This window comes from Lygodium microphyllum, chromosome 4, assembly GCF_053477565.2.
Source record: "Lygodium microphyllum isolate KBCC chromosome 4, Lygodium_microphyllum_v1.1.10, whole genome shotgun sequence".
NCBI lineage: Eukaryota > Viridiplantae > Streptophyta > Polypodiopsida > Schizaeales > Lygodiaceae > Lygodium > Lygodium microphyllum.
The window spans coordinates 136,306,122-136,378,210 of NC_141138.1; the positions used below are offsets into that span (position 1 = coordinate 136,306,122).

General features: G+C 41.1%; 1 protein-coding gene across 1 annotated transcript; it reads right to left on the reverse strand.

The window, feature by feature from the left end:
- Window positions 1-1,255: 1,255 nt before the first annotated feature.
- On the reverse strand, window positions 1,256-36,237 carry LOC148037666 (F-box only protein). Its single transcript, XM_087676615.1, has 2 exons — window positions 36,022-36,237; window positions 1,256-1,859 (listed from the first exon to the last, which is right to left on the reverse strand). The coding sequence occupies exons 1-2, from the start codon at window positions 36,153-36,155 to the stop codon at window positions 1,736-1,738; spliced, it is 258 nt and encodes an 85-aa protein (XP_087532741.1). The 5' UTR covers window positions 36,156-36,237; the 3' UTR covers window positions 1,256-1,735.
- Between the last annotated feature and the right edge of the window lie 35,852 nt (window positions 36,238-72,089).

Here is a 72,089-nt window from a genome sequence, read left to right on the forward strand (position 1 = left end):
TATTAAGGAAAAATTTATACCCTTAAGAGGCTCAAGCTCTGTTAGTTTAAACTTAGTCACTTTTAGCCCCTATTCTACTACAAACAATTTCCAAACAACTTACTATTTTAAAACAATTTAAATTCTAATTTGTTTACAAAGAATTAACATTTACATAGATTGAAAGTATATCAAATAAGCTTTCATTTGGCACTCGATTCGTTTGATTCAGATAAGTCCATCAAAGGTTATCTCAATTTTACTTTAGCAATGTCTATAGTAAACATGTTATCTATTATTTACAAGTGTCTTTTCATGGAGTTATGGCGGTCAAGTTTTCAAGTTTATCATCTTAAATGGATGTACATATGATATACTTAATTTTCCACTATCGACTCCGCCCATTACATGATGATACATCTTCAAGATTTCTCTATTCTTGTAGGTATTGTAACAAAGTAACACTTTGCCTTTTCTTACATTTCAACCATTATAATAAGTCCCAAATTATTTTTTAGGACAAAAACTTTTGTTAAGTAGGGATTGAATGTGAAGGATGAAAAATAGAATTAAAAATAGTGAAAAATAATAATAATACATGGATAAGTATAAAAGATGCCAAGACTAGTTATTTTCCACCAATTGAATAAAACTACAAGTCACTTTTTACACTCATCTCTCTCCGACTTTCATGGTTACCTTCTTCCTTTTTCTATGTTTCTCTCTTCTCCTACTATGTCTCTCACCTCTTCCCTCCCTCTCTCTATTTTTAGAGTCTGCTACAATCTTCTCTCCCATTTTTTTCTCGCCCAATTCACTTCATGATAATTTTTTATTTGCCGATAGTAATAAACTTATTTTTAAACACAAATCTATGTTGATAAATAGAAAGAAAATTCATTTTAAACAACTTATATATTAAAAATTTTCGCATGCTTATACTTATTTAACTGCATACAAGTCCTTGGACTCAAAACTTTAACCAAGAAGCTCTATCATTAAGAATAGTTTCAAGATATGGTCATCTCCCGTGTTCACTTAAAAATAAATCATAACTCAATACAATCATTAATTATTAGTTTTTCCTACTGAAAAATGTGCACATGCAAACTATAAGTTGCAAGAATATTACCCAAATATACATACAAAAATTGTGAATACATTTTGATTTAATATTTTATGTATGAATTTGTATCAATAAATTTACATATTATCTTCTTAAATATTAACAAACAAAATTCTTTGCAATTTATAGAATCCACTATTGAAACACATAAATAATGATAAAATTTAATATGGTATAATAATACAATAATTGTTGCACAGTATCACCAACTATATCAAAAAGTAACCCAAAAAACTATTGAAGAAAATATTAAAGCAACCCAAAAAAAACACTCCTCTCTGCCAATCTCTCAAAACCCAAGTACGGAACTGCACCCGTGCTGGTACCCTGGTTAGAGAGATTAAATATAGAGAGGGCGCGAGGGAGGGGCTGTATTCCTCATAGGATCCTTGCACCTCACAATACCTACTGAACTAGCAATCAGGCTAATAGCATCAATACAGGCTAGAGCCTCTCTCTCTCTCTGGTGATGCGAGGGGGAGGAGAGAGAGAGAGAGGGACCATTACTGACAATCATGAGGTTTTGAGATCACAAAGCATTGAGATTACACACAATAAGCTTATTAGAGCATATATCCCGTTCTTAGTTAAAGAACGATCCAACTCATCAGGATATGAATTCATTTGAGGCTATGGATCATCATATGACAAATGAAAGGAAGTAGAACAACCAGGTGCATGTAGGTCCTCTGCACCACAGCAATCGTAAAATTTTGCAGCATATGGAGGATCGTCTGGCTTCAACTCATAGTATCTGCAAATGAGATGACTAAACTTCAATGGCTGAAAACAAGAAACTGCAAAACCTTTCAAGAACCATGGCTAGTTTGAATTCTACCTAAAAACAACTCTTTCAAAATCGTTGAAAACATTTAGACCTATCAATGGTCATTGGCTGCTGAACAAGCCATATTTGATGCTCATCTACATCGCATGTTATCTCATTCACAACTTAAACAATAGCGTTTGCCTGGAGTACCAAAAGAGCAGTGATTAACAAAACGAGCAGACATCCTGGCGGTCACTTTACCTTATTGGCTCGATCTGCTACTGTTTTTATTCACAAAGTCATATGGGATTGAATATAAAAAACAAACATGCATGAAAAAGCTACAAAATTTTACGAGTACTGGCATCCTGATAACCTGAGAGCAATCAAGACAGTCAAATAATTTCCTGGTAACAGACCCACAACCCAGCCGGTCTAATAGTTCCACACTGCTTGACTTTTTTGCACCACTGGAGCCAACTATGAATCCATGACCAGAAGTTCTTTTCCTATATTTGAGCAGATCCCTTCAGCCATAGTGCAAAAACATGAACCCATTACATATGCCGCTCCACCCTGTACTACGAATGTAGCAAGAGGCACCATTATTTGTTCCTGCTTTGCTACATACTCTAGCTGGTGCCCGGCTACTTTCTATTGGATGCAGATGCAGGTGCATTGGGGAAGAGGATAAACTTGAAGACTTGACATTTGAGGCACACAAGTCTTCCACATTTGAGGCACACATTGCTGTTGATATGGCATTCTAGTAAGCAAAGAAGAACACCAGTTACCACTTGCAAGTTGCTGTAGCAGGTGGATTCAATTGCATCACTTTTGATACTTCTAAAGTGCAGAGGTTCTCGGATTGGTGTCACTTTCTCCAGCAGATGTCATTGCTGGACAGCTGGCACAAAGATTACTGAAACCCCTGGCTAAATGCTCTAAGATAACTTTACCATCAACTGCATGTATGTGATATTACAAAGTTATATATATAATGATGACAGTATGCCACTCTAGATGCATCAATGTGCGATAAGTAGGTGGAATGACAATGTGTCTGCACCAAAATATAGGCATGCCAAAATGGAGTTGGACACTGTTTCAACACCCCTTTTAGTGACATCCTCTTAGGGACAAAATGAAGGTGAGTGTTACATGTTAAATGTACAAGGGGTCAGAAAAGATGCCCCATCTCAATGTAAAAACTATGAAAATCTGCCACAAATATGCTTTAAAACATAGGAACGTGGAAGGAGAGAGCCTAAGCCCCCTTTTCAAGAAGATGTACATGTAGATGCTGACTCAGATGTGAAAAATCTTTGTATTGGACCTGGGACAGTGGGACCTATAATCTGAAACTCTGGCTTGTGGTCTTGAATTAGAGCTGCGATTGGAAATCTCCTCAGTCCTCCATATGTGGTCTCAAAAGAGGAAGCAGTGGTCCCCAGAATTTACCCACCCCAAAGAAAAAAGAAAGAATCCAATCTTGCATTTAAAGTAAGACTGGTTCTGCTTCTTTTGCTCCTCTCTCGCACTCCTTGAGCTCCAAATCATCTCCTCTCTCAATCTCTCTCAAAACCTCTCCTTTTGTCAATACCATGTCTTCTCATGGAGTATCTCCCTTTGATACCCCTGCTCCTATTGAACTTCAACACATGGAGGATGCCCGGCCTTCTCTCGAATCCAAACACATGCATAGGCAACATCCTGAAGCTGCTGCTTCTTTCAAGTTGAAAGGAGATTCATCCATTGTAGAGATTCTCCAAGATCAAGTAAAGGAAATGCAGTGGCAGTTAGCCGAGTTACGTACTCCCGACTTTCCATTTGTGCCCACAGCCATCAGGACGTGACCTCTTCAGTTCCAACCTGATCCCTTTAAAGGGGAGAAGAAGGAATGTGATGAGACAAACTTTGATTCATGGCTGGCCAAATAGACGGCGTATTCTGATTTGTTAATTGTTTCACATGCCATCAAACAGGTCATGTTAGCAATGTTTGCAAGTGTTCCTAGAACAAAAAGGCAAAGTCTACTTCCAAGACTTCAATAAATACTATGGAGGATCACCAGGCGTATAAATAGCCAAGACGTTTCAATTTTATTTGATAATGGCTCCTCTCATGATTCTGTTTCTTCTTGCTTGATGCAAAGATTGCAACTCCACATGGTACCCGTTGACCGAGTTTTATGTGTCCGATATACCAAGAGCTCTACAATGGATCACTAGGATCAAACGGTGCCACACTTCGATCTTTTCATCCAACAATACAATCAGATCATGGATTTCCAATATATGAGCCTTGACCATGTGGATATCATTCTTCACATGCCATGGTTTTTTGAAAAATATTCATCCTTATATATTAACTATAAAAATCATGTATTTTTTTAAAGCAGATGGTCATTTTCATGTGATCAAGGATTGTTTAACCTTCGAGATCACAAGAAATAACATGCATATGATTTCAATAATGAAGTTTACTCAATGTTTTTCCAATCCAGCTATTACTATTTATATTTGTTTCCTTGCAAAAAAATTGTCCAATTATCTATGTAATTCAATTTCTTTTAATAATAATCTTAATATGAGTTCGAATGTAAGTGAGTTTTTGGATCCGATATTACATGAATATGCTGATGTTTTTTTGCCGGAGTTACCTGACCAAAACTTTTGCCGTCTTATGCAACCTTAGACCATAGGATTGAAACTTTGCCTAGTAGCCATCTTATCTCTCAGCGACCTTATAGGTTTAGCCCAAAAGAGAAGGATGAGATAGCTAGGTAGCTTCATGACTATTTGGCTAAGGGTTATATTGCGCATATCCTTGTCAAAATGAAGGATAGCACGATGCACTTTTGTGGCAACTACAAAGGTCTCAATAAGGTGACCACCAAGACTAGATATCCATTGTCGGGGATGGATGACCTTGTAAATCGACTTTGTGATACGCGCTATTTCACTAAAATCAATCTAAGGCTCAAATACCATCAAATATGGATAGCTTCGGAGGATTTCCAAAAAACTATATTTCGAACATGGCATAGACACTATTGACCAATGCTCCCGCAACTTTCCAAAAGATAGATTGATTTCTTTCATCCATATCTTAGAAAATTGGATAGTTGTTTCCTCGGCACATTCTTTTATAGTAAGTCATTGGAGAAGCATACCAAATACTTGCGTATCGCCTTACATCTCTTAAGACGAGAGCAATTGTTTGCCAAACTATCCAAGTGCAAATTCTTTCACGCAGAGCTGTCATACCTTGGTCATATCATCTAAATTGATGGTATTCAAATTGATCCCAAAAAGATACGAGTAGTACTCAATTGGTCTATTCCGAGGACCATAAGGCAAGTAAAATCTTTTTCAGGTTTTACGGGTTTTTTTGATAAATTCATCAAGGACTATGCTCCTATTGCTGAACCCTTGATACATTTGCTTAAGGATATCCAAAGCAACAAGAAGCACATTAATCCACTCCTTGTTTGGACTAGTGAGCTCAATCAATGTTTTCAAATATTGAAAAGACTTGTTACCACTGCTTCAATGTTGCAGATTATCCATCCAAATAAACCTTTTGAGGTTCATATGGATGCAAGTGATTATGATTTAGTTACTATCCTTTATCAAGATGGTCGACTTATCTTATTTGAGAGCCATAAACTCACAAATGCCCAAACACATTACACTAAAGAGAAGGAATTATTGGCATTCGTCCATGCGCTTAAAGTGTAGCATCATTATTTGTATGGCGCCGAGTTCATTATTTGGATAGTAGACCACCACTCACTGAAATACCAATGTGATCAGTCTTATCTTCATGGCTATAAGGCAAGATGGGTAGCCTCTAGAGCTTCCGCAAGATTTTGACTTCGAAATTCTCTATAGGAAGGATGCAATAAATATGGTTGTCGATGCTCTTAGTCGAATTCCTAAAGTCAATGCCTTGTCCGTCTCTAAATCTTTGACTGATTCTTATCTTTCTCTCAAAGGGTGTTGCCAAAACGATCTTCACTTTGATAAGATCTAGCAACTAGTTCAATGTAAACGCCCCGAACAACGTAGTATGCTTAACAATTATGATATTCGCTTGTTTTCGAGATTTAATATAAAAGAGAATGAACACTTAAAGCTGAAAATGAAAATTACTCACAAATTACAGCCATGAAAATGTAAGAGTAATGGAGACAAGATTGAGGGTTGAAGATGCCCTTCAAAGTGATTGAGAAAATAAATGAAGTTTCTTATCGACTTGAGCTTCCTACTCATTGGAAAATACACAATACTTTTCATGTAAGTTTGCTAAAACCTTACATAGGACCAGAACCAAAGGAACCCATTACTGAAGATCCCCCAAAAGTTGAAGAAACAGAGCAACTCTTGGAACCTAAACAGATTTTGTTTCACAAGGATCGAACCACGAGAAGGGGCCTTGTGACATGAAAATTCTTACTAAAATTCAAGAATCTATCCACAACAGATGCACAGTGGGTAGATGAAAAATTCATGAAGGATTACCCAGACATTCTTCAACCATATCAAGAAGCTTTTCAACTGAGGACAGAAGAATAAAAGCCAGAGGGCTGTCACAACTCTATAGAAACAGAATTTATATCCTTTTTCATTAATTTATCTATATAATGATTTATTAAATTTGTTTCCTTTGCACTAATTAGATATAAAGAAAAGTGCATTGGAGCTGGCCATTGATGAGTGGTCACAGGTTATGGTGGACCCACGTGGTGGGTTAGAGAAAAGATAGTTCACACTTCCACCTATATGGCCCGATTGGACGCCTGTGACTAGAACTCACGCATATCAGGGTTAGACTCGCACACAGAAAGGATTGATGCCTTGAAGTGTGGGCTAGATCTGCCAGAACGGACAATTACAATCAACAAGATGGCATGATCATGACATGCTTGTACAATGTGCATATGTGGGCTGAAAGCTTGAAATGCACATTTCTTTGCATAGGAAAGTCACATGAAGATTCTAATACCGTTTTTGCGATGTACATGGAAAAAGCTTTCATATGACACCCATATTGGGGGGGGGGTCGGTCCCTAAATTTTAGGAGGTCCCCCTAAATTTTAGGAGCCTCGAATTAGCCTAAAAATGCTAGTCCTAAAAAATAGGGATGTCATTCTAAAAAATAGTAAATTCTGTACTCTGACTGTGCTTACTAAATTTGGTTGTTTCTATTCTTGACAGTATTCAGCCCAAAAAGGAAGGCCATAGAGAAGAGACAAGTGTCAAGACACTTGTCACACAAGTTTCCAAGTGTCCCACCACTTGTCACATCTCATGACATGTGGCTAGACACTTGTCTTGTGCTACTCCACTTTCCTCTTTTGTACTAGCTCTTCCCTCTTCTATAAATAAGAGCTTGTTTTTCTTCATTCAGCATCATTTTTCTTTGCTGTAAACTCATGTACAGCACCCACAGATAGCCAGAAACTGGCCCCATCCATCCCCATCATCATCCCCCACTTCTCCATTATCAAATTCCTCCATATTCCCTCTTCTATCACTGCTGTTTTACAGGACAGCAAGCCTGTAAATTCATTACAGCACCTCCTTCTCAAGCTCTTTCTTCCATTTTAGCAACAAGAAGCAAGCCCTATCCATGTACTGCTGATCAACGATGGAGAAAGGCTGATTTCCTCTCTTTCTTCTCTCATACTATAAAGAAATAAGTTCTTATCATTGCATAATAGATAATGCATGTGTGTTTGTACATCTTTGTATGATCTTGTGAGAGTGAGAATTACTTCTCCTCACTCTCAGGTTGATTGTAACTGAGCTCTTCCCTAAGGGACTTGGGTTGAGCAAAAATACATCCTTTGGGGGGGGAGGGGAGGGGGGGAGGGGGGTGTGGGGGTGGGTTTTGCCCATCTTCAACCCTCAATCTTGCCTCCATTACTCTTACATTTTCATGGCTGTAATTTTGTGAGTAATTTTCATTTTCAGCTTTAAGTGTTCATTCTCTTTATATTAAATCTCGAAAACAAGCGAATATCATAATTGTTAAGCATACTACGTTGTTCAGGGTGTTTACATTCAAGAGGGACCTAGTAGCCTAGGAAACTTAGGCAGTTTTGACACTCAAAGGTTGGCTACTAAAAGAAACATGGCGCATGAGTATTCCATTCGAAATGGATTACTTTTTAAACAAAGCAAACTATGTGTGCCCGATGATCAAGATATCCACAAGAAAATTTTGTACGAGTGTCACGATGCGCTGAGCACTACACACTTGTCACCTGTTATTTTTATTGGCCACATATTAAGACTATGGTTGAGTCTTATATGCATAAGTACTCACAGTGTCAGCTTAACAAAGTTGAACGTCACAAATAGGTGGGGGTGTTTCATTCTTTGCAAATTCCTAATAGAAAATGGAGTAGCATTTCTATAAAATTTAAGTGAGATTGCCCCGTACCAATCAAGGTCATGATACAATTTAGGTTGTAGTCGACTGATTGAAGAAAATAGCTTGATTCATTCCTAGAAAGACGACCATGAAAAGCCATGAATTGACTAGTCTCTTTGTTAAACAACTTTATAGACTTTATGGTTTGCCCAATGAAATAGTTAGTGATTAGGATTCTAAGTTCACTGACCATTTCTAGCAGACCGTCTTTCAAAAACTAGAAACTCAATTGTCCATGTCATCCTCGCGACATCGAAAGATTGATGGGCAAACTAAATGGACGAATCAAACCATGGAGGATATGCTTCCTACATATGTCTCTTGTAGATAATCTAATTAGGAGTATTATTTTCCTCAAATTGAGTTTGCTTATAACAATGCTAAGCATTCAGCTACTCGTTATAGTCTACTTATGCTTATGTACGGTTATGAGCCAAAACTACCGATTGTGACAAAGCTCTGGAGGGTAAAAAAGCATTTCATAGTTGACTTTCTGCACAATATGCAATAGATGTTGACGATTGTGAGGAAACGCATTAAAACAGCCCAAGATCGTGCCACATCTTATGCTAACCAACATCATACTCCTAGGAAGCTCTAAGAAGATGTGGATTTACCTTAAAAGTCCCAAAGGACTCTGATTCAATGACTACCTGTTGCAAGTGCTATAAATTGTCTTCAAGATATTGCAATCCTTTCCAAATTACCAAGCAAACAAGTAGCACATCCTATGGGTTAGACTTATCTTCAAAATTTTAATTCCACCCTGTTGAGCTAAAATATGCATTACTTGCTAATTAGCCTCTTAAACAGTACCAAAACACACTAAAAATGCTCTTTTAGAGTAAAACCCTAAAATGGGGAGCGGTTCAAAAGAGTTCAATAGAAACCCTAAAACGGGAAGTGACTCGAGAGAGTTTAGTAGAAACCCTAATTTTTGGAGCACCCTTCCACATCTATAAATAGACAGGCTGCCCCCATTCAGCCATCATTTTTGTTTGTATATTACACCAGCCCACACACCCTTTGTTGCTGTTGGTGCCCAATTTCCAGCCTGCAGCCTACCTCCATCTGTTGTCCAGCCATCATCGACTGCAGCCACATTATCTTCAGCCTGTCCATTGCTGTAGGCAACAGCTCGCACGCGACTGCTCCAAACTGTTCCAGACTACTGTTCAGCCTGTTGTCCATCTCCAGGGTCAATCACCCTACGTTTTCAACATTGCAGGTCCTGACACTCTCAGACAATGTTTCAGCCTACTGTTAACAGCAACTATGCACAGTTTCCAGCCTCCAATCGGTGGTACACTGCTGCGTTTACCAATTTTCAGCCTCCAGACTGCAGCATTTTGGTGACCAGCCTGCTGCCATTCACTATTCAGCACTCCGACTGGTGGTCACAAACTTGGGATCCGTCTTCGGTGGACGTCACACTCCGACATTGCTCTGTCCTTGCATACTATACACTCTTACATTCATTTATGGCATTCATTCACTTCAGAATTGTGTTTTCTCTCTCCCTTTTTCTATTTGTGTTTGAGTTTTGAGTCTTGCATTTAGGGTTTGAGTTTTGGCCGCTGTGTCTGCGTCTGTCTCTTTGTGTTTCTGTCGTAGTCACACACCCTACATTCCATGTGAGTCATTTGAAAGAAAGACTGAAACAAGGTAAGCAAATTGTTCCGATTGATGAAGTTCCTGCCAAAAGTGGATATAGTAATGGAAGCGTATATATATGCTAAACACAAGACAAAGATAAAAGAAGAACACTGCAAAAGAAGAGAATTCAAAACAATGCTCGGAAAATGGAATTCACATACCAAGACATGAGACAATACAAAACCAATGTGAGTTAATGGCTATGAAGGCACTAGTACCGGCTCCTCTCTCCTGCAAGGACCTATGGATGATAGATGAATGATAATGACTGTAAAGGAGCCTGAATAAATAGGCCAAAAATATGCCATAAATGGCAACAAGTATGCCAACATTTAATGTTGGTCGATTGCATAAAATGCTAAAATAGCCACCATAAATAGCCAAATAAAAATACCCATATACGTAGGATAGCATCCTGGTGCCCTAGCCCATTGGATCACATGTATAGACTCAACCATGAACTAACATATCTGCTAACACCCTCTCTCAAATCATGGGTCATCTGATACAATACAATATACAATAATAAGGTCCCATCATAGTACATATAACAATGTCCACCAGAGTGGAACCATAGATATCTGAGTAGCATAGTATCCCGAAACGCCGATTCGACAGCGCCAAAACAGACCAGCCATTTCGGACTGGAACAAAAAACGGCAAACCGCCGTTTCGCAATCCTACTGCCCATTTCGGAGCTAGTTATCCAACGCCGAATCGCAATTCCAATCGTTCTCCTTCCCGACTCGCACACACGACACACTCTAGTAGCTCTCACCTCCTCCTCCTCAGACCTCCAGCTTCCACCTCCTCTTCCTCTTCTCCTTTTCCTTTTCCTTCTCCTTTCTTCTTTCTTTTTTCTCCTTCTTCTTCTTCTTCTTCTTCTTCTTCTTCTTTTTTCTTCTTATTCTTCTTTTTCTTTCTTCTTTCTTCTTCTCCTTCTTCTTATTCTCCTCCTCCATCTTTAATCCATTACCTAGGTCCTAAAGGCTAATCATATAATGGTGTCGGACCCATATTGGAGGCATGTCACTCCAATCAAGGGATACAAGGGCTCCAACGGATCAAAGAAGTGGCGGTGCAACTATTGTGGATTAGAGAAATCGAGGAGTGTAATGCACGTGAAAGACCACTTGGCATGCTTTCCCAACAAAGTCATCAAGCCTTGCACAAATGTACCAATAGAAGTAACACTAAGTCTCCATCTTTGGCATCGAAAGCGTATGGGTATTGAGCTAGAAGAGGATGAATTCTCACATCCAACACCACATCGGGCTAATGAAGCACAAGTGGGGCACAGAGAGGCTAGTCGGCCTAGTGGCACTAGCCAAATTGGACGTGCCAGTGGCCCATCAAAAAGAAGTGCATCCATATCCGTATCAGGTCTAAGTGCAAAAAAGACCCTGTTGCCATCTTCCAGTGGTGGTGGGCAAAAGGATTCCTTGCATGGTACAAGTGTCCATACAAGACTTTAGAGGCAGACAATTGTGGAGGCAACTAGGAAACTCACATGCTTATTTATTCAGTGTGCTATCCCTTTCAATGTGGCCACTACACATCAATGGAAGAAGACAATCAGGGCAGTAAGACGAATAGGGTGTAAGTGGGAAGGCCCATCCGCAGATGCATTACGCACATGGAAGCTTCGAAAGCAAAAAGCATCCATAGAAGCTCAATTGGAGCCCTTGAAGGAGACATGGGTGAAATATGGATGCACAATATTATGCGATGGATGGTCAAATATGCACCGAAGGAATGTTTACAATGTTTTGATGTCTTCATGTAAAGGTACCATGTTCATTAAGGCCATTGATGCCTCTACCTCAGGTCTTACATCATAGGAACTTTCATTTGGGAGCACATGTGACAAGTCATCATGGATGTAGAAGTCCAAAATGTGATGCAAGTGGTGATAGATAATGAAAGCAATTATGTGTCTATGGGATGTATGCTTGAGGAGGAGTTTCCTAGCATACTATGAACTCCATGTGCATCCCATTGCCTTGACTTGCTTATTGAAGATATTGAACAAATATCTTGGATGGATGACATTTTCAAGAAGGCAACAAGCATGGTAAGATTTGTGAAGAAGAGACCATCCGTCACAAGCATATTTCCAGTCAATAGCACACTTGAGCTATTGAAGCCCTCCACTACTAGAGTTGCTTATATGTTTGTTGTATTGGAGTGGTCGTCCAAATTTGATACGGAACATTGCATGCCAAGAATGGCTCACATGCAGTGAGAGAGAGTCTCCAAAGGCTATTGCTTTTAGGCGCAATAATTTAAATGAAAGTTGGTGGGTTGAGGCAAAGGCATTGGTGAAAAATCTTGCTCCTATTTACACTGTATTGCGCATCATTGAATATAGAGGGGAGTACTTTGGAGCTTTTATATAAATATATGGATAAAATTGACGAGGCCTTGCTTCGCAACAACTTTTTCCACCAATACAAGTTTTTGTTTAACTTTTACACATGTAATTATTTGGTATTAACAACTCCTTGATCATTGATCATTATTCTGACTTTTAAGTTTTTAACTTATTTTATCTATAGGATTGATGAGATTCATGCAGTGTGGAATGCACAATGGGATTGGTTCCATAAACCAATCCATGATGTCACACATATCTTGCATCCCCTTTGGCGTAGCGAGAAGCAATACCCTAGCAAGGAGTGTAAACGCCCCGAACAACATAGTATGCTTAACAATTATGATATTCACTTGTTTTCGAGATTTAATATAAAAGAGAATGAACACTTAGAGCTGAAAATGAAAATTACTCACAAAATTACAACCACCATGAAAATGTAAAAGTAATGGAGATAAGATTGAGGATTGAAGATGGGCAAAACCCCCCCTCCCCCCCCAAAGGATGTATTTTTGCTCAACCCAAGTCCCTTAGGGAAGAGCTCAGTTACAATCAACCTGAGAGTGAGGAGAAGTAATTCTCACTCTCACAAGATCATACAAAGATGTACAAACACACATGCATTATCTATTATGCAATGATAAGAACTTATTTCTTTATAGTATGAGAGAAAAAAGAGGGGAAATCAGCCTTTCTCCATCGTTGAACAGTAGTACATGGATAGGGCTTGCTTCTTGTTGCTAAAATGGAAGAAAGAGCTTAAGAAGGAGGTGCTGTAATGAATTTACAGGCTTGCTGTCCTGTAAAACAACAGTGATAGAAGAGGAAATATGGAGGAATTTGATAATGGAGAAGTGGGGGATGATGATGGGGATGGATGGGGCCAGTTTCTGGCTATCTGTGGATGCTGTACATGAGTTTACAGCAAAGAAAAATGATGCTGAATGAAGAAAAACGAGCTCTTATTTATAGGAGAGGAGCTCCAATGCACTTTTCTTTATATCTAATTAGTGCAAAGGAAATAAATTTAATAAATCATTATATAGACAAATTAATGAAAAAGGATACATATTCTGTTTCTATAGAGTTGTGACAGCCCTATGGCTTTTATTCACCTGTCCTCAGCTGAAAAGCTTCTTGATATGGCTGAAGAATGTTTGGGTAATCCTTCATGAATTTTTCATCTACCCACTGTGCATCTATTGTGGGTAGATTCTTGAATTTTAGTAAGAATTTTCGTGTCACAAGGCCACTTCTTGTGGTTCGATCCTTGTGAAACAAAATCTGTTCAGGTTCCAAGAGTTACTCTGTTTCTTCAACTTCTGGGGGATCTTCAATAATGGGTTCCTTTGGTTCTGGTCCTATGTAAGGTTTTAGCAAACTTATATGAAAAGCATTGTGTATTTTCCAATGAGCAGGAAGCTCAAGTCGATAAGAAACTTCATTTATTTTCTCAATCACTTTGAAGGGTCCAAAGTATCTACTGGAGAGCTTTGGAAAAGATGAATTTTGTCGAACCTTGTTTGAGCCTACTTTTATCAAACTTTAGCAAGACATATTGACCTTTTTCAAAAGCCAAAGGTCTTATTCGTTTATCTGCTTGCTTCTTTTGTCGCTCTTGGGCAACTTTGATCGTGGCTCGAACTTGATCCATTGCTGTTTTTAAATCTGAAGTAAACTCATCAGCAGCAAAAATCTTATCTTTGGTGTGAATAATTGGAGAAGGAATCACTTTACCCTGTACTATTTCATTTGGAGCTTTCCCTGTGGATGAATGCACTGTATTGTTATAAGCAAACTCCAATAATGGAAGATATTTCTCCCATTGTGACTTATGTTCACTAACATAAGCTTTCAACATATCCAAAAGAGTGAGATTCATCACCTCTGTTTGGCCGTCAGTTTGAGGATGAAAAGCTGAGGAGAACTTTAAAGTGGTTCCCAAATTCTCAAATAAAGCATGCCAAAAGTTACTTGTGAATTTGGAGTCTCTATCTGAAATGATCTCAGAAGGCATACCATGTAATCTGAAGATATGTTGAATGAAAAGTCTTGCAGCTTGTGCGGATTTCAATGTTTTATGACATGGAATAAAATGTGATTGTTTGCTGAATCTATCAATTATGACCCAAATCATATCATGACCTTGAGGTGTTCTTGGAATACCTGAGATGAAATCCATTGTGATAGATTCCCATGGATCTTTGGGCACTGGAAGAGGTTGCAACAATCCTAGAATCTTTTGTCTATCATACTTGGATTTTTGGCATACTACTCAATGAAGTTATGTGTATCTCTTCGTAAGGTTGGCCAATAAAAGTAGCGCTCAATTGCACTTAGAGTGGCTGCCCTCCCTCTATGCCTTGCATAAGGGGGTTCATGACTTTCTTTAAGCACCTTTTGTTGAACACGAAGAGTGACACAAAGGCAATTGGTCATGAGAAGATAACCGTCTTTGATGGAATAATCTGGATGAGAACCTCCTTGCTGTAAATTTGACCAAATTGCTGCAAAATCAGTATCTTCATCATAAGTATTCTTCATCGTTTGAAAATCTTCATGATGAGCCACTCTAATAGTTGCAATGCGAGGCACTCTAGAAAGTGCATCAGCAACTACATTTTGTTTCCCTGGAGTGTACATAATTTGAAAATGAAACATAGACAAGAAATTTTCCCATCTTGCATGTTTCTCCTGCAAATGCTTTTGAGTCTTGAAATACTTCAAGCTTTGATGATCAGTTTTAATAAGGAATTCATTGCCTAAAAGATAATGTTTCCATATCTTCAAAGCATGAACTACTGCTAAGAGCTCCTTTTCATAAATGTCATACATTTTCTCCACATCATTTAGACGACGGCTTTCAAAGGCTACGGCATGGCCTTCTTGATTTAGCACTGCACCAATTCAATCGCCGCAAGCATCTGCTTCCACCACAAATGGTTTTACCATATCTAGAATGATAATAACACGTCCAGAAGTAAGAGCTGTTTTCAGCCTTGTGAAGGCTGCCTTCTCTTTTTCCTTCCATTGGAAGGAGATATTCTTCTTTGTAAGGTCATGAAGTGGAGAAGCCATATGTGCAAAATGCTTGATGAAGTGGCAGTAATAAGAGCATAAGCCAAGAAACGATCGCACCTCATGTACATCATGAAGATGAGGCCATTCTTGGATTATCCTGATCTTTTCAGGATCCATCTGAATCCCTTCAGAAGAGATGACATGCCCAAGGTAATTTATTTTATGCATGAAAATTTCACTCTTTTTACCATTTACCAAGAGTTGATTTTGTTGAAGTAATTGTAGAACAATTTCCAAGTGCTGATGATGCTCCTCTTCGTTCTTGCTAAAGACAAGACTATCATTAAAGAAAGTACCGACATATTGTCGATGCTCTCTAAAGATGCGCTCCATCATTCGATTAAAGGTGGCCGGTGCATTGGTTAATCCGAAAGGAACCACCAAGAATTCATAAAGACCGTATGAAGTGCGGAAAGCAGTTTTGTGTACATCTTGTGGTATTACCCTAATTTGATGATAACCACTCTTTAGATCAATGCGGCTGAAAACCTTAGAGCCTCCTAGACGATCCAAAATGTCGTCAATTCTGGGAATAGGAAACCGATTCTTCACAGTGATTTTGTTGAGGGCTCGATAATCAATGCACATCCTGAATGTGTCATCTTTCTTTTGAACAAGAAGAACCGGTGAACAAAATGGTGAGCTACTTGGCCTAATTAGCCCATGGTTGAGTAGGTCTTTGACTTGCTTTCTGATTTCTTCTTGTTGAGGACGGCTCACACGGTATGGTGCTATATTAGGAGGACAACTGCCCGGGATAATATCAATATGATAGTCTTCTGGCCTTTCTGGGGGAAGCTGATAAGAAAGATCTTCCGAAAAACAATCTTTATACTTTTCCAAGAGCTGAAGTCGCTCTTGGTTTTCAGCATTCATATTATCTTTTACATCAATGACATAAAGCAAACAACATAGAACACAATCCTTAATTGCTCTAGAGACTTGCATATGACTTACCATAGGTATGGTGTCTCCAAGAAACTCCAGCTTGGATCTCGTACTTCTTGCCTTTGTTGGTGAGTTCTACCTTCTTTTTCTGAGAGAAGATGGTTGAATCTACTCTATGATTCCAGGGCATGCCAAGAATCACATCGCAACCATCAAGGTCTCCGATACAGAAGGTATCTTCGTCACTATAGCCTTGAATTTGAAACTTGAGCTTGCCAATGTAGGGTGTCACAGTCTTCACTGTGTCACCTTCATCAGCATTTAAAGCTTGGCGAACTTCTGCCGGAGTGTCCATCTCTTCATTCTTTAATCCAAGCTCTTTAGCTAATTGCAAGGAAATGACATTTTCATTCGCCCCAAGATCTATCAAGAATAGTGCTTGCTTACCTTGCAACTGTCCCCAAGCTTTTAATAATTCGCGCGTCTCTGGAGTATGAGTTGTGTTTGCAACTACATCACTGATAGCATTGATTTTCACTGGCGACTTAAACTTATTGTCAGAAACCTTGCTTTGTCCCTTGTTTGGACATTGCTTCGCTATGTGGCCCGTTTGTCCACATTTAAAGCACTTCCCTTCTTTCATGAAGCGTTGCTTTTCTTCTTCAGAAAGTTGCATTGCTTGTGGATATAGATTGGAGCGAAATTGAGGAGCATTAGGAGGTGCATAGCGCTTCATCTTCTTTTGATTTGATGGCTAATTTTGCCGCTCTTTTTGTCCTTCATTTGGGGCTGAATACTCCTCATCATCAGCTACTCTCTTCTTATCATTCTTTTGGAATGATTTGTTGCCATTGTGCTCCATTTCCCATGTCTCAGCATGGTCAATGAGTTCCCTGAGACTAGAACAATGATAATGATTAAGAGCAGTACGAAGTTTAAAATGCAAACCTCCTTGAAACTTCCTAAGCTTTTCCGAACTGCTGATCTTCTTGAAATGTTGGACCTTCAAAAGTAGCTCCCAAAATCTCTTGGTATAGTCACCAAGTGACTCATTTTTCCTTTGCCAAAGCCGATCCTATTTCATTTTTACATCTCTTTTGAAATGAACAGGAAGAAATTGGCTTTGTATCATGCGAACAAAGGACCGCCATGATTTTGGGGCAGTATGATCATATTTCAACCCCGTCCACCAAGTATGGGCTAAGTCGGTTAAATATAAAGCTGCAAACTTAATCTTTTCTTTTTCTTTATACTTGTCACGACCATACAAAATTTGAAATTGACGAATAAACTTCAAAAGAAGATCAGGATTTCGAGAACCATCATACATACTGAACTTGATCTTCTTTTCAAGTTGAGATAGTGACTTAGTCTTCTTCTTCTTCTTCTTCTTATGCCTTCGTCCATGCCCGGATCTTGAGGTTGAAGATGATGAAGTGCTTGATGGGGATGAAGATGGAGATAAGGGTGAAGAATGTCGACGCCTTTGACGATGATGAGGTCTTCCACGAGAAGGGTGTGACTCTTCGTCACTAAAAGAGGGTCCATCAGAGTAGGCGCCAAATCACTTTGAAGAAGAGGATGAGCTTCGACGCGATCTCTGTCTTTGTCTTGAAGTAGAATGGGACTGCCTCTTAGAAGTAGTTGGACTTCTTGATCGGCTCCTTTCATTGGTATGGCTTTGTCTCCTTGAAGCAGATGGGCTTCTTTCCTTGAATTCTTTGGGATTCTCAACTTTTTCTAGTTTGAGAAGTTGGTCACGAATTTGCTGATTCTCCTCTCTAAGACTTTGAATGGCTTGAAGGATAGCACCCGACTGATCCCTTGAGACTCTAAGAAAAATATGCTCAAGCACTCAATGCAAGGGCTGAAAACAAACAAACTTATAATTGTAAGCACTACCAGTGTTGGGGTGAGAACCGAGCCAAAGCTCTGATACCACTGTAAACGCCCCGAACAACGTAGTATGCTTAACAATTATGATATTCGCTTGTTTTCGAGATTTAATATAAAAGAGAATGAACACTTAAAGCTGAAAATGAAAATTACTCAAAAAATTACAACCATGAAAATGTAAAAGTAATGGAGACAAGATTGAGGGTTGAAGATGGGCAACCCCCCTCCCAAAGGAATGTATTTCTGCTCAACCCAAGTCCCTTAGGAAAGAGCTCAGTTACAATCAACCTGAGAGTGAGGAGAAGTAATTCTCACTCTCACAAGATCATGCAAAGATGTACAAACACACATGCATTATCTATTATGCAATGATAAGAACTGATTTCTTTATAGTATGAGAGAAGAAAGAGGGGAAATCAGCCTTTCTCCATCGTTGAACAGTAGTACATGGATAGGGCTTGCTTCTTGTTGCTAAAATAGAAGAAAGAGCTTGAGAAGGAGGTGCTGTAATGAATTTACAGGTTTGCTGTCCTGTAAAACAGCAGTGATAGAAGAGGGAATATGGAGGAATTTGATAATGGAGAAGTGGGGGATGATGATGGGGATGGATGGGGCCAGTTTCTGGCTATCTGTGGGTGTTGTACATGAGTTTATAGCAAAGAAAAATAATGCTGAATGAAGAAAAACGAGCTCTTATTTATAGGAGAGGGAAGAGCTAGTACAAAAGGGGAAAGCGGAGTAGCACAAGACAAGTGTCCAGCCACATGTCATGAGATGTGACAAGTGGTGGGACACTTGGAAACTCGTGTGCTTGTCTCTTCTCTATGGCCTTCCTTTTTGGGCTGAATACTGTCAAGAATAGAAACAACCAAATTAAGTAAGCACAGTCAAAGTACAGAACTTACTATTTTTAGAATGACATCCCTATTTTTTTAGGGCTAGCCTTTTTAGGCTAATTCGAGGCTCCTAAAATTTAGGGACCTCCTAAAATTTAGGGACCCCCCCAATATGGGTGTCATATGAAAGCTTTTTCCGTATACATTGCAAAAACGGTATCAGAATCTTCATGTGACTTTCCTATGTAAAGAAATGTGCATTTCAAGCTTTCAGCCCACAAATGCATATTATACAAGCATTTCATGATCATGCCATCTTGTTGATTGTAACTGTATGTTCTGGTGGATCTAGCCCACACTTCAAGGCATCAATCCTTTCTATGTGCGAGTCTAACCCTGATATGCGTGAGTTCTGGTCACAGGCGCCCAATCGAGCCATATAGGTGGAAGTGTAAACTATCTTTTCTCTAACCCACCATGTGGGTCCACCATAACCTGTGACCACTCATCAGTGGCTAGCTCCAATGCACTTTTCTTTATATCTAATTAGTGCAAAGAAAATAAATTTAATAAATCATTATATAGACAAATTAATGAAAAAGGATACAAATTCTGTTTCTATAGAGTTGTGACAAGGAGTTAGAGGAGGGCTTCACGGAGTACATGAGGAGCCTCACAGGGGATGATATAGATATGATAAGAAGTGTAGAGAATGATTTGCTAGCATTCCGCAATCATTCTCTTTATTTTGGCCAACCCACGGCTATAGGCTTGGAGAGACACAGCTTCAACCTGTCTCTTGGTGGGAGAAATACAGCAATGGTGCTCCTACTTTGTTATGTGATTGGTGACTTTTATGTTTTGAATCTTGATTATCTAATGTATTATGCAACCTAGGTAACAAGTTCTATAATCTATTGCCCACTCAGATGTTGATTTTGCGACATGCATATTGGCAATTGCCAATTACTTAACCTCAATCTCTTAAATTTGAATAGAAACGCATTGTCATTCAGGTCCTTTTGCAAGATTGTAGTTCAGGGCCTGCTGAGAGGAACTGGAGCACATAGGTCCTCTTCCACACCAAAAAGAGAAACAAGCTCAAACTGCCCAGCTGGAGTGTTTAGTGTTTTGCCATTGTAATCTCTAGCTTCTTGAGAGTACCGCTCCGTCCCCTGAGCCTTCACAGGTAAATTGGTAATGATTAGTATTATGTATACTTAACTTTTTAATCTTGAGTCCTTGACACTTCACATTGCTAATTTGCTTGGAAGTTGGATTGTAAACTGTGATATGTATGAACATTAAACATATTAAACCTCCTCTCATATGATATATCTTTGTCTCGTTCACCTTTACATGTGAATGTTAACAAGATTGATATAGAAAAGGTGCGTGACATTCCATAGATACCACACGAGCAGGATATCTACTCCATGCTCTATGAGGAGCTATCGGCATCGGTACATGAGACTCGTGCACACAGGAGAGTTAGAGTGAGGACCACACGTGGTCGTACATCACAGATAGAGTCTGAGCAGAGTCTGAGAATGAGGTTGAGGCTGCTTCATCAACTTCTCGATCAGGGTCCTCGGAGTTGGACAAGGAGATGGTGCACAGATCCTCAAAGTCCGAATGAGTCATGAGTCATGACTCGTGATATGCAGGAGTCAGTTTAGCAATGCATAGTTTAGAGTAGAGTTGCTAGTTGTTCATTGATGTTGATACTTATAGCCTCACTGAACTTTGAAGTTTTAACAGATCATTCACATGACATAGTTACATGTATCATTGTATCTTGATCCCACTTATTATGCATCTTGATTCTTGTTCCATTGTTCTTGATATCAGTCTTCACTGCTCTTTAGATCATAGATTATTCATGAGTCATAAATTCTAATTCATTTTGTTGCCTTAAGTTTTGAAAATTGAGTCTTAATTATGTTAAGCTGTCTTAAGTTTCAACCATTGAATCCTCAGTCTTGACTCCTCAATCTTCACTCATGAGTTATAACTCGTGACTCATGAAATGTATAATGAATCATGATTTCAATCATATGACATAAAGACTCAAGTTTTGTATGAAATTTGGATACATGTTGTAGTAGGCATTGATATATTTACATACCCATATAATACTGTATTTTTTTTAGTATACAATCCAAATCGCCATTTCCCCGTTTCCAAAATTTAGCCGAAACTCCGAAACTCCGAAACTCCAATTTTTCCCGTTTCCGTTTCCCACGTTTCCGATACTCCCCCGTACTATGCCGGGTGGTGGGTGTGCAAGCCACAATCAAGGTGTGGAGAAAATACCCTAATACACAAACACAAATAACACCATATGATGAAGCACAAACTGATAGAAAAACACGGTTAGGGTTAGGGTAACTCAAAGACAATGAACACTGAGAATGAATGAAATGATATGACTGTTGAATATACAATGCTCATGCAGCAAACAGACTATGCAGTGAATGAATAATATTGTACCTCGAACTCCTATATCTCAAGGATCAAGGCAAGGGTAATGAGATGGAGAGTATGTCGTACTCCAAACAAATCCCGAATCACAGCAAGGCAACTTCCGAGTGTTGAATACCAACAAACGCAACCAAGGAATGCTGAATCTGATGCAGACAATAGTGCATGAGAAAGAAAGACTAAAAATGCAGGTGAGGAGAGAAAACAATGAACACAATTGCGAGAAGAGAGAAAACAACAACGACAGACTTAGGAGAGAAAAAATCTACAACGACACCTGAGAGGAGAGAAAATCTGCAGAACAGTAGCTAGGGCCTACAAACACATCAATACGCTAACGTGGCAGGCTATACGACGGCTGGATGACAGCAACAGTCGTCTGGTTAGAAACAGCAACATACTGATGATGGAGAGCTGGAAACAGATGCCAAATAAGAGAAAACTGCAATTTGACAGCTTGGACTGTGATGTCCTCCGCGAACGAGGTGTGGGCAACAAGCTAAAAATACCTCAAACCTACAAAAACGAAATTAAGATTGAATGAAGGATAGCATACCTATTTATAGAAAGTTTGGACCCTCCCAAATGGGTTCGTACTTATGGGATACAGACACTCTCTAGAAATGTATTTCTTTTTATATAAACAAGGTGTCTTCCTTAATTAAGCATGTTTCGAAGCTGTTTAAGTGAAGCTAATGCATTTTTAGCACAACACCTTGCAATGCAATGGTACCACTTGGAAAATGCCCTCGCGCAGAGAAATTGTTTACCTGCCCAAGCGCCCTTTTACAATCACGTCATCCTGAGAGTGTGGATGAAGTTACAAATGTCAATGGACAACTTGGACTGCGATGTCCTCCACGAACGGGGTGTGGGCAACAAGTTGAAAACACCTACAACCTGCAAAAACGAGATTAAGGCTGAATAAAGGGCAGCATATCTATTTCTAGAAAGTTTGGGCCCTCCCAAGTGGGTTTGTGCTTATGGGATACAAACACTCTCTAGAAACGCATTTCTTTTTAAATAAACAAGATTTCTTCCTTGTTTAAGCATGTTTTGGGACTGTTTAAGTGAAGGTAATGCATCTTTAGCTCAACATAAGGTATCTCGAAGAGAACTTGAGGTCGATGTCAATCATACCAAACCCTGAAAATAGAGAAGAAACAAAGCAATTCTCAATGTCTTTCAACAATGTCTTGCAGTAGCATACGAAACTAACCTGTCAAAAATATCGTTCAACATATGTGACCATAGATTCCCTGCCTTTCACCAAACTGTCAGTGTCCCCTCATGTAAACATTAGACTACGAGCCAATCCTACTCTCTGCCAGATACTAGCCCATCATGAGCCTAGATGTCAATCGCAGCTCTAGGATTTGAATCTGCCAAACTTTGATCAATGCGTAGGGATGTCCCTCGTTGAAACTTACGCACATATATATCTATATAGATGAGGTTCACCAACCCCATCTTACCACCCTCTCACACTCCATCTTTGGCACCAAAGAGTTGTGAGGGATGCCCACATCACATATACTTGATAAGGACAACCAAGAGGAAGTTGTGCTTACATGGGATACAGATGATGCGAGTGCCTATTTTGCTCTTCTTTGATGTATTTCTAGAGAAGTTCTATCAATGGTTACCTCTTGTTGGACATCTTGAGAAGTATAGTCAAAGCTTTGGATGTTGTAGGAGGCACCTTCCACCATGTGTGCAATGGCACTTGTGGACAACTCCAATAGATGAATTTCGAGCCTAAGGACACTATTCGGTCATTTTTGCTTTGTGTTTCATAGGTACGGGACCAACTTTGACATATGCAGTCTGCTCTTCCAGAGGTACATCTTGTGGTGATGGTACTCTACAAGCTCCATCGGAGTTTGATGGAGTGACCAATGCTTTGTGGATGCAAACATCCTCGACACCTGTGAGTTTTGTTAGCCTGTCCTCGGCCAATCGGTCAACTTCTAGGTATATAGGCAATTGGCCCATATTATGGGCAGGATGGACATTATAGTGCAGTCGGCCAGTTTTGGGCCAGGTCGGCTAGTTTGGAGGCTGAGTGGCTATATATAGCAGCCCCCCCCATCAGTCCCACATACTGTTTTTAGATTTCAGCACACTCTCCCTCCTCTCCCACTCCGGCATTGGTGCAGCCATTGTTTCCAGCCTGATCTGGTGCCCTCACTGATGCTTTGGGCTGCGTGCAGGGACTGATCAGTCCACACCTTTGTATTCAGCATTCATTTCAATCAATGCAGATTTTCTTCCTTCATTTTCTGCTTTCTCTCTCTTCCTCTACGTTCGTGTTTTTTCTTCCGTTGCGCACTCTCACATGGTATTAGAGCCTAACTGAGAGCACAGAGGAGCTTCCATCAACAGAGAGACACCATTCCCTTCCTTGCTGCTGCCATATCTTCTCCAACAGCCAAGGCGGCTCATTCTGGTGGTCCACACTCTTGCGTTTGCTGCAGGCAGCAGTTTCTCAGGCTGCCACGTCATCATCTCACTCCTCCTGGGTGCGTTTTTTGCAAGGCGGCCTTCCCCACAACTAGGTGACACTCTTGCTGGCGTTTTGCTATTTCGGAGGTTTTCTCACCCTCTTGCTGGCGACTTCATCCCAGGCTGTGTTTTTGGTGTTTGGCGGCTTCTGCTTCAGTGATCTACATCATCCATACTTGCGTTTTGCAGCTCCAGGTGTTGGGTGACCTGAAAACCCTGCGTTTTGGTGGTCCGCTTGGTGGTTGGTGACCCCTCTGGTGGTGATAATTCGGCATCGGCAAATTTTCTTTGGTGTGTTTGGTGTTTGCAGATTTGGAAGATGTCTTACCAGTTTTCAGGCTTTGATGACTCAGAGGATGAGCTCCTTTCTCATCATTCCTCTGAGCGGAGACGGGATTATCAAGAGTTTCGTGATCGACGACGGGAGGAGACTCCTCGCACCCGTCCTTCTTCAGTCCATGCATCTCAGAGGGTTCCATCTACAGTGAAGGTTCCATCGGTGAAGACTGCTTCAGATGTTCGGATGCCTTCCTTGATTCCCTTGATACAGGTGCCCATACTCCCTTCCTTTCCGAAGGAAGACAAGTTGGATGGTTCCAACTACTCCCTCTGGTCGTGCAAGGTGGAGTGCATCCTCGATACATTCGACCTATGGGAGTTTGTTTCTTCACCCATCGACCGTCCCCACGTGGATCCATCAAATGGAGCTTCTATGGACCGTGCAGCCTTGTGGGGTAGGCTCAACTCTCGAGCCCGTTCCTTTCTCTTTACGAGTCTTCACGACTCTATTCTTGTTCATGTTCACAAGTTAAAGACCGTGGCGGAAGTGTGGAAGAAGCTTGCGTCTTTGTACCAACATAAGATGTTCATCCACAAGATTTCTTTGAAGAAGAAGTTACGGATGCTCAATCTTGACGATTCTTCTTCTATGCAGGAGCACATCACGAAGATGGAGGACATGCGAGGCGAGCTAGCCTCTCTTGGTTGGGTGATTTCGCCCGAGGATATGGCGATGATTCTCTTGATTCAGTTGCCCTCACCTCGGTATGATGTCTTCTATACCAGCCTCATCACCTGGAGGACCCACGAGAAACTCCTATTGGAGGAACTTTCCCTACTTGTCTCGGAGCATGACGAGCATCTCAGAGAGGTGGGTGCCAATGGCTCCACCAAGGCTTTTACTGCAAATACCAGTGGCAGCAAGAAGAAGAAGCAACAGAAGGAGAAGGCTAAGGACAAGAAGGAGGAGGACAAGAAGTATGCGACGGAGAAGAAGCCCAAGTACCCACATTGTGGGAAGGATACTCATCCCGAGGAGAAGTTTTGGCAGAAGTACCCCCATCTGAAGCCCAAGGAGAAGGACTCGAAGGCGGCCCCAGCCACGACAGAGTCTGCTTTTGTGCATGTCTTTGTTGAGGAGGATACAGCCCTAGCTTCTACAACTCAGGAGAAGCCTTGCTCGTGGATAGCGGAGCATCTTCTCACATAACCTTTAGACAGGATTGGCTTCAGGATCTTCGTTCGAGAGGGGGCATTGTCACCATTGGTGACAACTCTACAATTCTTGTTCGAGGCGTGGGGACTTTACCTATGTTTTCTGACAGGCGGTCTTCTTCTGCCAAAGTTCTTTATGTACTTGAGTTGGGCTTTAACCTATTGTCTATGCATTGTCTTACTCAGCTAGGTACCGAGTCATTTTTACCTGGGATGCTGTCACAGTGGAGGATGCTTCTACAGGTGATCCTCTTTGGACAAGTACATAGGAGGATGGGTTGCACAAGCTCACAGCCTTGGCTGCGAGGGCTTCCCACAAGCTTGGGCTGCTTTGGCATGATCGTTATGGGCATCTGAACCTTGATTCGATTCAGCGGGCTTCTCGAAGGAAGATAGTGGAGGGACTTCCAGATTTTCCTCCTTCACACTTTATGCCCTAGCTGCTTAAGGGGCAAGCAGCATAGGCAGCCTCACCCACAGGTTGCTTCCAATAGGGCTTCTTCACTACTTGAGTTGGTTCACACCGACCTTTGCAGACCTATGGACACGGCCTCCCTTGGGAAGGCCAAGTATCTGATGCTGATTGTTGACGATTTCAGTCGTTATCTGTGGCCTTACTTCTTGGAGTACAAGAGGGAGGCGTACTCCCGTTTCTGCGAGTGGAAGGTGTTTGTGGAGACACAAACTACTTCCAAAGTTCGTGGTGTTCGAGCTGATCATGGTGGCGAGTTTACTTCTCACCTTTTCTCTCAGTTTTGTAGGGATCACGGCATTCAGGTGGAGTATTTCCATCCGAAACACACCATTCGAGAATGGTGTGGTGGAGCATGCGAATCGGACCATGGTGGAGATGGCCCGATCCATGCTGGAGCATAGGAGTCTTCCTCACTCCCTTTGGGGTGAGGTGGTGGCTACAGTAGTGCATATTCAACCTGCTCTCTGACTTCGGCATTGCCGGACATGACTCCTTTTGAGGCTTTCTTTGGGAGGAAGCCTTCCGTGTCCCACTTTCGCATCTTTGGATGTGCTGCTTTTGTCCATGTGGACAAGAAGAAGAGGAAGACGAAGCTCGAGACTCTAAGTCGAGACAGCTTATCTTCGTGGGCTATAGCATGACCATGAAGGGATATCGGCTCTACGACCTGACTACACGGAAGATTGAGGTGAGCAGGGATGTGATCTTCGATGAGGCTTTAGCCTCCGAGGATCTGATGGATGGTTCTATTACAAGTGCTTCTTCATCATCGATGGACCCTCTCCCACCTTCTTTCCCTACTCTTCCTTGCAGGATGCCTCTTAGCTCCTCTCTTCTTCTTCAATTCCTCCCCCTCCTATTCCTCCTGTTCCCTCTACTTCAGCTTCGCCTCCCCCTTTGGCGGATGTGACTCCCTCTTCTTCGAGTACTTCCACCCCTTCAGCCTCCCCTCCGGAGTCTTCTAGGGATCCATAGCCATCCCATGGGGAGCCTTCTTCAGATGAGGAGGATCTACTTTCTCTTGGTGAGGGGGCATCCCTTACAAAGACAGGTGCTTTGCAGGTTCCGGAGGCTACTCGGTCTCCCTCGCAACAGGAGTCTCTTAGGATTCCTTTGTGGTATCGCCAACTTATGCAAGATTCAGGTGTTACCCACTTTCCTGCTTCTTCTACAAGCCCATGCAGATCAGCCCGATTACAGGCTTAGCAGGATAGTTCACTCTGTGTGAACTATGCTCTTATGTCTCTGATTCTTCAGGATTCCGAACCTTTCGCAGTGGAGGAGGCTCTTGCACAGGATGTTTGGAGACAGGCTATGCAAGCCGAGCTCGATTCCATCGAGCGCAATCATACTTGGGAGCTTGTACCGCGTCCCAAGAAACGGAAGGTGATAGGTGTCAAATGGGTCTTTAAGACCAAGTATCTTGCCGATGGCTCCTTGGACAAGCACAAAGCTCGGCTTGTTGCCAAGGGTTTTGCACAGCGGGCGGGTTTGGATTACTTTCAGACTTTTGCTCCTACAGCTCGGATGTCCACCATTCGAGTTTTTTTGGCTCTTGCAACTCACCACTGTTGGCCTGCTTACCAGATGGACATCAAGTCAGCCTTTCTAAATGGCATCCTTGAGGAGGAGATCTATGTTTCTCAGCCTCCCAGTTTTCTTGTGCAAGGGAAGGAGGATCATGTCTACAAGCTACAGAAGACCCTTTGTGGCCTGAAGCAGGCTCCTCGTGCTTGGTACCAGCGGATTGACCGCTTCTTTCTACAATGTGGTTTTCAGCGCTCCGATCATGACCCCAACCTCTACTTTAGGGTTGCGGGTGATCTTTGAGTTTTGCTTATCTTGTATGTAGATGATCTTACTATTACAGGGAGCGACACTCAGCAGGTGGAGCACACTCGGTCTATTCTTCAGTAGGAGTTTGACATGACGGATCTAGGGATCCTTCACTTCTTTCTAGGACTAGATGGCATCTTTATCTCGCAGCACAGGTACATCTCCGAGCTTCTTTCGGAGTTTGGTATGGCCGAGTGTCGGCCTATTTCATGCCCCATGGACCCTGAGTCCAAGATTTTAGCAGATGGCGTTCCCCTTTCCGATGCCACCCGTTACAGGTGCCTTGTTGGCTCACTTATCTGGCTTATTCACACCCAGCCGGATATCTCTTTTGTGGTGGCTTTGTTGTCTTCTTTCATGAAGACTCCTACACAGGATCACTGGAGGGCAGTCTTGCGTGTTCTTCGGTATTTGCAAGGGACTCGATCCTATGGGATCCTGTATGGAGACGGGACCACTCTTTTTGAATGGAGTGATTCTGATTGGGCAGGTGATGTGGATTCGAGACGATCCACTACAGGTTATGCTTTCAACCTTGGATCCGGTGATGTCTCTTGGAGCAGCAAGAAGCAGCCTACTGTGACACTTTCTTCTATAGAGGCTGAGTATCGGGCCTTATGTTCGACCGCTATGGAAGCAGTTTGGCTCCGTCACTTGATGGCGGAGATTGGCTTTTCCCAGACATGCCCTACGGAGCTGCGCATGGACAACCAGAGTGCCCTTGCTCTGGCAAAGAACCCGGTGTTTCATGCTCGCACAAAGCACATTAAGGTTCAGTACCACTATGTTCGAGAGCGGATCGTGGATTCGGAGCTGGCGGTGGCCTACTATCCCACGACGGACAATGGGGCTGATCTCTTCACAAAGCCTTTGTCTCAAGCTTCTTTGCTTCATCACATGCGAATGTTAGGTCTTGAAACCCTCCAAAGATCTGAGAGGGGGTGTTAGCCTGTCCTGAGACAGTCGGTCAGCTCCTGGGTATAGGCAATCGGCCCATATTATGGGCATGATGGACATTATAGTGCAATCGGCCAGTTTTGGGCCAGGTCGGCCAGTTTGGAGGCTGGGGGGCTATATATAGCAGCCCCCCCCCCCCCATCAGTCCCACATACTATTTTTAGATTTCAGCACTCTCCCTCCTCTCCCACTCCGGCATAGGTGCTGCCATTGTTTCCAGCCTGATTTGGTGCCCTCACTGATGCTTCGGGCTGCGTGCAGGGACTGATCAGTCCACATCTTTGTATTCAGCATTCATTTCAGTCAGTGCAGATTTTCTTCCTTCATTTTCTGCTTACTCTCTCTTCCTCTGTGTTCGTGTTTCTTCTTCCGTTGCGCACTCTCACAAGTTTTACCTATATGTCCTCCATACTGCTTGAGCATGAGGCATCTTTGCATCTATAGGGCAGGCTTCTGTCTCATTATACAGGTTCTGGTGAGGCTCTTGCAGCATCAGAGAGAGGGGTGACAGGAAGAAGAAGCCAAAGGCCCTGTGTTATCATTGTGGTAAGAAGGGACACTTGCGAAAGGACTATAAAGAATTAGTGGCTTTGAGGAAGAAGAAGAAGGAGAAGAAGACCAGGAACCAAACTCTTTTGTTGAGTCATCCTCTTTTTTAGACTTTGATTCAAATCCTCCAACCCAAGCGAAGGCCAAGGCGCAAAAGGGATCTATTTCTTCATATTGAGGGAAGGGCTTGGTTGCCCCTTCACAGGCTGGAAGCAATCGGCATTGACCAGCAAAAAAAAACCAACAAGAACATATCCAATTTGATACCATGTCAGAACTGGATGCTTCAATAGAAGCGCATATGTATGCTAAAATAGACTGCCGAACACAAAACAAAGAGAAAAGGAGAATACTGCAAAAGAAGAGAACTCAAAAGAATGCTTGGGAGATGGAATCCATGTACCAAGACATGAGAGAATACAAAACCAATGTGAGTCATTGGTTGTGAAGGCACTGGCATCAACTCCTCTCTCCAACAAGGACCTATGGATGACAAATGAATGATAATGACTGTGGAGGAGGAGCCTAAATAAATAGGCCAAAAGAATGCCATAAATGGCAGCAAGTCAACTAGCATAAACAGCCAAATAAAAATGCCTAAATACACAATATTATATCCTCCTGCCCTAGCCCACTAGATCATGGATTCCAAACAAAAATATCCACTTCTTGACTGAGATAAGACACACCTTAGGACTAAATAATCTTGTCAAACCGTTTATCTCGAGTATTTGGTCAAGTGGAAAAACCGCTCATAGGCGGAGGCTACTTGGGAGTTGGTATGTTCATTGAAGAGTTGTTTCCCTCACTTCATTCCTGAGGATATTGCTGAGAATAGCAGTCATTCATAAGTCCAATACCTTTTATGTTGAGTTTGGCTTGCGTCATTGGCTTGCATCAAGTCTCGTGCGCAAGTTGGATCCTAGGGGAAATTTTCACTTCCCACCAAGGGGAATTATTGCAGCTAATTAGGGATTCACGCACAATAACATAAAATTAGTACAAACCTAATATTAGTGGCTCAACAGATATAGCATGGCTACCTCATTCTCTTATGGAGTCAACACGAGCACTTTCAACCAGTTGAGTTTTATTTACTTGTTTTTAACCTTCTTCTCAATCATAATGGATAGAGATGTGTTGAGCCACCTAAAATTCTCTTTAAAATTATCATATTTTTCTAGCATTTTTTTGGCTCTTAATATAACCTGAAAGAGACAAGTAAACACATCTATATGGGTATACAGGTGCACAAGTTTTAGAGAGGGACTTCCCTAATGAATCAACTAGAGTCCAGCAAGTTTTCAAATCTTGAAGCTAGGATTGACTTCTAGGCTTATGATGGGTTGTTTCTTCACAGAGAGCAAGCTTGGCTCCTAGTCTGAGCTCAAATGAGGGGACACTTCCAAGATCTGGCCAAAGGAGAGTAATCCATCTTCATGTATGCATTTTTGACAAGATGGTCATATATGCTACCATGAGGGATTGCTTAATAAACACAGAGAGTAGCTATGATTCTTCTCTATTTTCAAGTTCCAGTACGATTAACATTGATATCAAGTTCTCTTCAAGGCACCTATGTGGTGGCTTGATCACCCACTGTTTGGGTATCCATAGCCCTATTCTAATAGTCTTTGTTGTATGGACTATGATGAGTCATTATCATTGTATCATTGTATTCTATCAAATCACCCATGATTTGAGAGAGTGTTAGCAGTCTAGTCAGCTCAAGAGTGAGAGTCTGGGCATGTGCAATAGTGGGCTGGTTACTACTATTTATTTTAGGTATTTTTTATGTCATTATTATGGTGATTTATGGCATTTATGGGTGGCCAACCAATAGTTATTGCTAGCCAACCTAATGCATTATTTGTATTATTTTCTATCTATTTATACTACTCCCTCATCCTCACTCAAATCATTCATCATTTGCAAATTCCACTGCAAGTCTTGTTGAAGAGAGGGAGACAATGATGGTGCCCATGCAATGTGTGGGTCACTATTGTACGCAGTTGACTCGTGTTTGGTATATGGATTCCATTTCCCGAGCATATCTCTGAGTTCTCCCTTTGCAATGTTATTTTGTTTTCTTTTGTTTTCGCTTTTCTCTCGTGTTGTGCAATCTATTACAATAGTCTTCTACACTTCCATCATTGCACCTACTTTTGACAAAAGAATAGGTTTTGCACACACTGTCAAAGATCAAGCCATGTAGACAAGGAGTGTCGTACTAAGACCCAAGGTCTCCCAACTAAGAAATCACAACAGCCCATGATTGCATTCACTCCCCCTCAGCAATCAAGTGGGGCTATACCTCCCGGTGCCACACCATCTACTCCTTCTAAGTTCTAGCATAGCTGCCATTGGACATGTTGCACATGCCACATAGACAACCTCAACAATCCATGTCTTTTAGTACTCCTAAGGGATTAAGTGATTGGCTTGATTCTTCCTCTCCCATAGTACTCTTTACATCCATTCTCCAATATCCTCATGCACCCCCCACCTAGGACTATTTCTCTGCCTCAACATGAGTCTCATTGGCAACGACCTACTGATGGCTATGCACGATGGTGGCCACGCACTTAGGTTAGCATCCTTAGGGTATACTACACTAGTCTCATACTGCTTAGAACTCTTACTTCCTTAGGCTACTGAGTCAAGCCCATAGGTTACTTTGTCTTTAGGCTTTCCTTCTTTTGTCTTCCCTTAAATTCACTCATTCACTTTCTCTTAGCTTTGTCTTTTACTTTGTTTTGCTTTAAAACATCTTATTACTACCCCTACAACTTTGATATTCTACATGCTTCGACATTTGTCCTTGATATTAGCCTCCTTTCCCTGTTGTACCTCACTGTTGTATTGCATGATAATCATAGTCTTTGTAAAAGGGTGCCTAGGCAAGTGAAGAATTTCCCCACAAGAGATATTGCCCAAGTGACACTTGCTGCATGCACATTCTCATCATGTAGCATCCTCTTTGTGTCTAATTGTGCAAAGCACCCCTAAGCAAATGTTGAGTTGTTTCCATCGGTAATTCTTCTACCACCTTACCACCACACCTACATACTTTTTCACCCTTTTTCTTCATTATTGACACCCAGGAGTGGTCGAGATAGCTTGCTTGTTTTATGATATATTGAATCTAAACTAACCATCCCTTTTATCCTCCCCCCGCAGCATAGTTACTTGACATGCAACAAACCAAATCTTCTCCCCACTAAAAAAGAAAAAACTCAAAAAAAAGTTCAATATGGTTCCATCCACCTTTGCAAGTCTTAGGGGCCACTGGGCAACCAATGAGCAACCTTTCTCCAATATCTTGGCCTCTCCAGGGTGATCCCTTGGGCTCCCTTGGTAAGATAACCATCCCCTCTATAGTCTTAGTAGGCCACTAGACAGCTAACATGCACCCTTTGTCCAATGCCCTAGCTGCTTTGGGATAGAACGCCTTAAGATAAAATGTGGTTTAAGCTTTTCTAACAGTTACTTTCTGGTTCCAATTTTGAGCTTGAGAGGGGTTGTTCAGCTAAAAATGCATTACAAACCACTTAGCTCGTTCAAAAAATCCCAAAATATGTAAATTACCAAAAGTTTCATTAAACGGTGCCTTCTATGTTTACAATTTGGGAGGTTTCTTCTATGTCTATAAATAAACAAGCTACCCACCACTTAGCCCACCATTATTTTGCACGTTATATCAATCCTCAGCCTTGTTGTTATTGTTGCCACCCTATTTCCAAACTACAACCCATCACCATCTCTGATATCCAGCCATCATCGACTGTAGGTTACATCAATCATTAAACGGTGCACAATCCTAGAGAGTTTCTAGGTTCCATAAGCAAAACCCTAATTTGCGAGGTTCCTTCTAAATCAATAAATAGATCAATCCTTGCTCTCAATGTTATCGTTAACGACCTGTTTCCAACCTGCAGTCCATCACCATCTGCTCTCTAGCCATCATCGACTACAGGTTACATCAATCCTCACCCTCGTTGTTGAGACCCGATTTCCAACCTACAACCCGTCACTATCTGTTGTCCAGCCATCACCGCCTGCAACCCCTCTACCTAGTGCTTATCCATTGCTGTTGACAACAATTCCAACTGTTAGCAACCCACTAACTGCCCCAAACCTACTACGTTTGCAATCCTAGCTAGCCACCTGCTAACCATCATCATTTGCTTCAGCTAGCTTGCATTTATGATAGTGCACTTGTACATCCTTCGACTTGACCCTTCTTGGCTAACGCCTTGCCATTGACAGGCTTGGAGATCAATTTCCAGCCTTGTTTGGATGGTACACTGCTGGCTTAACCCAATTTCAACCTCCAAATTGCTAGGCTTTGGTGGTTATAGCACTCAAGATCTTTCTCCGATCGATGTTATACTCTAACTACATTCACTGCTTTTACCCAATTTCAACCTCCCGATTGCTAGGCTTTGGTGCTTATAGCACTCGAGATCTACCTTTGATCGATGTTATACTCTAACTACATTCACTGCTCTACCTTTGAGCATTCTATACACTTTTTCCATCTTTTACATCATTGATTCGTTCATTCACGATTCTCTCCTTTCTCTATATGTGTTTGTATTTTTGTGTTTTTTAGTTTTGCATTTTGCATTTAGGGTTTCTGCATTATTGTTTGAGTTAATGTGTTTTTGTATTCGTACATTCTATGTTTTCTCAATGATGCGAACCCGATCATATATTCACACCTCTTGACTGCAAGTGGACGAATGATTGTGGAGAAAAGTGCGCAAAACAAATAGGCAAAACAATATGCAAATCAGATCGACAAGCAATTAAATAATCATAAATGCTAGTGAGCCATAAAACAATGGCATAAAATCACAAAAATAAGCAATAGCAAAATGCATAAAATATGTTCATGTACCTAGCCCACTACATTGCATCTAGACTCATGAGAAGTTCGAAGCACTCTGCAAAGCTTTGGGCTTACTCCCGTTTGTGGATTAATCTAGTCCACTAGGCATGGCACTTCCCTACATGAGTACCACCTCTTGTTCACCCCATCCCTCCCAAGGGGGATTGGTTATTAAATTTTGGTAGTGATATATATGATTACACTTAGGACTGCCGGGACACCTTTTTTTCTCTTTAGGAGGTCTTTTCCCCCCAATCTTGTATATATGCCTATTTGGATACTTAGTCTTGTAAATCTTATCTATTTATATCTCTCAATATACCAATTATATTCTCTCAAGCTTCTTCTTTTCCAAGCTATGTACTTGCATTCTTACAATCCTAAATCTAACTATCAAAGCTCAAGATCTTTGAAGGTAACTCCTATTCTCAAGGTCAACATGTCCTTGTGACAGCCATGGCTCTATGATCACATGGTCTTGGTGGATCATTAATCACACTCCATCGTCATCCAAAATGAGACTTGACATATGATGTGGAACCTCTTGAAGCAAGTTAATCTTGTCTACTAGATTCAATACAAAGTTTAACTATACTCTCTTCGCCTTGGTATAATTATAGACCAAATTCAAAATCTACCTCATAACACTCCATAACAATTAAAATTTTGACTTCATTGTTGTGGTTGTCTTCATTGAGTGAGGCTACTTTCTTAATGCACCATTCTCTACAAGTAAACGTTTTTCTAAAGGCCCCCTACTTGTGAGCCCATCACTAAGTTTACGAGATAATTAGAAGCACTCTTTTTAAAGGCATTGAGATGACTTTTGGACTCCTCAAATATGTTACTTTAGACTATTTGATTTTTTATATGTAGATGTCTACTCTGCAAGCAAGGTCACTTCTTGCGAGCTAAGCCCCATGGTCATCCATGTCCTCATCCTGCAGAGCCTCACTACCTCTACAAGCATAGTTCGTATACTGAAGCTATTTCATCATCTATAAATTTTCTTTAATACCTTCGCATCATAACTTCTTGTCAATGTAATTATGCCATCCTTACTAATATTCTTAAATGGTCTTGTTTGCCTTCAAAGTGTTGCTCTATTATGAAATCTGACATACGACTAAATTTCTGTTGAGCATGCCCAATGTAGTTAAATGTAGTTATATCCTTTTGTTATTCGAACTCAACACTTTTTTCACAATATCTTGTCAATAAGCTTTCTCATCCCTAGATGATTCTCCTTGGTACTGACAAGCTTCTCATAGATCTTGAAATTACAAAAACAATGGCCACTTGCACTTTGATTTTAGGTGCATGAATTGACGATTGATTTTAGCATCCGCATACAAGCATCTCTACAAGCTCTCCTAACTTTTCTTTAATCTTTAATTTCACATCGCCTCTCCTACTTGCATGTCACATGCGTCTCTCATCATTTCTCAAGGTCTTTACTGATGTTCTTTGTTGCTTTTATGTTTGGCATGTTTACTTCTCTTCTCTATGAAAAGTTTAACCTTCCTTTACCAATCCACTTCATGTCTTTCATGTCAGAATTGTCTTTCATATCAACATTTCGTCTTGATTCTGATCAGTTCCTTCCTTTACAAGGAAGCGGCTGTAGTAAATCCGAAAGCCTCTACATCCTGCAAAGAATATTCTGTAGAGGGAATAAATTTTATGTGCGGAGGCGTGCGCGTGCACACACACACACACACACACACACTCTCTCTCTCTCTCTCTCTCTCTCTCTCAAAAGAGAGCAGAGAACAGACCTTTTCTGATCGTCATGGCGGCGAGACACGTAGAAGGACGGGTGGAAGCGACAGGACGTGGAGGAGTTCGACACAGGGTCGTAGAGCAACTTGCAGCGCCTGCACACTCTTTGCGTCTCTTGTCTAGCCTCCATCTACCCTGCGCCCATTTGCTTACTCTCTCGATACGCGCTAGTAAAGCTCAAGGAGCCAATGCCCCAACAACGACCCACGTGTCCTTTTCCAGGCCAGTTACACGTATCCTTTTCCAGGCCAGTTACACGCTGCCCCCGGCCAGCTGGGGCAATGTGCAAAATGTCCGTGAAAGTGTTTACAAATTAGAACTACGCGCTCCGCGCTTAGACTCGCTTCGCGCCGGGGTGGGTGCGATTTTTGTCGACGGGGGTGGGTGCTGGACGCGTGGTACCCACCCTCGTGTTCTCTTTTTTTTCTTGTGGGGGAGGTGGGGGGGCTGCCACGTGGCACCCACCCCCACCTCTCGTTAACTAATAGTATAGATGGCACCCAACTAAAACGACGAGATGTGTGGCCGATTGGTTATAGTGTTCTTCTACCCGTGAATCCACAAGGCTTCCAAGTTCTTTATTTATTAGCTTGGTTACACACCAAATTACGGACGTCCAACCCTTACCCAGAGTATAGGTATGCAATTTTTGAAATTGGGCAATACAACATGGACACAAAGCCTTTACACACACATTTTACAAAAAAGTAAAAGATAGTATGTGTATAATTTCTTTTATTGGTTGCAAATGCAAAAAAGTGCACCCTTGTGCGTCGCTTTACGAACTGGGTAGGGGAGACTTCCTATCCAAAAGTGGGCAAGGAGGAGTTCATCTATGTAGCAAGTAAACAACAGGTCATGTCCTCTCCGGTGTAAATGATTACAAGCGCCCAACCCCTAAGGAGATACTTTGATTGGTTAATACTTGCACAGCGGGCATCTGCCATTTGGCGTGTAACTAGCCTTAGAGCTCACATAGCATTACTTTTGAAAAGTAAGTTATCTTTTCCTCCATTGATGGAGGTGAACAAAACTTTAGGCGAGGGGCTCCCCCACTCAGAAGTGACTACTACATGGAATTTGTAGACCCTAAAATTGTCCAAGGCATGCCCTAGTCAAACGCTTTTCTTTTGCTTGCAAAACTAGTTGTCTACCTTTATATATAACCAGCCTTAGTTGGTTGAAACTACTAGCACTCCATACTAGGACTCCACACTAAGACCCATGCAAGCACAAGTTATTAGGGTGTATGTAAAGAAATAGCATTTACCCCCTTGCCCTCTCTCTCTCTCTCTCTCTCTCTCTCTCTCTCTCTCTCTCTCTCTCTCTCTCTCTCTCTGTGTGGAGCCCCCATCTCTCACCTTTTTTCACCTCATATATGTGCATATTGTGTATGCACATGTGTGAATGTATGCAAGTATGTGTTTGCTGGATATATATGCATGCACATATATGTATGCATATGTATGTGCATATTTTATAACTTCGTATCCGTGTTCTCTCCTCTCCTTTAATTTTTTCTCTTCTCTCTTTCATAGTTCTCTCTCTCTCTCAACTATTTTTCCAGTCTCGCTCCCCCACGTGCGTGTGTGTGTGTGTGTGTGTGTGTGTGTGTGTGTGTGTGTGTGTGTGTGTGTGTGTGTGTGTGTGTGTGTGTGTGTGTGTGTGTGTGTGTGTGTGTGTGTGTGTGTGTGTGTGTGTGTGTGTGTGTGTGTGCGTGTGCGCGCGCGCAAATTTTGTGGGTGTTTTTAGAATATGCACACATTACATGCATGTGTTCAACCATTAAAATATGATTTCATGGAGATTATATGCATGTATTCAACTATTAAAATACCATTTCATGGAGATTATATGCATGTATTCAACTATTAAAATACAATTTCATTGAGAAAATTCATCTCTCTTCCATGCATTGCTTTAATCGATCATGATTCTGAAGTAAACGTCATGGTTTAGAGCTAATATGAGAGTAGGAAATGGAATGTTGATGTGAACTATAGATGGTGGTACATGCAGTTAATAACACTGTTGGGGAGCTATATGCAATTTGCCCTAATGTTAAGGTTTCTATAGGATATGTTCAAGATAAACACCACACTTTTTTATAGGATTCTTGTTCATATCCTATTATTTTAGAACAACCCTACATTACTTCTACATGGATGGAAACCAAAGTCATGGATGATGGATCTACCTATGCATGAGTCAAGAGTAAAGACAGGAAGAGTGCGTACAATTCTTGACAATTTGTGTTAACCATGAATGGAACATAGATACACTATGAGATTATCCTTTGCCCCCAAAAGAGCCTAATTTTCATTAAGTACCACTAATAGGTAGGACAACAGTGGTATGGCAAGGGTAAAGCTCTTGCGTTTAGGAATTAGTGTGTTTCTTATGGATTTATTGGTTACCTACAGAAGGTTCCATGATCTATCACAAAGTGACAAAGATGAACAAAGATTCTAGGTAGTGATGATAGAAGGTTCCACGAGCTATCGTAGAGTGACAAAGATGAATAGAGCTGTTAGGCAGTATATTTGCAAGAAAGAAAAATGGTTGAGAGTCATTATTTATTTTAGGATGATGAGAGCATTAGAGGATTGTATGATGGTCTTTCACGTTCTCAGATATTGTTGCAGAATTCTTAGCTATGGTGAAATCAAAGAAGAATGATGATTCTAGTATTTTTCAAGTGCATTCCTTGAATATGTATCGTGTCATTGTTGCCAATTTTATGTAGTAAAAAGAATTGTGTTTTGAAGAGAGGGTTATAAAATAGTGGATAAGAAGGTAAAACCTATTGTAGGTCCATTGACTCTAGACAACAATGAGCAGTTGAAGAGGGTTGCAAGGTAGCCAAACTTGAGCAACTTAGAGAATATTGGACACAAATTTTTAGTAAATTCATTGAAAGAGTTAAAGATTGGAAATGGGGAGTTTCATCTTCCTGTAGAGAAACAATGTTTTAAGAAGATGATTGCAAGGCATGGCAAGGCATTTACATGAGATCAGATGTGTCAACCTAGGGATTGTAGCACCTATGATTATCTTCATGATACCTCATATTCCTTGAAATCTTTGACCTATTCTAGTTCCTCGAGCTCATCTATCAAAGCTCATTAACTTACTGAATAAGAAGATCATGGGGATACTTGAGAGCCTTTTTCTATACCTTATTCAAACTAATGGTTTACAATGCCCAAAAAGAATGGAGCTCTTTTTTTTATTTAGGATATGTAGTCAATGAATAAAGTAACCATCAGGATCATTGGAGGAGGGCTAGTAGTGGATGAGTTTGTTGAGGACTTTGTAGGTAGAGCTATTTACTCTCCAAGTGATCTTTACTCAAGATATGACATGTTCCAATTGGCTTTGAAGAGGAGAGACTTTGCTACTATGATGACTCCCTTGGGCTTGGTTAGGATGTGTACTCTACTGTAGGGAGCTACAAATTATGTGACTCACATGATAAATCTGATGAACAAGATCCTTAGAGATTATATCCCTTAGTTGACGATGCCATTTTTGGATGGTGTGCCAACTAAAGGCTTTGCAAAGGAAGATAAGAATGAGGCATTGAATAGATAGGGCTGTAAGTTTTTTGGGCATATGGTAGATTGTAAGAAAATTCTACCCAGATTGGAGGAAGTGAGCATGACATTGTCAAGACAAAAGTCAATGTTTGGAGTGAATGAGGTGCTCGTAGTTGGGCATATGTGTGGCCCATACGACATGAGATATTCCCTTATTAAAGTTAATGCTATAGAGAAGATTGTGGAGAGTTGTAACCATCAGTGTCAGAGGTTAGATTTCTTGGTGCATGTGTCTTCTATATGATTTGGATTCCACACTTTTCTCATATTGCAGATGAGTTGTATCAGTTGCTTGGGAAGGGGAAAAAGTTATTTTGGAATAGAAAACATACCAAGGCTATGAGAAAGCTTAAGAAATTGTTGCATTCTACATTGACACTCAAGAAAGTAGACTATGCATGTGGTAGACTAATAGTAATTACATTGTATGCCAATCCCATTGGGATTGGGTGGACCATAGGGCAAGATGATGCAAACTAGAATAGGTATTTAGTGAGATTTGGAGCCAAAGTATTGACTGATAGATAGAGGTAGTATTCATAGATCAATAGAGAGCTATGACATGTAATGATTTCCCTAAAGTGTGATAAAGAGTTCTTTGTTAGAGTTCCTATTGTTGTAGAGACATATTGTTTGCCCTTGATTGGGACGATCACCAGTTGTTCTACACCCAACACTTCTATGCTTAGATGGATAGCCTACACAAAATCTATGGGCCTTGAGTTTAAGCACATTGTTGGAAAAGAAAACCTAGTTGCAAATGTGCTATCAAGGGCAAGATATGAGAATGAGGAGAGCTTGCTTACAAATGATGATGATGTTAAAATTTCAACAACATATGTAAACCATGTATGTCATGTATCATCAGTGGAAGCTTTTGAAGAAGCATTGTATGCATATAAATGGCTACAAATCGGATAGTACTTGAGAACATTGACTAGAAAGGCTGATTGGACTAATACAAAGTTCAAGATACCTAGAAAAAAGGCTTATGTATACTTTCTAAAGGATGGGCTACTATGGAAAGACCCAAAGAAGATAGGTGGATTGCCATTGAGGATGGGCTACTTTCTAAAGAATGTGCTACTATGGAAAGACCCAAAGAAGATAGGTGGATTGCCATTGAGAGTAGTCTGTGATAAATCTACTCAAGTATAGGTGATGCACTTTCATGAAAGGTTGTGGGTAGGTCATAGAGGAGTGTGGGCGACCTTTGAGAACATGAAGGAATGCTACTGGTGGAAGGGGATGTATAGAGATGTTTAACGATTTGTTGAGACATGCAAAGATTGTCAGATTTATTCTTCAATTAGGCATAAAGATGAGTTGCATCCTACCTATCCACTGTGTATGCATTACAAGTGGGTGATTGATTTTGTGACTACACCAATTGGCTTATGGTAGATGAGTCACATTGTCTTGTCGAGAGAAGACTTAACCAATCAAGTAGAAGGTAGAGCATTAAGGACAAAGAACACTAGTGGTGTGTGACCTTCTTAAGGAGGCGTTTTGCAGGTATTGGTGTGTAGGCAAAGTGACTACCAATAGAGGTGAGCTAGATGTTGATGAACCAAGGGATTTTTTCTCTAGGCTTGGCATCAAATCAGCCTTGACATTAGCTTACACCCCAAAGAGGAATGGAAAGAGTGAAAGAGGACATCCTATTGTAGTCAAGGTTTTGGCTAAGGCTTGCAGAGGAAAGATCAAAGAGTGGCAGTGATTGTTGCCTTATGCTCTATGGGCAGACTAAACCATGCACAGTGTGAGTATTGAGTATATGCCTACATAACTTATGTAGGTATAGATAGAAGCCAATGATGCTCATAGAGGCCAATGTTGTTACTTGGAGTATGCTACCACGGCATGATTGACATGACTAGAGAAGAGCTTTTAGCTCTAAGAACTTGATAGCTTGAGAGAAGACATGAACATGTTCAAAGAGCAGTGCAGAGACTCAAAAGAGATGAGATTGCAAAATAAGAAGAGATTGTCTAGTAGACACGAGTGGAGGCCTAAAGCAATAGAAGAAGGAGATTGGGTTTTGATCTATGATAATAGCCTAAGAACCAACATAACATTATCAGGAAAACAACAAAGAGATTTTTTGGACCTTATCTTGTAAAGCAAGCCTATGACAATACAACATATGCTTTGAGAGAGTTGGATGGGACTACCTTGAGGATACCCATAGTAGGGAAGAGGATCAAAATGTTTAAGAAGAGAGAAGTAGAAGACTATGAAGTGGAAGAGCTTGAGGAGAAAGAAGAAGACACAAGATAGGTTGACATTGAAGGATAAGAGCTTGCAAAAAATGAAGAACTTGGAGTGGAAGAGGAAGACTTTGAGTCGACAATTGAGCTTGGAGATGATGATGAGTGGTGGTGGATATGGTTGTATATTACTACAATTAATAGTTTTGGGCAAATTTGGTGTTTTCAAAATCTAGCATAATCAAATAGGTTTTTATGGTAAGTCACACATCTAAGATTTAAAGAAGACCTCAAACCTATAGAAGAGTAAGGATGGTACATGCTAGAGGATGTTTAGGTTTAAAGGAGGTGGATAAGTGGTTGATCAATACATTCAAGAGATGAAAGAGACTAAATCCAACTAGCCTAAGGACAAAGTAAATGGCCAAGAAAGTGTTTATGAGAGAAATCGGGAAGGTGGACATGAGAGTAGCCAATATAGGGTGCAAAAAGAAAAGCATAACAAGGCATCATGAAGTTGTGAATAGGGGCAATCTTCCCAAGATTTTAGGAGCTAGAAACACAACCTATTTGGCACCATCATCAACATGAATAGCAAGAGGAAAGGTAGGAGGTTAAGAAGATTGAAAATCTCCAACTCAAGCACAATGGAAAGGAGGGTAAAAACATGAAGAATTTATTACATACACTTGGATGTTCATGCCTATCTCTGGAATAGCATGAACTTGACTATTTTGGGGAGTTTTCGAAATAGTTTACTGTTGTATGCTCAATCCTAACAGGGTTGAACTTCAAAGCTCTTGCAATATAATGTTTCATACCTTATACTGGGTGCCATCTTGACCAAAAAACTTACTCGAAATAGGAGAGTATTCTTCATAGGTTATTGTTAGAGAAAATGGGCTAAAGTACATCAAGCTATCCATAGGCCATTCTCAATTATTTTGGTTAGTGTATGAAGTGTAGTCTTCCATTGTATTGTTGTAGCAAAGAGTTTCAAAATACATAGAGTGGTTAAGCAATCGTCTCAATAGAGTTCTATTTAAGCCTGACACATACATGATTAAAGTTGATTAGACATAATCAACTTTGGCAATTTATTTCTCGACATAATGTAATTATAATCATATGCTTTTGTGTACTTCAAAAGATTTATTTAATCCTCAACACACAAACATCCTCCAATATGTGTGTTGATTAGTTGAATTGTATTAGAGAAGAAAACATGGTATCATACACACGATTTTCATTCCACACTATGAATTAAAAATTTTGATCATATAGCATGTGCAACTAGGCCAAGGTCACCATTTAAGAAAAACATTACAACATAAGTGCAAGGAAGTGATGATTTGATTACAGGTGATTAGCCACATTTTCTTTTTGAGCTTATGGTTTGTACTATTTTATTATTGACATGGAAGAGCAACATGAGACTAATCTCCTCATACCAACCCAAGTTGACATACCAATTTCATCTCTCTTATCAAAATCTCTAGCTAGCATCAATGTTCTAAAAATCTTACATTGTTAATACTACATAGCAAAAATCTACATGTTGCTAAACTAAGCGCATTAAGATACACATTGGCTTCTCCATTGTTGGAGGGTTTAAGTGCCTTAAGAGATTTCACTCAAATTTTATTCTATAAAAAGCCTTTAAAATTATACTTTGCTCCACCATTGATAGCTACTATAAGTGCTGTATAGTTGGGAGCGAGTGAGGTGGTTCTAGAAGTAGGCATGCACAAAGAAAGTTTAATAGAGTGTTAGTATACCAATAATGCAATGTACTCTTAACTCAATGTGCTAATCATTTATAATTAGTGTTGATTCAACTCTTCACACATAAAAAAGGAGAATAAAACATTTCAGCATGCACGCATGCACATGCACATTTGTGGAACATTCACTGTATTGACATTCATGGTGGTATACACATGGATGCACCAAAGTTGTGAACACATTAATTTAAAATCAACTTTAATAATGTATAACTATGCATAAATAGCATAGATGGCCATTCATATGTGAGATATTTTGAATTAATGTCTCAAATTTTGCACATTCATATGCATACACCTATCAATTATTGGAATGATGAAGCTTTTGGAAGTGACAAGGGTGTACATGTTTGCTTTGTTGTCCTTCTCTTAGCCCCACCAAGTAATTTTAAGTTGCATATTCATAGACTTTAATTTTAATTTTAGAGGATGAGACCCCTCATTTGCACGAGCGGAGCATACAAAGGAAGATGAGGCACGTGTGCGCGCGCGCGCACACACACACACATGGGGGAAAGAGAGGTGTAATACTCACACCACTTATGAGAACACAATCATCCACATTTCTTTTATTGTTATACACAAAATGCATATGTTCACACACATGGACAAAATGCAAACATTGTCTCATCATGTATCACATAACCACTACTTTTTTTCATTAAACATTACACATGCATGTACATTGTCTTGAGGGGGGGTGTCAAGCCACTAACCATTGGGGTTCAAAGGAAATAAACAAGATCGATGGAAGAAGAAAAAGAATCCAATGCACACTATGTATTGTTCTTTGATAAACTTTGTACATTGTAACCACTCTTCTTGGATTATAAACTTCTTTTCAAAGATGAACCTTAGCATCCTAAAAAATGCACAGCAATCCTAAACACTCCACCTAGATCATAATACACTAAGAGTGCATGACAACCCTCTATCAGAAAACCCTCCACAACCAAATCCACGAACTCAATAGATCCTCCATGATCAAAGGGTAAACCAAAATCCCATTGTTCCTGTATCCCTCAGTTTCACCTGCAAAACCCTTTCCTTTAGCACATTAAAGCATTTGATCCCAATCTCAAGAAATTGCAAAGGAACACTCTCCTAAACATGTCTCTTTATCTAGGGCTAGAGCATGACTTCCAAATGCATATTCGTTGTCTTGCATGGTTGGAGTGTCCATTTGCACTTCTAAGTACTCTCCCCGAAAGCATCTATTTCTTTTACACTCTTAAGTATATTAGCATCATCTCTCTCTTTCTCAATAGCATCAACGCACTCCATTATCACGTCATCATTAGGCATGTTACCATAGTAGACAACAGATCCACATTATAAGTAGCACTACATCAATCAATGCATTTGTGTCCCAACCATCAGTGTGCATAGCAATAAACATAGTGATATCCTTGTTCAAAACCTTTGCATCTTCGTGACCCTCAGGCACTATGTCTATATTAACAATTATAGTTAACACATCTACATTGCTAGCACCAAACTACATTTCAAACATCATAGAAACATCCCTAGTCGTAACCTATGTAGCACTAGTATACTCTAGCTCTATGTCCACATCAGAATTATCCTCTATCACTTCTACATCTAGCGGTGATCTTGTTGAAAGGTTGATTATGCACGTGCTCATTTAGACCAATCATATGGATATTTGATCTAGGTGGCTCCATAGAGTGGCACATTTGAGGAATGTGTAGGTTCGGAGTGGGTGGAAGTCATGATGTTGTAGATCCACTCGCAAAAACCTTGGGGGAAGGGTTAAATACGTCATGAATCAACTAAGTCGGAAACTTCTTAGTGAAGTTTTCTATAAGTGTCCTTTCTTCAATACAGTCATGGAACCGGTAGAGGTAATAGTAGGTAGAATGTAACAACTTAACAAGGCATGCTCTGAATAAAAAACATCAAGGTTTCCTTCAAAGAGTAGTGGTTAAAGCTTGGAAAATAACGAAACTTGAAGGGTAGCAAAGGTCTCATAGCATGTTGGGACTATAAAATGCTTCCATTGGTGTTTACTATAAGATGGAAAGAGCTCCTACGTATATGAGCTTATCTCTACATGGAGATCCTAGCTTTTTGAAAAGGCAACTCTTGCTTCCGCTTGTGCTTCTACTCTTGCTCCACCTTTCAAGACATGGGTCTTGCAAAGGGAACTCCTTCAAAAAATTCCTACATTTATTAGTATATACCATGTAGTAGAGGTAGTGCATAACCTCCTTTCCCTTAGGTTCTTAGAAGGCACCACCCTTTTCTAGTCAGCTTGTAGTCAACCTATTTAATAGATCACAATTAGTGGCATACATTAAGATACACTCTTACAACAAACAAGATAGTCTAATATGCACATAGGCATATGCTATACATTGCATAAGCATAGGTATATGGTAGGTGTAGGTCTGTACTGCTAGGTGTAGGCTAGACTATGAATAGGCATGGTGTAGGCTATGCATAGGTAGGCTAGGCATTGGCATGGTGCAAGCCATGCATAGGCATTGACATGGTGTAGGCCATGCATAGGCATAGCCTACGCTAGGCATAGGCATGCCATAGGATTATGCTTATGGGATACCTAGCCTATCCATGGTGTAAGGTACACATGGCTTAGGCTATATGATGCCCAGTGTAGGCATAGGCTACATGTATGTTTAGCCTATGCTTAGTGTATGTTTATACTAGGCATATGTGTATGCACATGCTAGGATAGACATAGGCATGGCATCAGCTTGCCATGCTCTATGGCTAGGCTACACATAAGCATAGGCATGACATAGGCTTACCATGCCCTATATTAGGCATAGGCTAGGCTATGCATAAGCAAGGCCAGAGTAGGGGCATGCCTATGTTTATGGGATGCCTACACTATATATAGTCTAGGCTACATGGCACCTAGTCTACACATTAGTTTGGGCTACACAATGCCTAGCTTGGGCATGGCATAGGCACAAACTAGACATAGGCTACACTTATGTTATAACATGCACTTATGCTAAGCATACATGTATGCTAGGCATAGGTATATGCATAGGCCTATAGTTGCCCTTAACCTACATCATAGCCCACACCTATTCCTAGCCTAGCCTATGCATGGTATATGATAAGTATGGCATAAGCTACATAATGCTTAGCCTATGCATATGGCATAGGTAAGTATAGGCTACACCTATATAAAGCCTATGTTTAGTGCCTACACATGGCATATGCTACACGTATGTTCATGTTAGGTCTATGGTTGCACCCACAATGTCTATGGCATCTAGCCTAGCCTATGCCTAGTCTAGCTTATACTTATATCTAGTGAGCATCTAGTCTATACTTACATCTTCCCAAACTTCTTACATTTACATCTATCAACACTTACATCTATCCAAACTCCAAGAAGAAGTATCCACAAATTGGTGAATCACAAAGGGAATTACACTTTGTGATTCATTTGTCACAACATATCATGGTTCACTTATGGGTATGGGTTGTTTCAACTCTTGCACAATCTCAATAGAACAAATTTGAAACACAATTGTCCCTTCAACCTCTCTCATACCCAAGACAAAACCCATCCTTGTGCATACAGCTTAACAAACCTCACTAGACACAATCACAATGAATCAATACAATTGCAATCCATTCAAAGGGACTAAAGAATAAACAAAATAATGAAAGAATAGAAGCTTAGATAACATAATAGAAGAACATACAACAATTTCAATATTGCCTGTATTTACATGTCTACGTAGAATTCTGCAATTGAGGTCACAAATTTACATACATCTTTGTTTGTAGAATACATACTACAAGTTAAATTTATGTAAGCACAACCTAAAACTCATTGCTCACATAAAAACAACAAGAAATAGCAAAAAAAGGAGGCCAAAGAAAAGTCATTTACACTAAAAGAAAGATAAGAAGCCACATCGTTGATCTTAGTAGAACAAGCTTCTTGTGATATCCTAGAAGCTCTTGGGCCTAGGGTTTAAGATGTCCACATGTGCGCGTGTGTCTATGTTATAGGTATATTGTGTGCATGTTTTCTTTCTTTCTACCTTAAGAAAGAAAAGCCCCAAATCAAACTCAACATAAATTTGTGGATTGTAGCATGACTAGAATTGTGTGTATATTTGTGTTAAAATTTTAGATGCTATGTATGTATTGTTGCCAATATATTTGTGTCAAACATTTTCTTTAATTTGCAATGTTAATTGCATTATTACACATTTTAAGGCTAAAATAAGGCAAAAACAAAATGTATTGGACATGTCTACTGCAACTACTCTTTCATAAATTTTACTATAATGACACTTGAGGGTACTAAATAGATAGGACATTAGGTAAAGTGAATACAAAGCTCCTCTCCTCACTAGACATGATGGCTCCCTCATATTCATAATCTTACTATAGAAACACACAACTATCGACTCAAGGTTTGCAATTTGGTATCATCCACATACCTAAATGTGCCCACAAACAAGCTTCACTAAATCCTTGTGATAGGGAGTCAACCCCTAACTATCACTTGTGCACTAACTTTTACAAACCCACAAGCACTCGTAGGCTAAGAAAGAGGATGCCCTATTTGAAGTTGATGAGCGCATGAGGAGAGTATGTGGATGGAGGTGCCATAGATGGCATTCCTAGTATTGCTATTGGTGTCATTGATTGCGATAGAAATTCTATTGATAATGTTGAAAGAGGTGATATAATTGGAGTTGGACAAGTTGAGAGAGGAGTTGATCATGAATCCAAGAGGTAGAGAATTTAGTTGTGGTAAGTGCCAACCACATTCATGGTGATTGAAGCTAAGGTGTAGGCTCTCCATTGCGCGGTGAAGAAGGAGATAAGCTAAGGTCGTGCATAAGGTTGCTTGTGTAAAAGGCTTGATAATTTCAAGTGTACTTATGGAGGTATGGAGATGACTCATAGAGAATAAGTACTTATGGCTTGGAAGTGTCTTGGAGGAAGAGCTCTTGAAAGGTGATCTAAGGAGTTCTACTTGCCCACTCTTTGTGGAGTTACAAGATGATTATGATGTCAATGCTCTTAGTTTGCGAGCCTTGGGTGGAGAACTTGGTGTTTCTTGATGAAGACTATGGGTTTGAAGGTGCCATCATGTCAAATCTTGATGAAGACTATGAATATGAAGACTATCCACTAGAGGGGATGGTGGTTGCTGCAATACAATATGTTCCATGTACACAATCCTCTAGCACTAAGTAAGACTTGTGCTACATAATAACCCCTAATGTTTTGGGAGTGGCCTTCTCACTCATTGTGGTACAAATAGTTTTGGAATGTAACCCATGCTCCAGTAGACATGTTGCTGCCTTCTTTGGTGGGCATTTATGGGGAGCTATAAGAATGGTGAAAATTGCACGTCACATTAAGTCAAAAATTATGTATGCCAAGAGTGTAATGTGAGGATGCATGCTAAGGTGTTATGCATGATATGATACATCTATAAGTGTGGACCTTTTGTGTGTGTGTGTGTGTGTGTGTGATAGAGCCTTGAGAGTCGAGCACAACTAGCATGCACACTAAACATATTAGAATAGTAATAGGCGCAAAACACAATCATGGTTTATAATCATGATGCAAAGCATATAAAAGTTGTTAAATGCCACATAATAGTTGTTCTTACACCAAAGAAAGACATTACATGATCACATAATTCCCCTCCTAAATCTTCATTTTCTAAAGATATAAAATGGATTCCCTCACCCTCCTCTTACTCTTTGTTCAATAATGTCCACATTCCCTCAATAATGATTTAGCAAAGGGAGAATGGAATCAAATTAGTGTTGTTACTATGAGTTGGTAGTTATACTCATGTGCGTGCGTGCGTGCGTGCGTGCGTGCGTGTGTGTGTGTGTGTGTGTGTGTGTGTGTGTGTGTGTGTGTGTGAAACTCCCTTCATGCATTGTTAATGTTGCATATTGTGATGGTTCAAAATCCTTATTTTTCATTCCTTTTTTATTCAATCAGCTACATCCTTTCAACCTTTATTATTATTATTATGATTATAAATGTGTGTGTGTGCACAGACACACACACACATAGAGAGAGAGTATTTTTATATATCTTTGATAGACAAATATCCTCCATAGACATCTTGATGATGGTACAAGCATGGAAGTGCTTTTACAATGGCTTGTAGTGAGGACTATCTCGAAGCCACCCCATGAGTTGCATTATGGTAAATTAAGTGGTGGTGGAAAATCCCATGTTTGAGGAACCACTAACCTTGTAAGGGAACAAGGAGGCCCTGTAACAGAGAGGAGGAAATTCGTAGATACAATAGGAATTTACTCTCACAAGCCAAGGACTTCCATGGAAACTAGGGAATAAAAACAAAAAGGGTGCCCTCAAAAGATCTCATTTGATGAAATGGGAGCAAGTAGCATATGTGTAATGGGTGACGGCAAAGGTGTAGGCGGTAAAGATGGAGGAAAGTTTACACCAAATAATAGTGCTCAAATAGGAAGTGTCAACACCATTGATAGAGCAATTTACCATTGTGGCATATAGTATCAAATTGAACATTGTGGGCAATATGAAGGACTACACTCGAGTGGAAAGTAAAGCGTATGGGAGTAACTAGAGGTGATAGCTACTTGTTTATATGTGACCTAATTTGGGATACCCACTCATTGTAATAATGTGATGAGGTCTAATGAATCATAGTCTCATTGTTCTAAATGATCTAGCAAAATCTTACCTAAACTAAAGATATGCCAAAAAATTTCCTAATTACACTGATAGTACCCACACACCAGTACATTGTAGATGGTGAGCACCCGCCACTATCACTTCATTTTTTATTCTTTCAATGACATTTGAATAAGGGAAGGCTGATCACACATTGTGATTGTTGGAGTTCCCACGTCTTGTCTCTCCCTCTCTCTCTTGCTCTTTCCACCATAGCTCTTGCTTCCACCTTGGGCTCACTCCCTTTAGTTGGTTGGATCGTACAAAACAAGAAAAGAGTGGAGTTTGTGTGTTATGTCTTATATGTTGGAGTGACGCATCTTGGGGCCAATCCCCGAGGTGTAGGAGAGTTGCAGTGGAGACGCGGCAATAAGTCGAGGGGAGCTTCCTGATATTTGTGTGATGAGGCACTATGCCTACATGTTATGGGATCTCCCTCTGAGTAGAAGGGAAGGTAAACGTTGGACTACATATCAGCTACAAATGCATAATTAAGTCTATCTAGTGTTCATCAGTGTATTAGAGACGCTTCTGGCCCGCGAGGCCATGTGGTGGGGTTGTCTGTTGTGTGCATGAGGTCCGGCTACTGCCATAGCCAGTGCCGGTCCATTTTAGGTCCCATCAGTGGTGCATTTGCTGGGAGTTGTCAATAAGTGGTGGTTTTGAATCTAGGGTTTCTAGGAACCAAATAGTTGGTTCATGTCCTCTGACAAGAACCGTCAAGTCGAAATACAAAAAACTGAATGTGCTAAGAGGGCTAGACGGCGATTGGAGATTGTAAGGCATTATTCCCCTCAAAGAAGTAGCCCACTATGCATAAGCGACAGTGGTTCTAATAACCTGAGTATCATAAGTAATTCTTTGAGTGCAAGTGGAAGTCTTAGCACTTCCCCTCTTCCAGTCAATCAACCCACTTCAAGTGGGGGTGTAGTTTTACCTATGCAAACTCCTGTTGTCAATCCGGTTGTAGCCATGGCACAACCCATTGCAATTCCAGCAAGGACACCAGATTTACTGGCATTAGGAGCACCTTTGTCCATCTTCCATAGGTTAGTAGAAGAAGATGGAGAACTCCATATTAAGGAGTTTCAAACACTCATGTTCAACTATCGAATCCAAGACGAAGAACAACTAATGATGTTCTTCAACATGACATTAAAAGGAAGGGCAATAGTATGGTATCATGGTCTGGAGGCTAGAACCATAACTAGCACTGACCAATTCTTCACGACCTTTTGTAGAGAGTTTGCTCCTGAGAGAGCTAGACAGTATTGGTTGCGTGTCTTGAATGTAACACACCAAGAGCCAAATAAGAATGTCTAGGCCTATGCCAATAAGCTAAAGCAAGTTCTTTGCAAACTGAATACTTATATCCCCATTCCACTAGCTGCACAGTTGCAATATTTCCTACATGGATCAGATTTCAGTATCCAGGTGCAGCTCAGTAGTGTCGCTTTGGCCGACATTGATACTACTATTATCCAAGCAGAAGGAGTAGAGTCGCGCTTGCAAGCGGCTTATGAAGTAAGGATAAATTGGAATGGTAATAATTTGGCCTTGATTAATGGGAGTCAAGGGGACCCCATGTCAAATGTGAATGGTAGAGGGAGTATCATGCCGAATTTGCCTATGTTATCAGCTACTCCCAATAGCGTGACTATACCTATGGTTGTTTAGACGAGCCCACTATATGGCGGAGGCAAAATAATGAATCCTAATGTTGGCCCAGTAGGTTAGTGGCCAATTCCTAATCAAGTGGTTAGGCCGATGGGAAGACAGATAGACGATCGCGGCTATGAGTCGAGTGCCTCTAATGTCCTTGGCAAAGTTAAGGACATGATGAAGTACTACACCGATATGATTTTTGAACAATATATACAAATAGCTGTGGATGTCAATTTTCTTAAGAAGCAACAGAATTTGATAGGGAGTCGACGCCCTGAAGAGGGTGCCCCCTCAAGATTCAGCTGTATGTGGTGTGGTGGCCAACACTTCCCTAGGAATTGTCCGAATGTCAAATGCGATATTTGCAGAAAGTCTGACCACTTAGCTGTTACTTGTTGGAGTAAGATTAGTTCTCTCCAACAAGGGAGTAAACTGCGAGGTCCAGTTAACCATCATGGACAAGGGAATAATCTCCAGCAAGATGAGGGACCAAGACAAATACTGCAACGAGGAAAGGCTATTGTAGAGGAGTTGCCTCATGGCAGTAGAGTCAGCCTTATTGAGGCTGTACGTTTCAATGATGCTGAGACTTCTAATCTACGAGCCGTAACAAGAGGTTAAAAGATTAAAGAGGGTGACAAAGGAATTGTAAAACCTGTCGAGGGAAACCCTAAGCAAGAGGCTAGGGGAAATCAAGTTCTGAATCCTAATATGGAAGGTGGACCTCTAAGGCCAGTTGATAGTAAAGTTGATCCCGAGAAGGATAAGGGATTGCCGACAAAGAAGGCAAAAGTTAAAAAAGAGGCACTAAAGCCGGTTCAAAGACCAAAGGAGAGAATGGTTTGGCGCGAGAAGAGAACTTTGGATAACTACCACAACTTTGATCTAGCAAGTTCTCTTTATGAAGTTAAACCAAACTTGAATCTCCTGCAGTTGATTAAACTTTCTCCAGGAGTACGCAAGGAATTCAAGAAAATCCTATGTATAGGGTATATCGTAGAACCTTTGGGCATAGCATGAGTGGGAGAGGATTGGTTTGATCATGCTGAAAAGCATTGCCCCAGGGTTCCAACATACGTGGATGGAATATTAGTAGAGCATGCTATTGTGGACACTGGATCCTCTGTCAATATCATGAGTTCAGACTTGATGGAGAGGCTAGGTCTCAAAATTCAAAAAGACAGCTCCACACTTCTTAGGATGGTAGATGGCAATCTAAGACAACCAGAAGGTTGCATCACTAAAGTCCACGTTACAGTAGCGAGCATGGAATGCTATCTAGAATTTAGGGTGATAAGGTTTGTAGGACGTCCTAGGTATCGAGTTTTTCTAGGTATGCCATGGATCTTACGAACAAACTGCCAAGTCGATATACTCGCTGGTCGAGTGATTCTAGGTAGAGGTGCCCATTGTGTAATAGTGGATGCTTACCCTAAGTCTCCTCAGAGTGAGAGAGCTCCTTTATCCTCCATTGAACTAGAAACAGTAGATGTTCCATCTGGTAGTGAGACGTCGTCAAGCGATGGATCTAAAGAAGGGTCCATTACAGAGGACATTTATCAGATAACATTGAATGAGCCGATAGAGCCTCAAGATCAAATAAGAGACGTGCACGTAATTGAGTTGGACCTTGGTACGCCTAATGATTCGCGGCCAATTAAATTAGGTTCCATGCTCAATTTGGAAGAGAGAGAGGACTATGCGTCCTTGATTCAGGAGTTCCATGGCATCTTTACTTGGAGCTATGATGAACTTAGGGGCATTCCCCTTAGTCTAGCTATGCATACTATTCCTGTAAAGGACGGAACTCGCCCTGTATGTCAGAAAGTAAGGCGTATGCCTTTTGAACTAAGGGATGGGTTGTTTGAAGAGCTACAGAAGTTGCAGAAAGTGTGTTTGATCTTCTATGTTCAACATATTGAATGGTGTTCGCCATTTGTTATTAGAAAGAATAAGAACAATCAAATCCGGTTTTGTGTAGATTTTAGAGAGCTAAATAAGCAAACAATCAAGGGCTACTATCCATTGCCCTTTATTGACCAAATTTTGGATCAATTAGCAGGTAAGGAAGTATATTCATTCATGGATTGCTTTGCGGGGTACACAATCAAATGGCAATTGCTGAGCAAGACAAGCTTAAAATGACATTTATTAATGTCTTTGGTACCTTTGCATACCATGTGCTGGCTTTTGGTTTATGTAATGCACCTAATTCATGGCAAAGAACATCAGAAAAGACCTTTGGTGACATCTCCCCATAGGAGTTGAAAGTATTCATTGATGACCTGGGGGCAAGCACCACAAGAGAAAGGTAGTTGATCATTTTGCGGAAGTGTTTTGAGCATTGTAGACAATTCTGCATAGCTCTTAACCCATGGAAGTGCGTCTTTGGAGTCCCTTATGGACTATTGTTAGGCCATATGGTAAGTTCAGTAGGGATTGCGATTGACCCTAAAAAAATTAAGGTCATAGTCGCCATGAGTCCGCCACGTACTCCAAAGGAAGTACATAGCTTTTTGTCATTGATAGGGTATTATCGGAGGTTTATCAATGTTTGGCAAAAAGAGCGTTGCCACTGACGAACCTATCGTCCTTCAATTGTCAGTTTACATGGAGTGATGCTTGCAAAGTATCTTTTGACGATGTGAAGTAGGAGCTTGCCAAAGCACCTAAAAGGGGCAGAATGTTCTATATATTTTTAGTAGCCACTATGCATAGTATCAACTGCTATTTATCCGAAATTTGAGAGGAAAGGTGGTACCATCCGATAGCTTTTGCTAGTCAAAAGTTGGGCATATCGGAAATTAACTATAGCTATATTGATAAGTTGTGCCTTGCAATGGTATTTGCGACCAAAAAGTTCAGGCACTACATTCTCTATACGAAGGTGGAAGGGCTTTGATTGTTTCTGAACAAGTTACAGCCTGCCGGATCGTTTAGCAAAGTGGTTAATCACTTTGCGAGAGCTTGATTACAAGATCAAGAGCAAGCCACCGAGACTATAGGGCATTGTAGAATATCTTGTGGATTTGGGAGAGCCCAAAGAGGTCATGGCTGAAGGAAGTGACATGGAAACATTGTTTAAGATTGATACGACGTCTATTCCCTCCTGGTATGCTGCTATAATGCACTATTTATCTACAGGAGAGATTGGAGCTACTTTATCCAAATTAGAGAAGAGGAACATTAAACAGCAGGCATTGAAATTTTCCTTGATTGCAGGAACATTATATCGGTAGGGTGTTGATGATATCTATCGCCGATATGTGATGCATGACGAGGTTCCATTTATCTTGGAGGAGTGCCATGACTCCGCTTGTGGAGGGCACTTTGCTGGCGGCACAAAAGGCTCTAAGGGCTGGATATTGGTGGCCGTCCATCTTCCAAGATTCATTTGAGTATGTTAAGAGATGCGATATATGTCAAAGACATGACAATCAAGAGAATAGGAAATGACCACTTACACCTATTATGGCTATTCTTCCATTTGAAAAGTGGGGCATCGACTTCGTGGGTCCTATTATCCCATCATCTACTACTCAGAAGAGATACATTATAGTAGCCACTGATTACTTTACAAAGTGGTCTGAAGCATGGGCGACGAGGCAGGACAATGCAAAAGAGACTGTCAGTTTCCTACTTGAGCAAATCATTCGCTGTTTTGGTCTGCCAAAGGAAATATTGTCAGAACGTGGAACTCACTTTTTGAATAAGGTGATTAAAAGCTTGACCGAAACTTGGAAAATTAAGCATAACAAGAAGAATCCTTATAATCCGCAAGACAATGGACAAGTTGAAAGTACCAATAAGCAGCTTGTGAGTATCCTATCCAAGATAGTCTCCGAAAAGAAATGGGACTGGGATACAAAAATTATATGTGGTGGTTTGGGCATATACCACAATGTTTAAACGAGCCACTGGCCACACCCCATTTAAATTAGTTTATGGGGAGGAGTGTGTCTTGCCCTTGGAAATGGAGTTTCCGACCATAAGATTCACAATCAATCATTCTTTGGGTGATAAAAATGCCCTATTTGAGCGGTTTATGACTATAGCCCACTTGAATGAGCTTAAATTGCAGAGTTTGTTGCACCAGGAAGTGGCTAAGCATCGGATGAAGCAGCTGCATGTTCTAAAAGTGAAGAAATATACCTTTAAGAAAGGATAGTTAGTTCTATACTATGATGCACATAGGGAGCTATTTCTAGGGAAGTTGGAACCTAGACTGTATGTTTGGGGGGGAGGTCTATATAGTCATTGCCTCTGCAAAGGCATTGTCAAGCACCGAAAAGCCTTTTTTAGACAGGAGTTCTAGTTCCTGCTAGGTGGCTGTTCTAGGAGGTCTTGTTAGTGTGAGGCAGTTAGAGAAGCAAGAGAAATCCTTATACAGAGGTGTGTAAAAAGGGGTTTTAACCCCTATAAAAATAGAGAATCAAGAAAAATCCTTGAGCAATTGTTCATTGCCTTGCGAAGGCTTGGTAGGTTCTTGGGGATAAAACAAGACCCAACGCCAATACCTTGTCTTCCTAGGGGTGGCAACTAGCTAAAAAGCAAATAATAAAAGAAGGTTGGAGCGAAAATAAAAGTAAGCGTTAGAAAAGGATTACGTGTCACCTTGCAAGGGCTTGGTAGGTTCTTGGGTACCAAGACAAGACCTGAGGCCGATGCCTTGTTCTCCTTGGGTCACCACGCTCAGCTCCCTCCTTTTTACATGCTCGCGTATGGACAATCAGAAGCTAAAAGGAAAATGTGCTACAAGACACCATTTATTGATCAGGCTATAGGAGTCCTCGCCTAGTCAGAGCTCCTCGTTTTGTTGACCTTAGTTAGTTAGATAGTTCAGACCACCACTTAGGATTACCTCTTTGATAGTTCTTTTTAGCTTAGCCCTGTTGGAGCAGTTGGTTAGTGACTTGCTTTGGGCTTTTTGTCAGATATTGCTAGGCCTACTCGTGGATTTCATGCCTTCGTTTTGTTAGGGGGTAGGGTGAGAGTTGTGATGTCTTTTGTTGTGTATTTCTTTTGTATTAGCTTGATGCTCTTTGTGGTTGTGTTTATGTGTAGACCTATTTGTGGGATTTGATAGGCTGAGTTGCCCTATCTCGTGGTCACCAATGACAAATGATTTTCGATGTCGAGAAGTGCTTAAAAATAGCCAAAAATTTTGAATTTCACGGGAAAAATAGACTTTGCTAAAGGCGGCAGCTACAATCAGTACGATTTTAAGTGGCAAAGCTCCAAAAGTGCTTTAAAGACCTACCGAGCGATGGTTGGGGAATTTTCATAATTTCTCAGTATGACAAATTAGACTCTGGGAGATGCTCGACAGTGGGGGACTTCGAGATGGACGCCCAAGAATTTATGGAAGCTGATTCGGACATCGACACAGGAGGAGTGCCAAAAATTGACTAACCATTTGAGAATGGAAGGGGTGTGACCCTTTGGGGTCCCCTTGGGCCCCCAAAATTTGACGATTGAGGGGGGGGACCATTTTCTTTTCGGCCGCATGAAAGAAAGAATGCACCATGGTGATCAAGTGACGTGTGAGAGAGAAGGGCTATGGAGAGGCAATTGGCACTTCAATGTAAACCCCCCTTCTGATTACATCGATCATCTACATCTTCTCTTCACTCTCCATTGCCACCTTCGACTCGGGAAATGGCTGCCTGGACATGGAGGTACAGTTCTAGTCTTTCTCTCTCCTCCCTCTCTCTCCCCTTAAGGGGCAGTTCATGCCCATGAAGAAGAATGAAGACCGATTGAAGGATGCTTGCTCGATTGCTCCAAGATCAAGAGGAGGTTGATGGGAGATGTTCAACATTGAAGATTTGCTGCTGGTCGGTCCATTGGCAACCCGAAAAAATTAATTATAAAACCCACAACACGCAAATAAGTGGTATGCCTCATTTTTACAAAGGAAATTTGCTTCGTTTTAATGTTTGATGGTTGAAATGGAATTCATATGGAACAACAATTTGTTTGGATCTTGTTTTCATTATGATTGAGGGATGTACATAAAAAAATTGTAGACTCATGATGATAAATAGTTGTAATAATCAAATCATGGCCCAAAAAAATGAAGGTTTTATTGGTTTCGGGTGGGAAAAAGAGATGCGCATGGGATAAAATTCTGAGACAAAACATCTTTCAGCTTTGATGATCAGTCACTAATCATAAATCAGAAATAACCTATTTTTATGCACAAATAAATAGAAAAATAGCTAAAATGGAAAAAAATAATATTTTCGTGTTAAAAAAATCTAAAAAGTTATGATTGGTGGTTGTGGCTATATAAAAAAGCAGAGGCATGAAGTTTAGCTTGAGTTCATCTTTGTTTATGTGTTATAATTTATGTTTTTTCCATTTTATGCAAAAAATACATACAAAATAATTCCCTACACCTATGCAATTCAATATAACCTAAACATTAGAGGGAAAGGGTGAGGTTAAGATATTAAAAGGGCTGAGAGGGTTTGAATTTTTGAAACATTTGATTGTGCATTTCATTTAGAATTGTGATAATTCAGTTTAAGGAGCTAGTAGCACGAGAAATCGGTGCTAGTCTCCATATATTGAAGCATACGTTTAGTGAAAATCATGAAAGGGTTGTTTTGTCCACATCACAAAATGCTGATTTGATAAATATTGTTTGTGTACGAGGATCATATACATTATACATGACACATGACATGGTATTAGTCCTGGATTGCATAGCAATTGTCTTCCTACGACATGACTTATACGCTGAGTGGAAAGGAGCCTTTGCTGTAGGTTAGTTATATGCTTTCCTTGGGATTGTTTGGTGAGGATTTATATATTCCTGGATCATACAAAACAAGAAAATAGTGAAGTTTGTACGTTATGTCTTATACGTTGGAGTGACACATCTTGGGGCCAATCCCTGAGGTGTAGGAGAGTCGCAGTGAAGCCATGACAATCAGCAGAGGGGAGCTTCCTGATGTTTGTGTGACAAGGTACTATGTCTACATGTTATGGGATCTCCCTCTGAGGAGAAGGGAAGGTAAACGTTGGACTACGTATCAGCTACAAATGCATAATTAAGTCTATCTAGTGTTCATTGGTGTATTACAGACGCTCCTGACCTGCGAGGCCATGTGATGGGGTTATCTGTTGTGTGTATGAGGTCCGGCTAGTGCCAAAGCCAGTGCCGGGCCATTTTAGGTCCCATCAATGCCAACCAAGCTGTAGCATCAAATGTCAGTGTAACATTGTTTATAACAGCAAGTGGGTTGTTATGACAGTCTCGAAATGGTGCTAAATCAGACCCAAATCAGTACCAATGCTAATTGCTTCAATTCCAGGCTCCAAGTATGCTTCTAGATCAAATGAGACCTATCCAAGTGCCCAATGGTTGGAGTAGCTGGAGAATATCAATGTCAAGTTGAGGAAGATACTCTTGCAGGTCACATGATGGTGCAAATTGATCAGGGACCTGTGGAACGACTGGGTAAGGTCAAGGCAAGGTTGGGGGGTAGTCAAGGACCCCCTAGAGCTCCCTCTTGAAGGGCAGAGTCACTCATAGAGTGTAGACATCACAAGAAGAAAGAGGACATGGTTGCCTTGCTTTACAAAACCTGTGAACTAAAGTGAAATAACAAAAGAGAGCTCCGATTCCTTTGAAGGAATGCCCTGAAGGTGCCCCAGTGGACTGGGTAGGTGCTCGAGAAGCTACAAAGCTCGAAGGAGTGAGATATGGTTGCCAAGAGTGAGAACCAATGGTGTAGGGATTTGAATGAATGTTGAAGGAGTTAGGGACCAAGCTCAAATGCTCAAGCAACCATGCTTTGATATGAGTTGAAAGGTGAGAAGGATGGAAGCTTGCATGGGAGAGCTATGGCGCAAGAGCAAGAGCAAGAGAGAGAGAGACTCACAATGTGGGAACTCCAATAGTCACAATGTGTGACCGACCTTCCCTTTATTTATCTGTCACTAAAAGAATAAAGAATAAAGTGATGGTGATGGGCGCTCATTGCCTGGAGCATGTAAGCGCGGGTACTATCAATGTAGTAATACATGGGCGGCTAGGCGGAGGCGCCTTTACACCCAACAAGCCTATGTAGTAGATGACTAGTTTGAACATGTTGAAAAGCAATGCCCAAGGTGGAAGCATATGTTGACAATGTATTAATGGACCATGCCATTGTGGATAGGGATCCTATGTCAACATTATGACTTCAAAATTGATTGAAAGTCTAGGACTAAAAATCCAACAGGATGCTTCCACAATTCTTTGGATGGCTAATGAAAATTTAAGGCAATTCGAAGGCTCCATTACCAAAGTCCATGTGACTGTTGCTAATGTGAAATGCATTTTGGAGTTTAGGGTTATTAGATTTGCAAGATAGCCAAGCTATCAAGTATTATTAGGAAGGCCATGGATATTGTGATCCAACTGTCTAGTTGATATACCCACTGGTCATCTGATTTTTGGTAGAGATGCCACATGTGTAATAGTGGATGCATATCTTGAATCTCCTCAAAGCGAGAGAGTACCCTTATCTTCGATAGAATTAGATGCATTAGAGGATCCTTTTGAAATTGAGACTTCGAAAAGCGATGACTCAAGAGAGGGATCCACTACAAAAAATGTCTACTAGATGACTCTAATGAGTTGATAGAAGCTCAAGAAAGAACCAGAGATGCTGATGTGATTGAGCTAGATCTCAATATGTTGAATGAGCCATGATCAATTAAAATTAGAATCTATGCTTAGTTTGGAAGAGAGGAAGGACTACGTGTTCTTGATCCAAGAATTTTGTGATATTTTTTTCCTGGAGCTATGATGAGCTGAGGGGTACTCCTTCTAGTTTGGCTATCCATACTATTCTCATGAAGGAGGGTAGCCAACCTATTTGACAAAAAGTGAGGTGTATGCCTTTTGAGTTAAGGGATGGATTATTTGAGGAGCTACAAAAATTGTGAAAGGCTTGCCTGATATTTCTTGTACAACACACAGAGTGGTGTTCACTAATAGTTATTAGGGAAAAAAAATTTAAGTCGAGTTTTGCGTAGATTTTAGGGAGCTTAATAAATAGATGGTCAAAGATTACTATCTACTAACATTTATTGGCCATATTCTAGATCAGTTATAGTGGGTAGGAAATCTATTTGTTTATGGATTGCTTTGCTGGTCATGACCACATGGCTCGAGGAAGATAAGTTGATAACAACATTTATCACTATATTTGACACCTTTGTGTCTCATGTTATGGCTTTTGGATTATGGAATACTGCCACTATATCCACTCCTATGGGAGCTGGGAGAGATATGATGCGCTCTAATACATGGTGCGAAAAGTGTCATCAAGCGGGACATTTAGCCACTGAATGTACCAAAAAACCAACCATTCATGGAGCCTTCTATTCCTATTGTTTGCAAAAGAACCATACAGAGGATATTTGCTCTCTGAAAGAGATGCACAAACAAAGACAGAAGGATGAAAATGCAAGATTCAACTTGCTAGAATCCAAAATAACAACACAAAATATTGGACCAAAGCCTAGGGAATTTGGTCCTAATTTTGGTCCAAGAGGTTTCCCTCTCAAAGTTACATAGAATGACAGTCAGGCGGTGGTGGTCAAAGATCAGAGGTGGAATGTTATAGGTGTGGAGAAAAGGGTCATATCTCCCCGAATTGTCCTAACCCTAGACGATTTGTGGACTACAAGCCCTTATGCAGTTGATGCAAAGGTGAAGGCCACACTGCAAAGGACTATCCAAGTCCAGCCCCTGTAAAGGCCAATGGCAATGATAGCCAATAGAAGGTACAAGAGCCTACCTCCAATTTGGTAGAGTTGGAAGTTGCCGCTGTCATGTGTGCCAAGAAGAAGGAACCAGTTGTTCAGAACGAAAATAATTCTCTTGCCAAGACTGTGAAGTTCAACCTGCTAAGAGAGGGACAGAGTAGTACAGAATAGAATAGTGCAATACAGAGTACTATAGTGCCATAGAGAGTTACAGAGACAACCCCAGAAACAGGACCAGAGGTCCAAGAGATAGACGATACAGAAGCACCTCCAAAAACAGAGGAAGTGTCGATGTTGCAATTACTAGAAGAAAAAGGAAAGATGAAAATGGGTGTAGCCCCATTCCCTAGCAGGCTGGAGAAGCTTGTGGATCCTATCAAAGATTATGACTTGCTCAAAGATCTAGACACTTTTAAACCAAACTTAACATTCCGATAGTTATTGATGTTGTCTCCCAGCTGCCGAAAGAAATTCAAAAGCATCTTGACAAGAAGATGTGGACTAAGGATTGCTCCTTCAATAGCGACCAAGACCAATAAGGCCCTAGAGTCTCTGTAAAGGAAGTAGATGTGGCTAATGCCTTCCTAGATCCTGGAACCCTAGAGATTAGTGTATGGATTGAAGGATGCTTTATTTCAGATGCATTGATTGATGGAGGCTCATTAGTAAACATAATGACGGATGTGACAATGAATGATCTAGGTTTGCAAGAAATTCAACCTACATAGTGGCTTATCAGATTGGCGGACCAAAGCGATTTCAAACCGTTGGGCATCCTCCCATACGTAAAAACAACCCTTGTAGGAAGAGACTATTGGCTGACATATTTGGTGGTTAAACCAAATTCTTATGGGATCTCATACCCTCTGCTGTTGGGAAGACCTTGGCTTTTTGAAGCACGAGCCAAGACGAACTGATTCAAAGGAACCCTAACTCTAGGCAGAGGACCCAACAAAGGGGTGTTGAAGTTGTATGGATCGCAAAAGGCAATGGACCCACATCCATTGAGGTCATAATGGACTCCTCCAACGAGGTAACAGATGGTACATCAGGAGATGAAGAGGCTGTTAAATAGATTTTTCCCAAGAAAACAGAGGCATAGTCTCTAATAGTGGGCACTGTAAGCCAACTGCCAAGGGAAGCAAAGTCCTTGTCCATGGGAGAATACCTGCTGTCTCAAATCGAATTGACTTTTGAAATCACCTCTGACAATGAAATAGAAGCATGTATGTACTGTTCTCCCTGTTATATGACAGTCGCAGAAAGAGTAACAGAGACAGAACAGAGACAAAGCAAATACAGAGTAGAGACAGAACCAGAGACAGTCACAGATACAGAGACAGAGCAGATGCAGAACAGAAACAGAGCAGAAATAGAGACAGTGACTATAAGAGAAGCAGAAGCAGATGTAGAGGCAGAAGATTTGTTCTTCTCCTACAGAGCCTCTACTGAAGCAGAGACAGCCTCCAGAGGAAGAGGATGAAAATGATGAGGAAGAAAATGAAGCAGGTTATGAAAGTGCAAATGAAGAATTTTCTTTGATAACGAATGATCTTGTTGATGTCCCTATAGAGACCTCAGAGACCGAAGATCTCAGGGTGCTGGATGGAGTGACCATGGTTCCATTTGGATTGACCAATGGACCACAAAGTATGCAGAATCTGTATAAGCAATGGATTAAAAGCATAAAAATTAAGTTCACCAGTGGCTTCTGTCACCTGACCGTTCAGTCCAGAGAAAAGATGATGATGATGCCCCTTGTCAACAGAAGCTAGAGCCATCAAAGCTACGGATTCTAGAAGGTCCATGCTATGTGACATTCCTGGACGCATTCTCTGAAGATGAATCCCTAAGTCTAGAAGAAATCACCCCTCACACAGAAGCAAACAAAGCTCTGATACCCTTCCAGCAACCTCAACAGAAAAATGAGTCATCTGTTTAGAAGGAGGATACAAGTTCTAGTGGAACATCAGATGAGGACACTATTCTCTTGAAAGAGTCAAACCTCTATCCGGAAGCAATCCGTGGGACGTTTATCGGCGAAGTGGAAGGTGAAAGACAAGTAACGTTCTTGGATACTGACGGTACTGAATGTCACCTAAAAATGGATCTCAATCTTCTAGAAGGAGAATTAGTGGTCCTGTGAGACCTACTCAAAGAGAACTTAGATGTGTTTGCTTGGTCGTATAAAGATCTAAAGGGAATTGATCCCACAGTATGCCAATATCACATTGACCTAGAGCCTGATGCCAAACCTGTAAGGTAAAGACAAAGGCATATGAATCCTAATTATTCTGCACTGGTGAAGGCTGAATTATTGGAACTTCTTGAAGCCGAGTTCATTTATCTCGCGGCTAATAGTGAATGGGTTTCGCCCATTGTGGTTGTACCTAAGAAGAACAGGAAACTTCGAATATGTATCGACTTTCGAAAGCTCAATTCGAAGACGAAGAAGGATCATTTTCCTATCCCTTTTACGGACCAACTATTGGACACGGTGGTAGGCCATGAGCTGTATTCCCTCTTAGATGGATTCAGTGGATATAACCAAGTCCAAATCGCAGAAGAGGACCAATCCAAAACAACCTTTGCCACAGAATGGGGGATCTATGCCTATAGAGTGATGCCATTTGGGCTCTGTAATGCTCCTGCCACCTTCCAACGAGTAATGATGGCTACCTTCTAGAATCATTTGCATGATTTCATTGAGGTGTATCTTGATGACTTTTGTGTCTATAGCTTAATCCAAGAGCATTGGGGACACCTAGGGCAATGTTTTGACAGATGCCGAGAGTATGGGATTTCTCTCAACCCCGACAAATGTGTCTTTGACATCTCATCAGGAGTTCTTTTGGGCCTTATTGTCTCTGCACAAGGGATTGCCACAGACCCTGCCACAGACCCGGTGAAGATTGAAAAGATTGCCACCTTAACAGCACCAATAAACCTCAAGCAATTGAGAGGATTTCTTGGCCATGTGGGCTACTACAGAAGATTTATTGCATATTTTGCAACCAAGGCAGCCCCTCTGCACAAGCTCCTAAGAAAAGATGCTAATTTCCTTTGGACTAACGACTGTGAAGAAGCCTTTAATACCCTAAAACAATGCCTTATCGAAGCACCTATTTTGCAGTCTCTTGACTGGACGAAGGAGTTCCATGTGCACACAGATGCATCAGTTGAAGGGCTAGGTGTTGTCCTATGTCAAAAGGGTACCTCTAAATTAGATCAACCAATATATTATGCAAGCCAAAAGGTCACTGATAGGGAACGGAACTATACAATGATAGAGGTTGAATGCTTGGCAATGGTGTTTGCACTAGAGAAGTTTAGACACTATCTACCATCAACACATTTCAAGTTCTACGTGGATCATGAAGCCTATTCCAGGAGTTTGATTTTGAAGTGGTCACTAAGCCTAGCCGTTCCCATGTCCTAGCTGATCATCTATCACAGATCCCTCAAACAAAAGACAAGGAACAGGAACACTATCTACTATCAACACATTTCAAGTTCTATGTGGATCATGAAGCCCTGTCCTTCCTGATGAACAAAGCAGATGTTAAAGGACGACTGATGAGATGGTTACTCCTATTCCAGGAGTTTGATTTTGAAGTGGTCACTAAGCCTGGCCATTCCGATGTCCTAGCTGATCATCTATCACAGATCCCTCAAACAGAAAACAAGGAACAGGATGATCCAGACCTTCCTGATGCTTCCTTGTTTCTAGTTGAAATAGTTACTCCCTGGTATGTAGACATAGCCAACCTCCTGGCAACTCAACAACATCCTTTGCTCGATTCTGACAAGGAAACCCACTAAAATAAGTGCCATGCCACTGCAACCTATTCTTTCCCTAAAGCCGTTTGAGAAGTGGGGGATTGATTTTGTGGGTCCCATTGATCCACCCACCAGATGGAAGCAGAACAGATACATCTTAGTATATACGGATTATGTCACAAAGTGGTGTGAAGCTAAAGCGTTAAAGCGGGATGATGGTAATAGCGTAGCCCTGTTCATGTATGAGAATATTATCACCCGTTTTGGGAGTCCTCTCGAGCTGGTAAGTGACAGAGGTACTCATTTCCTTAACAAAATCATGGAGGAACTGACGAAACTGTATAAGATCTGCCATCACAAGTCTACTCCTTACTATCCCAGAGCCAACGGCCAAGTTGAAGTCACCAATCTCATCCTTTGCTCGATTCTGACAAGAACGATTGCCGCACATCGTTGCGACTGGGACGATTGACTTATAGAGGCCCTCTGGGCATACAGAACCTCCCATAATGCAATTACATGACAGACTCCTTTCCAACTAGTGTATGGTACAGAAGCCATCTTCCCTGTTGAGCTGGAATTTTCCTCTTTGTGAGTGGCAGTTAAAGAACGCTTGGGAGATGATGAGTCACTGCAAAGCCGTCTCCTGCACTTGGAAGGCTTGGATGAGATACGACGGATGGACCTACAGTGCATGGAAACCACTCAAGCGCGATGCAAGGCCTATCATGATAGTTTCATCAAGCACAAGGAGTTCAAAGAAGGTGATCTTTTCCTGGCCTATGATTCGAGATTTGGCAAGTTTCTTGACAAGCTTCAACAATGGTGGATGGGCCCATACAAGGTACTTGCTGTCAATCTTAATGGCTCTGTTCAGGTGCAGACCGTTGATGCCTCTGATGATCCTTTCCTGATCAATGGCTATTGTCTAAAGAAGTACTTCCCTCCCTGGAGATCTTGACAATCACAATCGAGCTACTCTCTCCCTTTTGGGCATTGCACTGTCATTCTCTTCGTGCTTCTGATAGCCCTTATGATTCTTCTCATGAGGTAGTCTCGTTCTGCTAACCCCTTGCAAATACATCTCAACTCGATCTTGTTCTCTTCTCATCTGATCCAACAACAGTGGCGAGGTTGGTCTTTATATATGGTATTTCTACCATTCTCTTTCTTAACGAAAAAAATAAAAACAAAAAAAGAGAAAAAAAACAGAAAAAAACTGTTATGGGAGAAAATGAAGAAATTCCTTGTCATAACAGGCCTCGTTCTAAGAAAAGGTGGAAACACCCTTGGGCAAGAAGCTGACTGTGGAAAAGGTGGTAACACCCTGCAGTTCAGGATAGCTGATTCACTAGCAAAACCTTTCCAGCAAGTAATTTGAAGCCACCTCCCTTGGTGTGCTGTTTCTGTAATATCAGTCTGTCTGCATGTCTTAACAGACGACCCTTTTTACAAATCATTGAAGTACTAGATTTGTAGGCTGCCTCCCTGGATACGCCTAGTCTTCTTCAAGATCCTGATGACAATAACAGACGACATGATCTTCATCACCAACCCCTTAGAGTGATGTGAGCTTTCATCCTAACAGGATGGGGATGCGAGTATGGGCTGCCCTTTGTATCTATCAACAGAGCATGAGACAGAGGGTGGGTTGAGTGACCAGTCTTTCCCTTCAAATCAAATGAGAGGTCAGATGTGTGAACGGAGTGTTGCATGCACGGGATGGGCCTCTCAATGCACAATCCACGATTTGTTCCTGTGCAGTGCACCATAAGGCTCCCTGGCCTTCCTTCTTGCACTGTATGCCGACATAGGAGGGCGGGATGCATAGTTGCACCATCAAATGCACACAAGGCATACAACCTCTGCACAAGTGACAGTGAGGATTACATCAATGGGTTTCAGGAACGGGCTGCCCTCTGTATCTTTCAACAGAGCATGAGACAGAGGGTGGATTGAGTGTGCCAATCAAGTATCGAGAGAGTGAGGATTGACGGATGTTACGACCATTGGAGTCAGGTACGGTTCTTGTTTCCCTCGCACCCATGGGATGGGTCATTGCCACCAGCACCGGACACGTCGCTCTATTCTATATAGTGCACCATGAGGCTCCCTGGCCTTTCTCCTTGCACCTATGCCAGACGGGGTTGGACGCACTGATGCACCATTAATTGTGCACCCTGGCATACTCTCTCTGCACCATCTCTTTGTTGATTCCTAAATTGGGTGTGAGATTTGGGTTTCCATCGTTATTTCCTCGAGTGATGTTAGTAATGGGACGAGTGACTGTTCTTTCATTCTATTTGAGTGATTGTGAGTTGAGTGCAATATTCCTTATCATCGACGAATTTCCTACAATTCCTTCAACCAGCTACCTCCTTGGGTGCTGTCGCATGGTCCCTGCCACGAAGGATGTTGGACGTGTGCTGTGAAGACACCTTGGTACCTCTTGCAATCGACAACGATACAAAACGCAACCTCGATAATCGACATTACTCCTCGGTAATATGGGCCAAGTTTTCTAACCCCACACCTTTTGTTTCTCAGTGACAATCATGTCTTAAGTGTGGGGACATTCGTGGTTGGTCTAATGTGTGGTACTAGATCCTTGATGTTCGGTTTACCCTTCCTGCTAAGGTTTTAAGTGTGGGGACGCATCCTTGCGCGTCTATGTTGCGTACCCCTATGCATATACCCTGCTATGATCATGCATCTATGTCATGACTTCATTTTACCCTGATGGGATGCCTTCCCCACTCTTCTGTTCTATCTCACCCTGTCCTCGAGGCTGTTCCTTGACCGTTTGCCTTTATCCTTTGTTTTGAGATTTTTCCATACGAACGCATCCTATGTTCACTGAGACTCACATCCAACCTTATAGCCATGTTCTTCCCTTTGAACTGCCCATTTTTCCTTTTTACCAGCTCCTGTTCCGACAGACGATTCTTGAGTTATTAATTTTTGAAGCAATTCCCGTAAATTGGACAGTTTTCCATGTGAACGCATCTTTATTGCTTCGGAACACTGCTCTGATATGCCAGCCCTGCCCTACCCATTTTTTCACCTTGATATTTTTCATTCTTACTCCATGTCATTTCGATGCACGGTTGGTCCGCTATTAATTTTTGCGAGTTTTCGGGGCTTTTTGTGCCTATTTTTTACATTTTTCCATGTGAACCTCTCCTATTTTCATCGGAATTCCAGTTTAATTTGACGACCGTGTCCCGCCAGCCTTTCCCCCACTTTTTCCTTTTTCCTCCCCTCTCTTCAGACGACTGGATTTTTAGTAATTAAATTTTTTGAGTATTTTCGGGTGTATTTTTTGTGTTTTTCTCATACAAACCCCTCCTAATTCCCCCCTAAACTGAGTTTTGATGCACCATCCATGTGAATCCCTTTCCTCGGATATTTTTCCTGTTTATCACACTTTGTTCCAGCAATTGGTTCTTTCCATATTAATTTTCGAGTCCATTTTCGGATTCGTTTTTGGACTTTTTCCCATGTGAACGCATCTTATCTTGGTCAAAACTGTGTTTTGCCATCATAGGTTTGTTGGACATCTTGTTCTATACATTTTTCCTTCTTTCTGCACTTCCTTCCGATGCACGGATTTTTCGGTATTAATACACGTATGTGTTTTGGGGTCAGTTTCTTGTGTTTTTTCCATGTGAACACCGTGATTTTGCCCTGGAACCCGTGTCACATTTTTCTATCATCTTCCCCTCGTCTCTCGGCACATTTTTCCTTTTTACGATTTTTTGATCCGACGTGCGGTTTGAGTTTTAGTAATTTTTCTTTCTTTTTACCGTGTGACTGCGTTTTTGGTGTTACGTGTAAACACGCATGTTTTTTGTTTTAAGCGCCTCGGGATGCCCCCATGGTCTCGGTGCCTCATGTGTCGCTGTCCCCGCTCCATTTGATCTCGCCGATGCAAATTTTTTTACCCTCGCCCCGCGTCTACGCGCGAGACGGGGATTTGCTCCTTTTTTTGTCCCTCATAACAAATTTTTTTGTTATTAAACCAACAAAACATTAAAAAAAATAATAATAACAACCATCTAAAAAAAACCCAAGAAAAACAACAAACATTTAAACAAACAACAAAATAACAAATATTTATATTTAAAAAAACCAAACGAAAACAAAAAAACAAACAAAAAGAAACACAGGACATTTAAACACAAAAAAAAAATCAAGAGGCAAAAAAAAAAACAAAAAAAGAAAAATAACAAACGGCAAAAATTAAAATTTATTTAATTTATTCAAAAAAAACAAGAAAACAAACCGTCTTACCTCCTCGTCGCCTTCGTCCTCGGTCACCCACACGTGCCTTCGTCCATGACCCTGCGACTCTCTCCTCCCTTGCGCCCTGCGACTCCCTCCTCCTTCCTCCTCGCCCCGCCATTGCGGCCCCACCTCGCCTCACTGCTCCCTTGCTTCCTCCGCCCTCTGTCTCCCTCGACCTCCTCTTCGCCCTCTCCTCCGCCCTTTGCCGCCTCCCTGCTCCCCTACTTCTACCGCCCTTCGTCTCCCTCGACCTCCTGTCCGCCCTCTCCTCCGCCCTTCGTTGCCTCCCTGCTCCCCTGCTTCCGCTGCCCTCCCTCTCCCTCGACCTCCTCCTCGCCCCACCACCTCCTCCTACCGCCCTCCCCCTCCTCGCCTCCACCATTTGCCGCCCTCCCTGCCTGTCCACCACCTTGAATCCCCCCCACTCCAAAATTGGTCACTTATGGTTCCTACTTATATGCTTTCTTGACATACTCAGGCTTTAAGAAGGGTATGCTTCCACCTCCTCCATCTGATCCAGTTCCTCCTCCTCCACCTTCAGAGGAGTTAGAACCTATTGACATAGAAGATCTTGATTCCCCTCCTCCATTGGTCATTCAACGGAAGCGCTTGAAGCGTGTGGCAGATAAAACTCCCTCAGTCATTCCTTCACAGTTTCTGCTACTTCTAGCAGTGACCTCCCTGCCTACCTCACATGCAACAATTTATTCAGGGCACATAGAGAGGGTTCTTTGGAAATATCAGTTCCTTCACTGAATAGTTTAGTGTCAGGAGATGCCATTCCATTCCTTTGTAATGACATCCAGAGTTCGATTAAATTCTCAGTGACAACTTGTGTTCAACAACTATATGCTTCTTTCTATGAAGAATTGATGCAGTCCAAGGACCAGTTGCATAAGACAACTACAGAATTAGCCTCTGCTAAAGACACTCTTGCTGATCTATTTAAGCAGATGGAGCAGCATACCCAAATGATTGAGACCTAGAGAGCAGAAATATCTTCTTTGAAGATTCAGTTAACAGAAGCTCGGTCAGAGGTCACTAGAGTCTTGGAGGAAAAAGAGAGAATGTCCAAAGAAGCTCAAGAGTTTCAGACTCTTTTAGATGCAAAACTGTCAGCTTTGCAGACTGCTCATAATACATTGGAATCCCAAGCTTCCCAGATTAAGCAGTTGCAGGACCAACTAGCACAGTCATGGTCCATTCCTCCAAGCCCCAATCTTCCTATGATTCCTTCTATCTCTAAGCAGGACTTGGCAGTTCTCCAGAGACAGGCCACATTGTGTCCATTGTTTCAAGATAAAGTGGAAAGGTTGCAGTCCAAAATGGATTTGTTATGGTCTACATTTGAGCACTTTCAGGAGTATGTTCCTCTGGACCATTCCTTCTTTATCCACTATCAGTTGTGCAGAAGTTGGCCTTCTATATGAAGCTTTCAACGATGGATCTTCTTCTTCCAGAGGATGGTTGGAGTGGGGCTTGGTCTTCTGATTTGCTGACAAAAGTTGTCCGTATGGTTTTTGAAGATTCTCTGATGTGACGGATACCATGTTGTTATCTTACATGTATCTACGAGGTGATCTGTTGATTTCAGATGATGTAGATCTGGCTTGGTATGTGGGGGGATGTGGTTTTGCAAGCTGTCTTAATTGGAGTTGAGGATAGATGACATGTTCCAGTGTTATTATTCTAAAGTGGGTACTTGCTCTGACAATTCATGGCATTCAATGATTGATTTTGTGGTCCTGAATCAACGCCAGAATATAGCTTCTACTTATGTGTAGAGCACTAACCAACTGAGGGTGGATCTCCTAGCTTATCTTTCCAAGAACCATCCATTTGATTCATCCTTCTTTGATGCCTACCAGAGACGATCTGTTTTAGGTCCCTCTATTCCTAGCCTATTGTACTATTAACAAATGGCCCATCGCTATGATACTTATCTTTCCCTTTATCAATCCAACTCAACAGCTATCTTACCTCTCCTTTTCCAATCTCAAGGTTTTCCTCAAATTCCTATATTTACCTATTGTTCTTTCATCGAAGATCGAGTTTTTTCCACTTCTCCACCATGTCCTTCTCCATCTATCCATATACATTCTACTTTTCCTGCTTATCAATTGACACCTTTCCTAACTGATTCACTTAAATTTTCAGCCACTCCTTCTTTAGTTTATTCCTCCTTTTATGATTTTGCCTACCCACCTCTTCATCCTCTTTTACTTATTCCACTTCCATCTCCTGCCACTTCTATTTCTCA

Excerpts from the sequence above, each read along its gene's own strand:
- LOC148037666 (XM_087676615.1), bottom strand. The coding sequence starts at position 36,155 with ATGGAGGCTAGACAAGAGACGCAAAGAGTGTGCAGGCGCTGCAAGTTG. Across the intron at positions 1,860-36,021 it reads CGCCATGACGATCAGAAAAG|ATACTATGAGTTGAAGCCAG; the intron begins GTCTGTTCTCTG and ends TCTCATTTGCAG.